Here is a 72089-nt window from a genome sequence, read left to right as displayed (position 1 = left end):
TGTTCTCTCGCTCTGTCTGTCTGTCTGTCTCTCCCTTCTTGTTTGATTCTACCGTCTCTAGTTGCCCTGCATATTGTTCTATATTTTGCCTTAAATCGGAACCTTCCATCCTTTGCAGATGTCTTCTCCTTCTGCTGTTGTCAAGTGCCTGAAGTTGTAATGATTGACTAGTGTTGAACCAAAATATTACCTACTGATAAATCTTTCCTTATCCCCTGTAGCAGCCAGAAATTCCCTTTGTTAGATCTTGGGGATTCATTCACCTTGAATATATCAAGTATAATTTGCCCTAAATATGATGTATTAGTCCTAAATAAGATCCTTTAGAATATTACCGTGCCTTGGATGTTGATGATATTTCATGCCCCATCCTTGCCCTCCTAAATTATTTTTCAAGTACCTCCCTACGCTCACTGGAAGGGCATGTCCTGTTTACAGTTCTTTGTACCTGTGGTAACTGGGTGCTTCCAAGAATGGGGTAAAGTGTCCTGAGGGATGGGACCACTACTGGGTGATTATCCGAAAGCTTTTCAATCTGGCGTTAGGGAGATGCCGATGCCTTTCATCATTGTGCAGATGGCCCGCAGTGGCCATCCCCAGCTCCCGGTTACATGCTATTTCAATTCCCCTTCCCATTCCCACGGTGGCCTGGCCATCTTCGGCCTGCTCCACTGCCTGGGTGAGGCCAAACGCCGTCCAGTTAGAGGTGACCATCCACTCCGGTGTGTTTGCCCACTTCTCCTTCCCCCAAAGATCCTCTTCCTGTCCTCCGTTTCCCACCCCTCCCTCCCAACCAGCCCCTCCAATAACCCATCTTCACCCGCCTCCTCCACCCGGTTCCTTCCACACACCACGCACATGGTTCCCTTACAGGCTCCTTCCAACCCTCTCCTCTCCCGTACCTGGGCCTCGTTCCATCCGCCATTCACTTCTCCCTTAATGGTTCCCATTATCAGAGTCCAGAACTGGGAGCCCTCTGTGTTCTCGCTTATCTCCCTCCAGCAGCTGTCTCCAACCTTCACACACCCTCCCCCCACCGCTCCACCAATATCTCAATGTTTTTCTTTTTTTTCTGCCTCCATCACTCAGCCACTTGCCACTGCCTGCAAACTCCACCTTCAGCAGGCAACGCGCCTTCTTCCACACTCTATGCACTTCCAGGGATCTGTGGACTTCACCCCAAGATCCCTCTGTACATCAATGCTCCTGCAGATCCTGCCATTAACTGTACACTTTCCTCTTGCATTTAACTTTCCAACGTGCAACACCTTACACTTGTCCGGATTAACCCTATCTGCCATGTCTCCACCCGTGACCCGAACAGAGTTGTATCCTGCTGTACCCATTGAAAACCTTCCTCACTCTCCACAAGTCCACCAATTGTCTGGAAAATTACCAATCAACTCAACTACATTTTTGACAAAGTCACCTACATAAATCACAAACAACAAAGGTCCTAACACTGATCCCTGTGGAACAACACTGTTCATGGACCTCCAGTCAGAGCAACATCCTGAACTTACTCCTCTGATCCGCTTCAATTCATTCCCCTCTCACCTTAAACCTATGCCCTCTAGTTTTAGACTCTGAGAAAAAAGGCTGTCACTATCTACCCTATCAATGGCACTCTTAATTTCGACACCTCCATAAGATCACCCCTCAGCCTCCTTCACAGCAGGGAAAACAGTCCCAGCCTATCCAGTCTCTCCTTATCATTCATACTCTCCAGTCCAGGCAACATCCTTGTGAATCTTCTCTGCATCCTCTCTCTGTTAATCACATCCTTCCAACAGCCTGGTGATCAGAAATGCACAAAGAACTGCGAGTGCGGTCTAAGCAACATCTTGTACAGCTGGCATCCCAACTCTTGCACTCAGTGCCCTGACTAACGGAGGTCAGTGTGCTATACACTTTCTTCAAAACCATATCTACCTGTGTCAGCAAGGTAAATTTGTTAGGTACATCCAAGAGGGATACTTAAAACAGCCAAACAAAAACAAGGACCAGACTGGACTTGTATTGGAAAATCGAACCATCCAGGTGACTGGACCTTCAGTGAGAGAGCATTCTGGCAACAGTGACCACAACTCCTTAAGTTCCCAGGTAGCTATGAATAAGGATAAGTGTGGAGCAATGTGGAAAGTATGAAATTGGAGCAGGGCAAATTACAACACTGTTAGACGAAGGATTGAGAGAGCAAATTGGAACTGTAAGCAGAATGTAAAAAGCAGCTGTTATTAGGTGCCCAATGTGATGTGTGGGAGTCATTTAAAGACCAGCTGATGAGAGTTCCGAGCAGGCATGTTCTAGTAACGGGGAAAGACAAGGATGGAAAGGTAAGAGAACCTGGGATGACAAGAGAGATTGTAAATTTAGTCAAAAAGTAAAAAGGAAGCATGGATAAGCTTAAGAAACTGAAATCAAACACGGCCTTTAGGTATATAAAGAAAGCAGGAAAGAACTCAAGAAGAGAACTAGAAGGGCCAATACGGGACATCCAATATCTTCCTCAAGTAGAACCCTAAAACATTTTGTGGGTATGTTAAAAACAAGAGGGTGATTATGGAGAGGATATGACTGTTCAAGGATAAAGGAAGGAATTTATTCCTGAAGTCAGAGGATGTCGGAGAAGTACTAAACGAGAACCTTGCATCAATATTCAGCCAAAATAATCAAGGACTCCTGACATTCTGATCATTCTCTCTTCTCACACCTCCCATCGGTCAGAAGATATAGAAACTTGAAGACACATGCCACCAGGCTCAAGGACAGCTTCTATCTCACTGTTATAAGATTCTTGAATGGACCGTTTATACAATAAAGATGAACTCTTGCACCTTATTGTCTTCCAGCACTGCATTTCCTCTGTAACTGGAACACTATATTCTGCATTCTGTTTTCGTTTTTTTGTACTACCTCCATGTACTAATGTCTGGAATGATCTGTCCGAATGGCACACAGACAAAAGCTTTTCAGTGTACCTTGCTACATGTGACAATAACAAACAATTACCGATTACTCAGTAAGGAGACGGCCATGAAGAATAGTGAGATGAGTGAGGGGTCTTCTGAAATGCTGGGGCATTTTGAGATCAAGAGGTAGATGGCGTTGTCTGTTGAAGAGCATGGAGGTGGATGAATCCCTGGGGCTGATAGGATTTACTCATATTTGGAAGAACATGGCCTAATCAGTGCCGGTCAGCATGGCTTTGTGTGGGGCAGGTCATGTTTTACAAAATTGACCAAGGTGATTGATGAGGATGGAGCAGTGGATGTTGTCCACATGCACGTCAATGAGGCATTGGACAAGGACTCTCATGGTAGATTGATCAGGAAGATTAAGATGCACAGGATCTTCCCGTGCCTTAGGGTTACGGTTAGGGCAAGAGCAAGGGTTAAGGATAACACAGATATTTGTGGAGATGCAGACAGTGGATAAGGTGGTCGAAGGATACAACAGGATCTAGATCCGTTACAGATATTGGCAGAGAAACAGCAGATAGAGTTTCATGTGGGCAAATATGAGGCGGTGCACTTTTGGAGGTCAAATGTAAGAGGAAAGTACGGCAGGACTCTTAAAAACATTGATGTCTAAGGGGATCCTGGGTTCCAAGGGCATAGTTCCCTGAAAGTGGCAATGCAATTAGGTAGAATGATGAAGGAGGTGTATGGCACACTTGGCTTCGTTGATTGGGGCACAGACTATAAGTGTCACTTTGCAGCTCTAGAAAATCTTGAGCAGGCTGTTCTTGGAGTATTGTGTGCAATTCTGGTCACCCCATTAGAAAAAGAATGTGGAGGCTTTAGAGCGGGTTCAGAAGAAGTTATCAAATGCTGCCTGGATTAGAGGGCATGAGCTAAAAGAGCTGGATTAACTTGGGTTGTTTTCTCAGCAGCATCAGAAGGGGAGGAGAGACCCAATATGAGTTTATAAAATTATGGGAGGCACAGATTGGGGAGACATTCAGAATCTTTTTCACAGTGTAGAAAATTCAAATGTTAGAGAGTGTAGCTTTAAGGTGTGAGGGAGAGAAATTAAAGGGGATGAGGAGGGCAAGAGGTCTATAAGGAGATTGTACGTTCTCCCCGTTTCTGCGTGGGTTTCCTCTGGGTGCTCCGGTTTCCTCCCACATTCAAAAGACATACGGGTTAGGAAGTTGTGTGCATGTTATGTTGGCGCCGGAAGCATGGCGATACTTGCGGGCTGTCCCCAGAGCACTCCACGCAAAAGATGCATTTCGCTGTGTGTTTCGATGCACATGTGACAAATAAAGAGACCTCATCTATTTAAAAAAAACAGAGAGCGCGGTGGGTGCCTGGAATGCGCTGCCAGGGGTGGTGATGGAGGCAGATACGACAGGTGTATTTAGTGAGCTTTTAAACAGGCACATGAACAGGCAGGGAATGGAGGGATCTGGATAATGTGCGGGCAGATGGGATTAGTTTAATCTGGCATCATGGTCAGTTCAGACATTGTGGGCTGAAGGTCCTGTTCCTGTGCTGTGTGTTCTATCTCCAAAATGATCCCCCACTGACATTCCCTCCACTTAACCAGCTCCATTCTCCAGGACAAGGTCCAGTAATGCTACTTCTCCCGTTGGTATATCTACATTTTGTATCAAACACCCTCCGGGATACAGCTCAAAAGTTCTGCCTCATCTGAGCCTTTTACACTGAGGCAATCCCACATAGTACTTGTGAAAATGAAGTTCCGTTAGTCGTTGAAATGTTCTCTTATATGTTACCCCTTTGCCCGACTCCAATGCCGCAAGAACTCCACTGGAAACCCCAACTATTTCATGGGCCCAGCAGGAGCCCACACTGGGTCATGAGCATTAACCCACTACCCAGAAATAAACGAAAATACATCCGATCTCAGGGCTGCGACCAGCAGAGGGAGGCAGAGAGTGGCTTCACGCAGAAAAACGAAATTATACCCTGGTTTCCAGGAATGCAGAGGGATTCCCGGTCGCTCAGTGCAGAACAACAGGACACTGACACCGAGCCAGCGATGGGTGGAGAAATCAACAGGGGAGGTCCCAGCACAGAGAGCATGGTCTCCGGAGAGGTCACAGAACCAAGTAAGGAGGCAAAACACCTCTTGCAATGCATGATGCACATTAAAATTTATTCAATTCACTGGCAGTACAGACCGAGACCAGAGCTTCAGTACACAGTGAAATCTCTGCGGTATTTATCTCCTTGAATATCGAAGTTACCTTCATAGAACAGTACACCACAATACAGGCCCTTCCGCCAACAATGTTGTGCCGAGCTTCAAACCTCTTTTAAGACTATCTAACCCCTTCCTCCCACATATTCCTCTTTTTTAAATTCATCCATATGCTTATCGAGTAATCTCTTCAATTTGACCAACGTATCTGCCTTCACCACAGCCACAGGCTACGCATTCCATGCCCCAGCCACTCTCTGGGTAAAAGACCTTCCTCTGATATCTCCCTTGAACTTCCCACCCATTACTTTAAAACCAAGCCCACCTGAATTGAGCATTGGTGCCCTGGGAAAGAGGAGCTGGCTGTCCACTCTATCTATTACTATTAATATTGTGTACACCTCTATCATGTCTCCTCTCATCCTCCTTCTCTCCAAAAGGTACAGCCCCAGCTCCCTTAGTCTCTCCTCATGATGCATACTCTCTAAACGAGGGAGCATCCTGGTAAATCTCCTCTGCACCCTTTCCAACAGTTCCACATCCTTCCTATAATGATGCAACCAGAACTGCACACAGTACTCTAAGTGTGGTCTAACCAGAGTTTTATAGAGCTGCATCATTACCTCGTGGCTCTTAAACTTCATCCCACGAATTATGAAAGCTCACACCCCATAAGCTTGCTTAAGAAGAAGCTTCTTCATTTAGTTAATACAATGTGTGCCAGACACTCTTTGATACAGTTTAAGCTAGTTCACAAGACCCATATGTCAAAAGATAAGCTAGCCCGTTTTTATCACCATATAAATCCTATATGTGACAGATGTAAATCGAATGTGGCTTCTTTGACACATATGTTTTGGTCCTGTCCTCTTCATTCTCTCTTGGAGTTTGTCATTCAAAGTGTACCACCTCATACATCTCCGTATTGAACTTCATCTACCACTTCTCAGCCCAGCTCTGCATCCTATCAACGTCCCTCTGCAACCTTCGATAATCCTCTACACTATCACAACACCACCAACCTTTGTTCCGTCTGAGAACTTGCTTACCTCCCCTTCTGCCCCTATCAGAAACTAAGCTTGATATTATTGAAGTGAGGCGTGAACACCAATATTCTGGATACAACACCAATCAATACTGAATATAAAACTTTAACAAATTGGCTGAATGGGTGCAGAATTAGTCTGCCCTCAGAAATTAGAGGGTGGTAGTAAATGGAGAACATTCTGCCTGTAGGTCGGTGAGAAGTGGTGCCCGCAGGGATCTGTTCTGGGACCCTTGCCCTTTTTGATATTTATTAATGACTTGGCTGAGGTCGTGGAGAGATGGGTTAATAAGTCTGAGATGATGCGAAGGTTGCAGGAGTTGTGGATAGGCCGGAGTTTGTTGCAGGTTACAATAGGATAGAGACAGGCTGCAGAGTTGGGCGGAGAAATGGCAGATGGAGTTCAATGCAGAATACTGATTAAAGAACATGTCTAATACACTTTGGAACATCAAACTTGAAGTACAAGGTTAATGGCAGGATTCTTCGCAGTGTGGAGGAACAGAGGGATCCTGGGGTCCAAGTCCATAGATCCCTCAAAGATGCCGCACAATTTGCTAGGATGGTTAAGAAGGTGTATGGTGTGCTGGCCTTCATTTATCGGGGAGATTCAGTTCAAGAGCCGTGAGTGATGTTGCAGCTTTATAAATCTCTGGTTAGACGACACTTAGAGTACTGCGTTCAGTTCTGGTCACCTCCTTTTAAGGGGGATGTGGAAGCTTTACAGAGGGTGCAGAGGAAATTTTCCAGGATGCTGTCCGGATTAAAGAACATGTCTTATGAGGAAAGTTGAGCGAGCTGGGAGGCGACTTGACAGAAGTACATGAGATTATGAGAATCATAAATAAAGTGGACAGCCAGCACATTTTACCAAGGCGGCAATGTCCAAGACCAGATCTCATCCATTTAAGGTGTGTGGAGGGAAGTTTAGAGGAGTTGTCAGAGGTAGGATGCCTTTTTTGTACTCAGAAAGTGGTGTGCCCGGACCGAACTTCTGGGTATGTGGGTAGATGGTAATACAATAAGGATAATTAATAGTCTCTCTAAAGAATGTGGATGTAATAAAACTGGAGGGTTATGGGCTGTGTAGGAAGAAAGGGTCAGATTGATCATCGATTAAGTTTATATAGGTCGGCACAGCATCGTGAGCTAAAGGGCTTGTACTGTGATGCACCATGATCCATGTTCTCTCGCTATGTCAGTCTCTCTCTCCCTTCTTGTTTGATTCTACCATCTCTAGTTGCCCTGCATGATGTTCTATATTTTCCTTAAATCGGTCTCTTCCATCCTTTGCAGATGTCCTCGCCCTCTGCTGTAGTCAAGTGCCTGAAGTTTTAATGAATGACTCGTGTTGAACCCAAATATTACCTGCTGATATATCTTTCCTTATCCCCTGGAGCAGCCAGCAATTCTCCTTGTCAGATCCTGGCGATTCATCCACCTTTCAGCTGATAACACATCAGGTACCATTTGCCGAAATATGATGTATTAGTCCAAAACGAGTTCCTTTGGGATATTACCTCACATTGGATGTTTATATTTCATGTCCCATCCTTGCCCTCTTAAATTATTTTTCAAATACCTCCCTACACTCACTGGAAGGGCATGTCCTGTTTACAGTTCTCTACACCTGCAGTAACTGAGTGGTTCCGGGAATGGGACAAAGTGTCCTGAGGGATGGGACCATTACTGGAAGAGGAGGCGACCGGAGAAGTCTTAGTGTTGACAGAGGTCTACAGGAATGTTCCCTGCAGGATTGGTCCCAGCACATTGATGGACAAGTACAAAGGAGGGCACAACAAAGGAAGAGTGATCTACAAGCGGGGTCCTCTATTTGAGATGAAAATGAACGTGTGATGTTCCAGCACAAAGAGTGTGGGGCTACAGGAGAATTCCCAGCACAAGGAGAGAGGGGCTACAGGAGGTCCCAACGTAAGGACAGAGGAGTCTGGAATGGAAGTACCAGACAGGAATTTTCCGGACATGTTATGAGTAGGGATGCTCTCACTGAATGCAAATACTTTTGGGAGCTCCACGTTGCAGTCAGATGCCCCTTCCAGTGGTGGATGTCAAGACTGATCATTTCGCTGCTCTGGTATGGGTACAGCAGGAGCCCACATTGGACAATGAGGATGCACCCAATGCCCAGAAAGAAACATGTCTCATCTTGGGCTTCCGACGAGCTGAGGAGGGCAGAGAGTGGCCACACTGAATAAAACAAAACTGGAATGGTTCACAAGAGACTGAACGTTCTGGAACTTGGGGCAGAAAGTAAAGTGCTGGAAGAAATCAGCTGGTCGAAAACAGTATTGGGGAGGGAAATGTGGATGCGTCAGTCCTGATGCGGGGACCCAATCATAACAGAGACCCCCTTCTGCTTTCACAACGGATGCTTAACCCGTTCTGTTCCTCCACCCATTTCTTTTTACTTGAAAATTAAACAAGCCCTTGATTTCCCTGAAGAGGGAGGGATTCCCGGCTGCTCTCACTGCGGAACAACATGAAACCCGAAGCGAGCAAGTAGAGAAGTCCCAGCACAGGAAGAGGGCACCACAAGTAGAGGTCCCAGCACAAGGAGAGGGCCCCACAAGTGGACGTCCCAGCACAGGGAGAGGGCCCCACAAGTGGAGGTCAGATCAGAGAAAGGGTCTAATAAAGGAGGTCTCAGCAGACTGAGAGTTCGATCTGCGGGGAAGTTCCAGGCAGCAAGCTTCCGGGCACATATGTAGTCAAAAGCTACTGCCAGATGTGGATGCCAAAACTGGTCACAGTGTCGTAGAGCAGTACAGCACGGAATCAGGCCCATCGGCCCAACTGGTCCATGCCGTCCACAGCATCCCCTCTGCTCCTCCCAATTGCCCGAGTTCAGACAATAACTCTCCAAGCCCTTCACCTCCATGTACGTATCCTAACGCCGCTTCAATCTTGCAACTGAACCCGCCTCGACCACTTCCTCTAGCCGCTCTACCAGGTACTCACTACTCTCTGTGTAAAGAAGTTACCTCTCAGGTCTCCATTAAATGTCTCCCCTCTTATCTTGTATATGTACCTTCTGTACACTCTGCATTATGAGGTGAGACTAACGGAGCTAGGGCTTTATTCTTTCGCGTGAAGGAAGGTGAGAGGAGACATGATAGAGATGTATAAAATATTAAAAGGAATGGACAGAGTGGACAGCCAGCCCCTCATTCCCGGGGCAATAATGCTCAATACAAGAGGGTATGACTTTAAAGTAATGGGTGGGAAGTTCAAGGGAGATATCAGAGGAAGGTGTTTTACTCCGAGAGTGGTTGGGGCATGGAATGCGCTGCATGGGGCAGTGGGGAAGGCAGGTACATTGGTAAAATTCAAGAGATTATGAGATAGGCAAATGGAGGAGTTTAAAATAGAAGGATATGTTGGAGGAAGGGGTTAGATACTCTTAGGCGAGGTTTAAAGGTCGGCACAACATCGTGGGCCGAAGGACCTGTATTGTGCTGCACTGTTCTTTGTTCTATGTTTAAGTTTTGAACCTCCCAACCTTGGGAAAAAGATTATGACCTTTCAATTTATGCACGCCCCGCATGATTTTATAAACTGCTTTGAGGTCAACTCTCTTTCTACTTCGCTGTAAGAAATAAAGATATAACGTGACCAACCTCTCCCTGTAACGCAGGCCCCCTAGTCCAGGCAGAACCCTCGTAAATCTCTTTTGCATCTTATCCAGCTTGATCATAACAGGGCGTCCAAAAACTGTGCACATTACTCCAAGAGCAGTCTCACCAACGACTTTTGTAACTGCAACATAATGTCCCTACTCCTAATCTCCATATCCTGACTGAAGGCCAGCGTGCTAAGCATAAGATAAGATATCTTTATTAGTCACATGTACATCGAAACGTGCAGTGAAATGCATTTTTGCACAGGGTAATCTGGGGGTATCCCCCAAGTGTCGCCACGCTTCCGGCGCCAAAATACCATGCGCACAAATTCCTAACACGTCCGTCTTTGGAATGTGGGAAGAAACCAGAGCACCCGAAGGAAACCCACACAGACACGAGAGAATGGACAAACTCCTTACAGACATTTGTGGGAATTGAACCTGGGTCGCAAGAACTTTAAAAGCATTAATCCTGCTTCACTACCTTTCCCCTGTCGTGGCCACTCTACACTTCTACTCCCAGGTCCCTCTATTCCACCACATTGCCCTACATTTCACTGTGTATGTCCTACCCTGGTTTGAATGTCCAAAATGCATCACCTCATACTTATCCAAGTTGAAAATCATTTGTCATTCCTCAGCCCATCTCTTTGCTTTTTACTGTAAACTGCTTCACTATCAACAAGACCCCCTGATATAGTATCATCAGAAGACTTGCTATCATTTCCGTCTTCTTCAAGTGCAACCTGTCCCTCTTTTACCCTAGAAGAGATCCCAATGATCCAAGAATCTGAAACCTTTCCCCCTGCACCAGATCTTCAGCCACGCATTCATCAGGTCTATCTTTCTATTCCTGGATTCACTGGTACGTGGCACTGAGAGTAATCAGGAGATCATTACCTTCGAGGTCGTAAATTTTAATTTCTCACCTAACTCCCTATACTCATTCTGCAAGATCTCATCCCTTGTTCTGCCAATGTCGTTTGTACCTCCCTCTCGAGGCTGTTCACCCTCCTTCTCAAGAACTTTCTGCAACTGCTCAGAGACATCCTTGATGCTGGCACCTGGGAGGCATCTCTTCTGCGGCCTCAGAATCTCCTGTCTGTCACGCTCACTACGGAGTCTCCTATCACTATCGCCATGTCTGACTGTACCCGTTCCCTGTGAGTGTCAGAGCTATTCACAGTGCCAGAGATCTGATGACTTCCCCTCAACAATTTCCAAAGGAGAATCCTGTACTGACAGCCTACTGCCCTTATTTTGCCCTGGTGGACGTTGTATCTCAAGCCTGGACCATGAGTATGGCCACCTCACTAAAACTCTCACCTATAATCTCCTCAGCCTGCCGGAGGATCCTCAGTGCCTCCACATCACCTCCAGTTACTTGACACAGTCTGTCAGCAGCTGAAACTGTGTGCACCTCCCATTGACGTCGTCATCAGGGAGACCACGCGTTTCCCTGACTTCCCTCAGCTTGCAAGAGGAGCATTCAACTGCAGTCACTACCAACCTTCCTACACTGAATCAAGGACTAAGGATCAACAACAAAATAAAACCTGACCTGTTCCTACCCGTGCCTTCTCACTGAGGTCCTTATTGAAGCGCTGCGCTCAATCCCAACACCTCGGCCACTTCCTCCACCTCTTCTCGTTGAATTCTCTTGAGCCAAAACCTCAGCTCCACACTCCAACACTGGCCCCTCTTGCAGTCGTCGCTCCTCTTGACCCCAACTTCTTTTTATTGGTTGCTGTTAGTCAGCTAAATTAGATAATCAGCTATCAACTGATAATTTGCAAATGTGCGTCTTTTAGGCCCCTGTTCAGTGACTCTCACCAACAAGTGAAGCTTCGTGGGTTTCGCTTCGGAGGACTTCGGAGCAGATGTTTTTCTTTTTTTTAATCATTTTTATTAGGGTTTTAATTATAAGGGTTAGTTTTTAACAGGGTTGTACTTATAAGGGTTAGAGTTTTTATAAGGTACTTTTATAAGTGTTTTAAAAGTTTTTAGCGGTAGAGTGGGGACTGCACTGCGCAGGCGCGGTGCAGGCAGTTTAAAAATAAAACATCCTAAACACGGGGCAACGTCGGAGCGGGGAGTGCAGTGAGAGGGAGCTGAGTGTTCTGGGCTTTGGCTCAAGGGGCTTCGGCGAAAAGGGGCGAGGAAAGGTAGGTGACTTGAGTTAAGGAAGGAAAATGAGTGCGGTATCCTGTACTCAGTGTCAGATGTGGGAGTTCCCGGAGTCTCCCTGCCTCCGGGAGGGCTACATCTGCACCCGCTGTGTCAAGCTGCAGCTCCTAACAGACCTTGTTAGGGACTGGAAATGCAGCTCGATGACCTTCGTCTGGTCAGGGAGAGTGAGGAGGTGATAGAGAAGAGTTATCAGCAGGTGGTCACACCGGGAACATTGGAATCAGGCAATTGGGTCACAGTCAGGAGGGGGAAGGGGAAGGGGAAGAGTCAGGTACTAGAGGGTACCGCTGTGGCTGTACCCCTTGACAATAAGTACTCCTGTTTGAGTACTGTTGGGGGAGACAGCCTACCTGGGGGAAGCAACAGTGGCAGTCTCTCTGGCACAGAGCCCGACCCTTTGGCTCAGATGGGGAGGGAAGGAGTGAGGAGGGCACTAGTGATGGGGGACTCTATTGTTATGTGGGCAGACAAGCGATTCTTTGGACGCAGGAAAGAAACCAGGAAGGTAGTTTGCCTCCCAGGTGCCAGGGTCTGGGATGTTTCAGATCATGTCCAAGATATCCTGAAGGTGGAGGGAGAACAGCCAGAATTCGTGGTACGTATTGGTACCAACGACATAGGTAGGGAAAGGAATGAGGTCCTGAAAAGAGACTATAGAGAATTAGGAAGGAAGTTGAGAAGCAGGACCTCAAAGGTAGTAATTTCCGGATTACTGCCCGGGCTAAGCGACAGTGGGTATTGGAACAGAATGAGGAGGAGGTTAAATGTGTGGCTGAGGGATTGGAAGAAGGAGCAGGGGTTCAGATTTCTGGATCATTGGGGCCTATTTTGGGGCAGGTATGACCTGTTCAAAGAGGACGGGTTGCACTTGAATCCCAAGGTGACCAGCACACTGGCGGGGAGGTTTGCTAAGGCTACTGGGGAGAGTTTAAACTAGAATTGTTGGCGGGGGTGGTTTGGATCCGTACTGGAGAGACTGGGGAAGAGGTGTCTGGCTCTCAAATAGAGGAAGCTAGGAGTAAGTACCAAAGGCAGGTGATAGAGAAGGGAAGTGTTCAGACAGGTTTGAGATGTGTCTATTTTAACGCAAGGAGTATTGTGAACAAGGTGGATGAGCTTAGAGCTGGGATCGATACTTGGAGCTATGATGTGGTGGCCATCACGGAGACTTGGATGGCTCCGGGGCTGGACTGGTTGATTCAAGTGCCGGGCTTTTGATATTTCAGGAAGGACAGGGAGGGAGGCGAAATGGTGGGGCAGTGGTACTGTTGATCAGAGATAGTGTCACGGCTGCTGAAAGGTGGACGTTGTGGAGAGATTGTCTACGGATTCGCTGTGGGTGGAGGTTAGGAACTGGAAGGGGTCAATAACTTTACTGGGTGTTTTTTATAGGCCGCTCAATCATGACAGAGTTATTGGGGAGCAGATAGGGAAGCAGATCCTAGAAAGGTGTGAGAATAACAGAGTTGTTGTGGTGGGGGATTTTAATTTCTCAAACATCGACTGGCATCTCCAGACAGTGAGGGGTTTAGATGAGGTGGAGTTTGTTAGGTGTGTTCAGAAAGGGTCCTTGACACAGTATGTAGATAGACCAACAAGAGGAGAGGCTGTGCTTGATTTGATATTGGGAACTGAACCTGGTCACGTGTCAGATCTCTCAGTGGGTGAACATTTTGGTGATAGCGATCATAATTCTATGTCCTTTACGTTAGCACTGGAAAGAGATAGGAAGAGACAGACGAGAAAGGCGTTTACTTGGAGTAAAGGGAATTATGAGGCTCTCAGGCAGGAACTTGGAAGATTAAATTGGGAACAGATGTTCTCTGGGAAAAGTACGGAAGATATGTGGCAAATATTCAGAGGGTATTTGTGTGGAGCTCTGGACAGACATGTTCCGATGAGACAGGGGGGTTAGGAGAGGATACAGGAACCGTCGTGTCCAAAGGCTCCAATAAATCTTGTGGAAAGGAAAAGGAAAGCATACAAAAGGTACAGAGAGCTCGGTAATGTTAGAGATCTGGAAGAGTACAAGGCTAAAATGGAGGAAATTAAGAGAGATTAGGAGAGCCAGAAGGGGACATGAGAAGGCCTTGGCGGGCAGGATTAAGGAAAACCCCAAGGCGTTCTACAAGTATGTGAAGAGTAAGAGGATGAGATGCGAAAGGATAGGGCTATCAAGTGCAGCAGTGGGAAAGTGTGTATAAATCCGGAAGAAATAGCGGGAAGTACTTAATGAATACTTTACGTCAGTATTCACCACGGGAAAAGATCTGGGGGATTGTAGTGGGGACTTGCAGTGGGCTGAAAAGCTTGAGCATGTAGATATTAGGAAAGACGAGGTGCTGAAACTTTTGGAAAGCATCAAGTTGGATAAGTCGCCCGGACCGGATGAGATGTACCTCAGGCTGCTGTGGGAGGCGAGGGAGGAGATTGCGGAGCCTCTGACGACGATCTTTGTATCGTCGATGGAGACGGGAGAGGTTCTTGAAGATTGGAGGGTTGCGGATGTTGTTCCCTTATTCAAGAAGGGGAGTAGGGATAGCCCAGGAAATTATAGACCGGTGAGTCTTACCTCAGCGGTTGGTAAGCTGATGGAGAAGATACTGAGGGGCAGGATTTATGAACATTTGGAGAGGTATAATATGATTAGGAATAGTCAGTGTGGCTTTGTCAAGGCAGGTCCTGCCTTACGAACCTGATTGATTTTTTTGAGGGTGTGACTAAGCACATCGATGAAGGGAGAGCAGTAGATGTAGTGTATATGGATTTTCAGCAAGGCATTTGATAAGGTACCCCATGCAAGGCTTATGGAGAAGGTGAGGAGACACCGGGATCCAAGGGGACATGCAGTGTGGATCCAGAACTGGACTGGCCCACAGAAGGCAAAGAGTGGTGTTGGAGGGTCGTATTCTGAGTGGAGGTCGGTGACCAGTGGTGTACCTCAGGATCTGTACTGGGACCTTTACTCTTAGTGATTTTTATAACGACCAGGATGAGGAAGTGGAGGGGAGGGTTAGTAATTTTACGGATGACACGAAGATTGGGGGTGTTGAGGATAGTTTGGAGGGCTGTCAGAAGTTACAGAGGGACATAGATAGGATGAAAGTTGGGCTGAGAAGTGGCAGATGCAGTTTAACCCAGATAAGTGTGAAGTGGTTCATTTTGGTAGGTCAAATATGTTGGCGGAATATAGTATTTATGGTAGGACTCTTGGCAGTGTAGAGGATCAGAGGGATCTTGGGGTCTGAGTCCATAGGACGCTCAAAGAGCCTGCGCAGGTTGACTCTGTGATTAAGAAGGCATATGGTGTATTGTCCTTCATCAATCGGGATTTGACATTTAGGAACCGAGAAGTATGGTTGCGACTGTATAGGTCCCTGGTCAGTCCCGACTTGGAGTATCGTGCTCAGTTCTGGTCGCCTAACTGCAGGAAAGATGTGGAAGCCATAGAGAGGGTGCAGAGGAGATTTACAAGGATGCTGTCTGGAATGCAGAGCATGCCTTATGAAAGCAGGTTGAGGGAACTCGGTCTTTTCTCCTTGTTGAGAGGGAGGATGAGGGGGGACCTGACAGAGGTGTATAAGATGATGAGAGGTATTGATCGGGTAGGTATTCAGAGGCTTTTCCCTAGGGCTGAATTGGTGGCCACAAGAGAATTTAGGATTAAAGTGCTGGGGAGTAGATATAGAGGAGATGTCAGGGGTAAGTTTTTTTACTCAGAGAGTGGTGAGTGTGTGGAATGGGCTGCCGGCAACGGTGGTGGAGGCGGATACGATCGGGTCTGTCAAAAGACTGTTAGAACGGTACATGGAGCTGAATAAAATAGAGGGCTCTGGGTAAGCCGAGTAATTTCTAGGGTAGGGACATGTTCGGCACAGCTTTGTGGGCTGAAGTGCCTGAATTATGCTGTAGTTTTTCTTTGTTTCTATGTCCTAAGATCTACCTCTTTTAAACTCTCGCACTTCTGGCTTCAAGTCCCATCTCCTAACGTTAGAACATGGAACAGTACTGCACAGGAACTGGCCCTTATCTCTGCCAAACATGATGCCAAATTAAACTAACCCCATCTGCCTGCACGTGATCTCTATCCATCCATTCCCTGCCTGTTCACGTGCCTGTCTAAATACCTCTGTAACGTCTCCATCAAATCTGCTTCCTCCACCTCGACGCCAGCCCCTGACAGCACGTTCCAGGCACCACCCACACTCTGTGTGAAAACACTTGAACCGCATCTCCCCTTTAAACTTCTCTTCTCTCACCTTAAACCTGTGCCCTCTGATATTTGACACTTCCATCTTCAGAATAAGAATCAGGTTTACAAATTTATAATCATTGATTTAGATGACATAAAATTTGTTGTTTTGTGAAAGCGGTACAGTGCAAAGACAGATAATTACTATGAATTACTAAACTAAATAAATATTGCAAAAAGGGAAGAACGAACGTGTTTCTGGGTTCATCGACCATTCAGAAATCAGATGGTGGAAGGGGAGAAGTTGTTATGAATCGTTGAGTGTGGGTCTTCAGGCTCCTGTACCTCCTCGCTCATGGCAGAAACATGAAGAAGACATGTCGCGAATGATGAGGGTCCTCACTGATAGATGTCACACTTTTGAGGCACCAACTCTTGAAGATATCCTCGATGTTGGTATTGGTGTTGGTATTGGCTTATTATTGTCTCTTGTACCGAGGGACAGTGAAAGGCTTGTCTTACAAACCAATCATACAGGTCAATTCATTGCACAGTGTAGTTACTTTGAGTTAGTAGAAAGTTCATTGATGTAGTACAGGTAAAAACAATAGCAGTACAGAGTAAAGTGTCACAGCTACAGCGAAAGTGCAGTGCAATATGGTGCAAGGTCATAACAAGGTAGATCATAAGGTCATAGTCCACCTCATTGTATGAGGGAACCGTTCAATAGTCTTATCACAGTGGGGTAGAAGCTGTCCTTAAGTCTGGTAGTACATACCCTCAGGCTCCTGTATCTTCTACCCGATGGAAGAGGAGAGAAGAGAGAATGTCCCGGGTCGGTGGTGTCTTTGATTATGCTGGCTGCTACACCGAGACAACGAGAGGTAAAGACAGACTCCAAGGAGGGTGCTAGTGTCAGTGATGAGCTGGGCTGCGTCCACAGCTCTCTGCAGCTTCTTGCAGTCCTGGGAAAAGCAGTTGCCGGACCAAGCCGTGATACATCCAGATAGGATGCTTTCTATGGTGCATTGGTTAAAGTTGCTGAGAGTCAAAGGGGCAAACCAAATTTCTTTAGCCTCCTGAGGAAGTAGAGGCACTGGTGAGCTTTCCTGGCAGTGGCATCTACGTGATTTGACCAGGACAGGATGTTGGTGATGTTTACTCCCAGGAAGTTAAAGCTGTCAAGCCTCTCGACCTCAGCACCATTGATGTAGACAGGTGCATGTACACCGCCCCCTTTCGTGAAGTCAATGACCAGCTCTTTTGTTTTGTTGACATTGAGGGAAAGGTTGCTGTCATGACACCATTCCACTAAGCTCTTTATCTCCTTCCTGTACTCTGACTCATTGCTGTTTGAGATACGGCCTACAACGGTGGTATCACCTGCAAACTTGTAGATGGAGTTAGAGCAGAATCTGGCTACACAGTCATGAATGTATAGGGAGTAGAGTAGAGGGCTGGAGGCGCAGTCTTGTGGGGCACCAGTGTTGAGAATAATCGTGCCGGAGGTATTGCCTATCCTCACTGATTGCGGTCTGTTTGTTGGAAAGTCAAAGATCCATTTACGCAGGGAGGTGTTGAGTCCTAGGTCTCGGAGTATGGTGACAAGCTTGCTTGGAACTATTCTACTGGAAGCAGAGCTTTAGTCGATGGAAAATAGTCTAATCTATGCGTCTTTACTGTCTGGATGCTCCAGAGCTGAGTGTAGGGCCAGGGAGACGGCATCCGTTGTCGACCTGTTTTGGTAACAGGCAAATTGCAATGGGTCCAGGTTGCCTGGTATGCTTGTGTTGATGCGAGCCATGACCAACCTCTCAACGCACTTCATGATGGTGGATGTCAGAGCCACTGGTCGGTAGTCATTGAGGCATGTTACCTTGCTTTTCTTTGGTATCAGGATGATAGTGGTCATCTTAAAACAGGAGGGAACCTGTTGGAGATGGTGGGGAGGGTTGTGCCCATGATGGAGCTGGTTGAGTCTGTAACCCTCAGCAGCCTCTTGCGATCCCGTGCCTTGGAGCTTCCATGCCAAGGTGTGATGTAACCAGTAAAAATGCTCTCCACCGTACATCTGCAGAAACTTATAAGATTTCCCTGGAGCATTCTCCGACCCATTTACCAATCCATGTCTGTCTTAATTTTACAAACCTCTGTCAGGTCTCCCCTCAGCGTCCGGCGCTACGGAGAAAACAACACAAGTTTTCCAACTCATCCGTATAACTAATACTCTCCAATCCAGGCAACAGCCCGTTATACAGCTGTGAGTGTGGACCACCCTGTGCAAGGTTCTCTGTGGTGACATTGATCCCCCTTCCAACTGTGGGTAGAGGGAGTGTTCCAAGAAAGCTGGGCGGGGTAGTTTCTGCAGCAATCGTCCTCCCCTGGTGATGACCGTAGAACCATGTCTGTTGTTTCTGGATTATTCTGAGACATCTGTCCACTCAGTTTCAAGAGGGGAACTGTTGAAGCTACCGAGGATGTGGTCACGGAGAGATACAACACGGAGAACAGTTCTTGGCCCGCCGATTCTGCGCTGCCCTTCACACACCCATTTACACCAGCGCAACACAGATCGTGGTGGGAGAACTCAATGGATCAGGAAGCAATAATGATAAAACCCACCGGGAACTGGGCAGGTGGATATCCATTTCTCCTTCAGAATGGAGCCTAGAATCAGGCAGCGTAATCTCCGGACAAAGGAGCGGCTGATTAGATCCCAGATAAATGAGAATGTCTTCACCATTTGTAAATCTCCTCTTCCGAGAGCCACTTGTGATCCTGGTACCCCCCGGGTGCTCCAGCTTCATCCCGTATCCCAAAGATATCTGGTTTAGTTGTCCAACTGGCCGCAGTAAATTGCACCCAGTGTGCAGTTGAGTGCTGGAATCTGCGGCTGCATGTGTTGAGGGGAATGGGGAGAGAATACAACTAGGTCAGTATAATTGGGTAGCTGATTGTCGGCGCATTCTCTTTGGGCAGAAGGGCCTGTTTCCGTTCTGTGTGACTCTGTGACCTTGCGTCTGAAGGTGTTGAGGTGCCGGATCAGCCAGTTTTCCTGAATTGTGAGGGGCCTCATTGATAGGTCATGTCTTTGGTGTTGGCACACTCCGTGGTGCAGTGGGAAACAGTTTTACTGTGCACCCACACCAGCTGATCCTGCACCAGGCTGTGGTGGGTCCCAACCTGAGAGATTGTCATTCAATCCACAGGCCCATTTCGCTGTTCTGTAAGCTCACCGCACCTTGCATGGATTCCAGCCCCCGTGCACGGTGTAATGGTACCTGGCGAGATGCCCCGAGTCTGAATCTTTGGTGGGGGAGAAAGGCTGGAGTTATCACGGTACAGGAGATGCGGGCACAGAGACAAAGGAAAGACGCTGATGGTGAGAAGTGTTATGGACTTCTTATGGATGGGCTCTTATGGTACAGAGTGTGATTAAAGGTAAAGCTCAAAAAGCTTATTCTGCTTTGTCTGCTGAGGATGCAGCTGATTATACCAAGGTAAAACAAGCTATTTTGAAGGCCTATGAATTGGTCCCTGAGGCTTATAGACAAAAATTCAGAGACTTGAGGAAATCTGCAGATCAGACTTATATGGAATTTGCCAATGGAAAGAGAATATGTTTTGAACGATGGTGCCTGGCTAAAAATGTAGATGGGGATTATGATAAATTGACAGAATTGATACTGGTGGAAGACTTTAAAAGAGGTGTTCCAGCTGAATTAACAACATATTTAAATGAAAAGGCAGTGGAAACTTTACATGAAACTGCTAGGTTGGCAGATGATTATGCTTTAACCCATAAATCCAAATGGGGACAACCTAAAACCTTTCAAAAGAGTTACAAAGACAATCCAGGTAAACCAGAGATTAAATTGGGAGGTAATCAAAAAGGAAAAGATGAAAAGAAGCCAGGGCTGGAGAAACCTGTTGAGCGTACTTGTTATTACTGTAGGAAACCTGGCCACGTGATATCTAATTGTGCCCTTTTGAAGAAAAGGAAGGAAGCTGTGCCCAATGCTTGCTTTCAGGCAATTAAAAATCAAAAAGGTTTAGGAGATGCTGTTAAAGATCAGTCCTTGCAAGAGGTAAAAGCGGAAAAGTTGGAGGAGGTGAGAAAAGAATTCCGTTCTTATGTATCAGAGGGTTTTGTTTCACTGAATGATGAGTCACCCCAGGTGCCAGTGAAAATTCTTAGAGATACTGGGGCTAGTCAATCTCTCTTGCTGGACAGTGTTTTAAATTTTGGTGAAGAAAGTGACACTGGTGAAGTAAATCTAGTACGAGGCGTTACAGGTGAGACCATGTCTGTCCCTTTTCACAGGGTGATTTTAAAGTCAAAGTTCGTAGAAGGACCAGTCGAGATAGGGATAAGACCTAGTTTGCCAGTGGAAGGAGTTTCTTTGTTATTGGGAAATGACCTTGCAGATGGAGAAATTGTTCCTGTGGTACGGTTAACAACCAAACCAAGGATTGATGAGTCTGAGAATGATCCAGATGTTTAACCATCATGTGCAGTGACTCGAGCTAGAGCTAAAGAATTAGCCAAGACAGACAGTCCGGTGCAGTCTGATGTGGTTCCTTGTGACAGTCCTAAACAGGAAGAAAATTATGATGCCTTATCTGAGACTTTTCTGTCTTCACTGGAGGATCAACATCCTTATAGTGAGCCTGAATTTAAAGATTTGTCTTTGTCAAGGAAGGATTTTATGGTGGAACAGACAAAGGACCCTGAGTTGACAGAACTGAAAGAAAAAGCACTCTCATGTGAGGAGATTGAAAAAGTTCCATCGAAACTAAAAAACCAAAATATCATGGAGAACCTTGAAACGAAGTTGGACCATTTAAAAGTTTCACAAAAACAACAGATGAGAGAATTAATTTTAAAATTTAAAAATCTGTTCCCAGATGTTCCAAACAGAACATCGATAATTACCCATGATGTTGATGTTGGGGATGCAAAACCAATCAAACAACACCCATATCGAATGAATGTGGAAAAAAGTAAACTTGTTGATCAGGAAATAAAGTACATGTTGGAAAATGATATTATTAGACATTCTACTTCAAATTGGAGTTCGCCCTGTGTTATTGTACCTAAACCTGATGGAACTGTTAGATTTTGCACAGATTACAGGAAAGTAAATGCTGTAACAAAGTCAGATGCTTACCCTATTCCTAGGGTGGATGATTGCATAGGCAGAGTGGGAAAGGCAAAATTTCTTACAAAGATTGACCTATTAAAAGGGTACTGGTGTGTTCCATTAACAGATAGAGGAAGGGAAATTTCAGCCTTTGTAACCCCTTCTGGATTGTATGAATACAATGTTTTGCCATTTGGAATGAAAATGCTCCGGCAACATTTCAAAGAATGATTAATTCAGTGATTCATGGGTTAAAACATACAGATGCCTACATTGACGACTTAGTGACTGGGAATGATACTTGGGAAGATCACATCTCTGCGTTAGAAAGGTTGTTTGAAAGACTTTCCAAGGCTAACCTTACAGTTAACTTGGCTAAAAGTGAATTTGGCCATGCCACTGTGACGTATCTTGGTTATGTTGTAGGTCAAGGCAAGCAAGCTCCTGTTCAGGCAAAAGTTCAAGCAATATCTGAGTTCCCTATTCCCACAGGTACGAGGACTGTTAGAAGATTTTTGGGAATGGTTGGATATTATCGAAAATTTTGTAAAAATTTTGCTGATATTGCTCTTCCCCTAACTAATCTTCTGAAGAAGGGAGTAAAGTTTGTTTGGACAGATTCTTGTCAAGAAGCATTTAAGAAGCTGAAAGCCATTTTATGCTACCATCCTGTGCTCAGAACACCTGACTTTGAAAAGCCATTTTCATTAGCAGTAGATGCCAGTGATGAAGCTGCAGGAGCTGTGTTGTTGCAGAAGGGTGACCTTGATGATATTGACCATCCTGTAGCTTACTTTTCAAAGAAATTTAATGAGCATCAAAAGAATTATTCCACCATAGAGAAAGAATTACTGTCGCTTGTTTTAGCCTTGCAACATTTCAGTGTATATGTTTGCACCGCTCAGAAACCATTGACTGTGTATACAGATCATAACCCATTGGTGTTTCTGAGCCGAGTCAAAAACAAGAACAGAAGGCTGTTAAACTGGAGTTTAATTTTGCAAGAGTTTGATCTCGTGATAACTCACATTAAAGGCAAAGATAATGTGATTGCTGATTGTCTTTCCCGATGTTAAATGGGAAACATGTATCTGTACTAATCTGATAGTCTGTAGTTGTGTAGCATGATAATTATTAACATTACTAACTGTATGCGCGGTTGAATTTTCTTGGGAAAATTTTTTTTTAGGTGGGAGGTGTTATGGACTCAGTGAAAGTCCCTTTAAGATAGAGAGTGTGTGTGTATGTGTGTGTGGGGCGTGCTTACGTCAATAGAAGATAAAGGACGTAATGACGTGGTTGAAGAAGTCAGAAGAAGAAGAAGGAGAGAGAGAGAAGGGGGAGAGACACCAGCCTGCTAGTGTTCTCTATCGATGGATGAGAAACTATAACTGTGTTTGCCATGGAAATCCATGTATGGAAGTTGGAAGTAATCCGGTGGAGTTCACTTTGTTGCTGACCTGTAGAAGGAAACAGGTATTTGTGTGTGGACGACCACGATTCGGATGCTTTTCGGGGTGAGGAAGTCACTACCGAGTAAACACTGAAGTGTCGTTTGGGTTCCATCATGGAACATTTGGATTTCGTATTTACTCTCTCTATGTTTCTCTACATCTACGTCTTATCTTCTGACAACGGTGGTTGTTGAAGAAGCCCTTGCTCATGTTTCACCTTATGGCTTGCGGAACTGAACTTTAAGAACCATTCTGGAACTGGGAGTTTTGGACTTTGCCACCCACACACACACGACGAGTTTAGTTTTGGGGTTAACGTTCGAGGTTTAACATTTTTGAATTCTAACATACTAACATTTTTACTTTTATTTTACGTATTATCATAAGTCGTAATTAATAAAATAGTTTTTATCACTGAATCATGCTCAGTGTGTTTCTTTTGTTGCTGGTTCGTGACAGAAGCGAATGTTTTAAAGGGGATCTGAGAAACAAAACGTTCACACAGAGGATGGTGGGTACATGGAACGAGCTTCCAGCGAAAGTGGTTGAGTCAGGTGCAATAACAACATTTAAACGACATTTGAGAGTTGCGTAGGTATGAAAGGGTTTCAGGGATATGAAAAAAACGCGGGTAGAACTATCTTCCGTAGGCACCTTGGACGGCATGGACGAGTTGGGCCAAAGGCCTGTTTCTGTGTTGTCTGACTCGATGATTCTCTGGATCTAGGATCCTTAGTTGCTGGTGAGCAGTCAGCTGTTTATTGCCTCGTCAAAACTGAAACCAGCCTTCGTTTCCAAGAATTAGTTTCAAAAGTTTGTACAGGAAACAGGACTTCCTTTCAACTGAAATAAACACACAAATTCAGCAACATTTAGCACAGGGTGTGGCACAGAAAGTCACAGCACTGATAATGGCCCGCAGTAATGGAAAACAAGTAAAACTGCAGGTGCCGGAATCTGAAACAAACCCAGAACTGCCGGCACAACTCAGTCAGTCAGGCAGCATCTGAAAAAGGCCACCAGGCCAGTTGGATATCTCGCCCTGGATGGTATGTGATCGAACCTTCCAGACCATTCTCCACGCGGGATCTTGTGAGAAGCTATGCTAAGATCCACGTGGACGTTCTACCACCCTGCCCATGTCAATCCTACTTGTCACTTCCTCATAAAACTCGCTCAAATTCATAAAACCAGATTTTCCACGCATAAAGCCATGTTGACTATTGGTTATCAGTCCTTGCCAATCCCAGTGCATGCAGAGCATTTGTCTCAGAATCCCCTGCAGTTTTTATCCCACCACCGATATTAGGCACACAGGCCCGTAGTTCTCTCATTTCGACTTGCAGTCCCTCTGAAATAAAGGCACATTTGCCACCCCTAACTCTTTCCATTTTTCAGATACGGCAAACGAACTTACGAAAGTCTCTGCCAGTGCCCCAAAATTTGGGCCCGGGCTTCTCTGTGATGAGTTTGTACATTCTTCCCGTGTCTGTGTGGGTTTCGTCTGGGTGCACCGGTTTCCTCCCAGATTCCAAAGACGTACAGGTTAGGAAATTGTGGGCATGCTATGTTGGCACCGGAAGTGTGGCGACACTTGCGGGCTATCCCCAGAACACTCTACGCAAAAGATGCATTTCACTGTGTGTTTCGGTGTACATGTGTCTAATATCTTATCTTATCACATCGTCCGAGGATACACAGTCAGGCCACAGGGATTGATTCACCTTTATGCACTTCCAACACCTCCTCTTCTGTATTGTCGATATGGTTCAGGTCTGCACCGTTCTCCTCCCTACCATGTCATTCTCCACGGTAAATATAAGTATTTATTTAAGATTCACCTAACTCCCGTGACTCGACACAAAGATGACCACATTGGGATCCTATTCTCTCCCAAGTTATCCTTTTGTTCTTAACATAGAACAGAAAACACAAACAATTCTCTTGGTTCTATGATCTGCCTCCAACACCACCCCTGGTACCGCACTGAATGTACCCCCACACTTCGTGTAAGGAACTTGCCCTTTACATCTGTTTTGTTTTCCCCCAGTCAGCTAAAATGCATGCACTCTGGTAGAAGACATATTGACACTAGGAAAATATACCAGACGTCTCCTCTATCAATGGCTTTCATTATGTTACAAACTCCTATCAGTTCCCTCCTCAGCTTGTGCCGCTCCAAAAGGAATCAATGCAAATTTGTCCAACCTCTCCTCACTGCAGATATCCTCCAACCCAGGAAACATCCTTGTAACCTCTTCTGCCCTCTCTTCAAAGCCTTCACATCTTTCCCATAATGGGGCGACCAGAATTGAATGCAACACTCCAGATGCAACTTAACCGGTATTACAAACCAGCAACAAAAGAAACACACTGATTCATGATTCAGTGTTGAAAACTATTTTAGTAATCACTACTTATAATAATGCGAAAAATAGAAGTAAAAACGTTAGTATGTTAGAATTCAAAAATGTTAAACCTTGAACATTAACCCCAAAAACTAAACTCGTCATGTGTGTGTGGCAACGTCCCGAACTCCAAGTGCAGGAATAGTTTTCAAAGTTCAGTTCCGCAAGCCATAAGGTGAAACATGAGCAAAGGCTCCTTCAACAACCACCGTTGTCTGAAGATAAGACGTAGATGTAGAGAACATAGAGAGAGTAATTACGAAATCCAAATGTTCCACGATGGAACCCAAACAACACCTCAGTGTTGACTCGGTAGTGACTTCCTCACCCCGAAAAGCATCCGAATCGTGGTCGTCCACACAAATACCTGTTTCCTTCTACAGGTCAGCAACAAAGTGAACTCCACCGGATTACTTCCAATTTCCATACATGGATTTCAATGGCAGACACAGTTATTGTTTCTCACCCATGGATAGGGAAACTAGCAGGCTGGTGTCTCTCTCCCTTCTCTCTCTCTCTCTCTCTGCCCCTTCGACTTCGACTGACCTCTTCAATGTCATTACGTCCGTTATCTTCTGTTGATGTAAGCATGCCCCCCCAACCACCCCCCCCACCCCACACACAGACAACTAACTCTATCTTAAAGGGACATTCACCGAGTCCATAACACCAGACAGTTCTAAAGCTGCAAACATAACTTCCTGATTCTTGAACTTAGTTCCTCAAATAATAAAATCAAATGTGCCGTATGCCTTGTTTATCACCCGATAGTTGTGTAGCCAATTTCCAGAAGCTATGGGGCTCCACCATAAGATCCATCTGCACATCAACATTGTGAAGGTCCTGTCGTCAACAGTGTACTGTCCCTTTACAATTGATCTCATAAAGTGAAACACCTCACACTTGTGCTGACTGAAATCCAGCTGCCATTTTATGCCCACATCTGGAACTGATCTGACGCCGATCATTGTATACTTGACAATCCTCGATGCAAATTACAATGCCACCAATCTTTGTATCATCTGCGAATTACTGACCCACACATCCACGTTTTCATCGAAGTCAGCTATACACAGCAGAGGGCCCAGTGCGGTCCCTGAGGAACACCACTGGCCACGGACCTCCAGTCCGATTAAGTCTTATCGACTACAACGTTTTGTCTTCATGCGTAAGCCAATTCTGAATCGAAATGGTCAAGTCATTATGGATCCGATGCACCTTAATCTTCGGTATGAGCCTACCATGTGTGTGGAGAATGTCTTGGGATTACCTCTCATCCGGTTTGCCAAGGACCGTTCATGCCTCTACCACTCCCCAGCCCCGGCTCTCTCAATTCCCTTCTTGGGTTCTTTTGCAGCTTCTTTATAATCCTCAAAGGCTTTGTTTCATTTTAGCTTCCTTTTCCTTCTTTACTAAATGCACCACCTTTCCTCATTATCCAAGAATCCGTCACCTTACCATCATTGTCCTTGCTTCTTACTGGGACATACCTGTCCTGTACTCTGTACAGTAGGTCTTTAAACAGCCTCTGCATGTCAGAAGTTCACTTTTGGAAAAGCAGCGGTTCTTAATGAACTCTCCCTAGTTCCTGACAAATGTTCTCGTCGTTTGCCTTGTTGCAATTTCACACTCTCCCGCAAGGTCCATACTCTCATCTAATAATGGATCTCTGAACACCGAAGGAGTTGTTCTCACTGTTCCCCAAAGGTCAGTCGCCTGGCCAAGCTCATTACCCAATGCCAGGTCAGCATTGCCCCTCCTTTGTTGGACTATCCACATAATGATTTCAGAAAGCCTCTTAAGTGCAACTAACCAATTGTGCACCTCTAATCCTCTTGCACTACTTAACTCACAGGCTATAGTGGGGAATTTGAAGTCATCCACGACAACAACTCAGTTATTGTTGCACATTTTGCCAATCTACCTGCATATCTCTTCCCTGGTGTTCCGGTGACTATTGGGTGTGGGGTGTCTGAAGTAGAATCCCATCATACTGACTGCACCTTTCTTATTTTTGAGTTCTACCCATATACATTCAGTAGATGAGCCCGCCATTATGTCCACTCTATGCATCTCTATTGTCCATGATGAAGTGAAATAGACGCCACCCCCCTCCCCCCGCAGCCACCGCCGCCCCACATACCACCTTTTCTATCCTTTATAAAGCATCAAAACACTGAATACATTATCCCTTCATTCCTGTCCTTCTATCAACCAAGTCTCTGTAATGACCTCAACATCGTATTTCCATGCACTGATGCATTCTCTAAGTTCACAAGCTTTACCCTTAATACTTCGAGCATTAAAATAAACACAATCCAACCCGTCGGTCCCGTGGTGTTTATCACCTTGCCTGTCTGTCCTTCCTCACAGTTACTGGTCGTGACAGACACCTTCTTCTCAATTCCTCCACCTTCTGACCTGCTGCACTGGTTTCCATCCCCATGTCATTTTGTTCAATAATAAGTTCACCTCATTTTACATGGATTGCAGCCCCTGTGGACACTGTGACACAGGCCGTTACACATTCCTTGACCATTCACTGCCCCGATGTCTACAGTGCGGGTACAACCAGGTGGGGCCGATACATTTACATGCTTACCCTACGTTAGAATGGACCCTCCCAAGATGACATGTTAACGCTCTTTCTCTCACAGATGCTGCCTGACCTGCCGAGTGTTTCCAGCATTTTAACTACACGGTCAATATTTCGGATCGGGGTCCCTTCACCCTCTGACCACCCGGACACAGTGAAGTTTCGATAATCCTCCACCTACCCCTCCCCCTTCCACCGGCTGCCCCAACCTACTACCTGGTGAGCACCACCGAAATAAAAGTCTACCCTCACCTCACCGTTGCTGACATTCACATCTATGACTTCCCCAGGATGAACCCGCCCAGGGTCCCAGTAAAACCATCCATGAAGATGACCCAGTTTTCCCAGTATGGTTTGGGCTTCGAACTGTGGGGTCACGGAGACCGACCATTTCCTGGGGAGTGTCACCACTGTTCAAAGAGCGATCCAGAAGTATTCTACTAACGCTCCCAGTCTGGAATAAAACTAATTCTGGGCACTCCCCAGATGAGAGTGAATTGATGCCAGGATACGCTGTCTGTTTCATGGGGTCTCTCACTCTCCAACTGACTGAAGCGCACGGCCGAAACATAAGGTAATTCTCAGCTCGGGGCTCCGACCAGCCGAGGGAGGCAGAGAACATCTGCACCGAGGAAAGTGAATTCAGGATTCCTGGAATATAGGAGGATCCCCAGAACAACGGGAAAGGATGAGCGAATCAGCAAGGGAGCTCCCAGGTATTGAGAGTGTCAAGAGCCGTAATGGGAACGAGCCACCCACAACCTGGAGAGGGGTCGACACGAGAGGACAAGAGACATTTATGGGCTGATCAAGAAAGTGAAGACGGAATAAGTCAGGTATCGGAAGCTGGGAGCAAGCAAGTCACTTGAGGATAACAGTATAATAGATATAGGTTAGACGTCAGAAGGAAATCATGAGGTCCTCTGGTGTGCATCAGATATCCCCGGCTAAAAATGTAAAAGAGAACCTTAAAAGACTCTATAAGTATCTTAAGGGCAAAAAGGGTAACTAGTCAGAGAGTAGGTCAACATCAGGGTCAATGTGATAATCTATGTATGGATGCATGGGAATTGGGCGAGCTCTGAAATGAATACTTTTCACGTGTGTTTGCAGTGGAGAATGTCATGGAAGCTGTGGTATTCAGGGAAGAGAACACAGATGTCTTCAAATATTCAAACTTATTGTCTACCTGCAATGCACTTCCCTGTAGCTGTGACACTTTATTCTGCATTCTGTTATTGTTTTACCCTGTACTACCTCAATGCACTATGTAATGAATTGATCTGTACGAACAGGATGCAAGACAAGTTTTTCACTGTACCTCAGTACAAAAGACAATAATAGACCAAAACCCCAAATATCAATATTGACATTATGAAAGAGAGGGCTGCGGATGGTCTTGAAGTGCATGAAGGTGGATGAATCCGCGGGGCTTTACAAAGTCTATCCAAGGATGTTGCAGGCAGCAAGGAAGTAGAGTGCTGGGGCCTTGGCAGAGATTTTTGTATCGTCGGTAGTAATAGCAGATGGACTAGTCACTCCTGCTAAGTACACTGTCCTTCAGGACAGCTACTGAGTCACCCCTGACACTTAAGACTCCCACCTAAAGTGTGTATTCCGTGCACAGAGATATGGAGCAGAGTGAGACATCTCACCATGGAATGAAAGGCCCTGCTCGGTGACGATGATGTTCGGAACACCCAGCTCCCGATGGGTTGATGAATATGTAATGCATTACTTGCCTGTATTCTTGCTGTCTCCTGTGCAGTCAAACCTCGGTGATGTTCAACTGACTGTTGTCCCCCAAACCCTGATACACAGAGTCGTCTCGTTGCATTGGAGAGCTGGATTCATGCACGTTAATAAAATTCACCCCAAAAACAAAGAATCAGCGCTGACAGAGAGACAGATATTGGCTTCTGTCAGAAATTTAGTCTTGATTCAAAAGTACATCAAGTTTCAGAAAGCAAAAATAATTAAATTGGACCTTGATGAAACGTCGTGTGTACAGCAGTCTGCGGGCTTGTTTGCTGGATTTAGACATGGGCTAAATAATCCAGGAGGATGACTTCAAATCGCAGGAGGGATGAGGAACTTAAATTCAATGGTCTGAATGCATGGAGATTGAAGCAGGATCAGTGTGGGTGATCATGAAAATCCTGGATTGTCAGTAGCACCCATCTGTCTGGCCGTTAGGAAGGAACCTTTCGTCGTTCTGCACTCTGACCCGAGCGAGCCATCGGTCCAAGGCAATCAATGCCGGCACTGTCAGTGGTACACATGCTGGAAATGAATAAAAGAATGTACCCAGCAGCAGGACAGAGAACGACCATCTGCCTGGGATATCCACACACATCATGAAAAGACAGGACATTCCGCCTAATTACCTTCCAACAAGTCCAGCTCCAACTGAAAATGCCTTGAGAATTATGATTCACATTGTCGTCCCGAAATCAATTTTCCCTTTCCGTCCGCTGTAAGTAACACAGTGCCACAAGGTCGATTCGAACAAATACCTTCATTAGCAGTGCACCGCTAGGAGAGTTCTCTTCAGCACTCACTAAGAGTCGCTTCCCGAGTTCTCTCCGCACAAAGGGCAGACAGACATTTATACAGGAATTGTCACGCACATCCCATGCAAACGGCGCCGCGAGTTTCGGTCAAGCTATAGAGATCCTGAGAACAGCTATCACACCTTTTGTCTTAGTATAATTGAGTTTAATCAAGGCTTTCAAAGGCAGGTATCACCCTTCATCGTTCAGACCAAGTCTTCACCTCGATGTTAATTACACCCAGTATCGCCACCGTCTGACATATCGGAATGGTCCGTTACCCGAAACAAAGGCAGTTAACATACTTAACATTCCAACCTAACTAGTGGGTCAGCAGCTTGCTAGTCCTTGCTAAAGGAATATAAATGCATAGATATATATTTTGTTTGCCAGTTATAGGTATGGTTGCAATTCTTAACCCTTCACTTCCTCAACATTAGACCGGCTATTTCCCTCAGCCGCGTCCTTCTCCTAAATAGCTCCGGGCACCCGGTAAACGTGACTGTATTCTGTATGGCTGAGAACCCATTGCTGTTCTGCAGCTTCGAGTAATGCTGGTCCACTGTGGTATAGCCGGCACTGAGTAGATGGCAAGATGAAAGCGTTGCCAAACTTCGGTAATTGGAACCGCTCAGTAGTGCGGGTCAACCAGACCAGAGTCAGAGACCAGTGATCCCCTCGATGTAGGATGGTTGAACAATGGGGTTTCAGATCAGGGGGTCACCGTCCAGTGACGCTGTCCGACATGAAATGAAATCATCAAATGCTGGAAGTACACAATGGAGAATATTATCAGACAGGCGACAATCCGTCCGAAAGGAGGGCATTAAACATCTACATCAGGACTACGAAATCAAGATTAAACTGTGAGGCATTCTGAAGCAAAGTGCTGCAGATGCTGGAAAGCTGAGATAAATCTGGAAGTGGTGGGACTGTTCAGTGGGTCCGGCAGCAACTGTGGAGAAACACCTTCCGGACACGGGGGTATAGCGATACGTCTCAGTATGGGGTGGGTGTAACAAGGACTCATCTGGGTTCAGGGTATCAGAAAGATCTTGGGAACAAGCAGTAGATATCAGGATGGTGTAACAAAGATATTCCATGGAAGAGGGATTCACGATCACTTCTTGAGAGGGGTTAATATGGGTAATTCGCAGGGTAGGGGATCTGCAATTCACTTTGTCCAGGAGTAACAGGAAGAATCCTTTGGATAATCGGTTAACGGGAATTTTCCTCGGGACAGGGGCACTGGGGATAAATCTTGGACAAAGGGTGAACAGGAATGTCCCAGGGGACAGGGTAACAGGGGCTGCCCTGTCTACAGCCGTCGGTAACCTGCGTCAGTACCAGGAGCTGCAGAAGCTGCTGCCTTGGCATTTCTCAGGACAATTTATTAGTTTCCACCATTACATCCAGTGAATTGTTCAGCATCGCGGCAGCCACACCAGTGGAGATTGTCCCCCAGAGAGAATGCCCAGATTGGGGACAATGTAGAGGGAGGGCTGGATGGTTCTCAGCGCCACAGCCACGGCGCTTCTCTGCAGCAACAGCATCACCTGCTCCTGGGTGAACTCCCCGAACACCCAGTCGTGTTTGGTACCTCTCCGCAGCTCCGCCACACTTGTCCCCACTCTCTGGGCCAGGTTGCCCAGAGACCTGTCGTCCAGCCCCAGGATCTTCCCAATGAATAGGATACCCGAGCCAATCAGGCCCAGGTCATAGACAAGGGACAAACTTTTCCAAAAGCAGGGTGACCAAATCTGAACCCAATACTCCAAGTGTGGCCTCACCAGCTCCCTGTACAACTGCAACATGACACACCAATTTTTATGCTCAGTGTTCTGACTGATGAAGGCCAGTGTGCCAAAAGCCTTCTTCTCCACCCTGCTTACCTGTGACTCCACTTTCACTGAACGATGTACTTACACTCCAAGTTCCCTCTGTTCTCCAACAGTCTCCAGTACCCTGCTGTTCACAACACCCTGCAAAGGCAGGACTTTCACTCTCACCCTTTACCTCATTTGACTGCACCAATCTTGGATCCAATTAGCTAAATTGCCCTGAATCCCAGTGGCTCTAACGTTTTCGAGCAGGCTCCCATGTAGGACCTTGTCAAAGGCCTGATTAAAGTCTCGTTGACCTGCTCCACCCTCATTGACAGACATAAGTCACCTCATTGTAAATTTATCTCGTTAGTCAGACATGACCTCTCCTTACTAAAGCTATGCTGACTCTCTCTCATCAATCCTTGCCTCGCCAAATGCAGGTTACTGCTGCCCTCGGAATATTTCCCAATAAATTCCTTTCCACTGACTGTGGACTCCCAGGTCTCTGATCACCCAGTTTGACCCTGCTGCCCTTCTTCAATGAAAGAACCCCATTTCCTGCCTCCTGTCATTTGGCTCCATCCCTGTGGGCAGCAAATATTTTTCAAATCTTTCACGGCCCCGGCTATCTCCCCCATTTCATTTTATAGCAACCTGAGATACAGCTCGTTAGACACTAGGGATTTATCCATCTTTAAGACTGAAAAGACATCAAATACCTCATCCGTTTTAATCATACTACGGTCTAGAATTCCACAGTCCCGCTCCCCAAATTCTACAGGTGCAACATCCTTCTCCTTTCTGAATATAGATGAGAACTATTCATTAAGTTGAACAAAACAGGAAGCAGTTAAAGGAGCAAGTCTCGTTGATGAGCTAATTGGGCAGCAGAAGCCAATGAAAAGGACGTAAATTCAAGAGCAGCGGCTCAGTGTAAGAGTGGGACCTTAGAGGCTTTAGGTGGTGAAGAGGCAGAGGAAGTGAGCGGAGGCGAAGCTGAGGTTCTGGTATGTTCTTTATTTCTTTGTTATTGCACAGTAGAGCCGTGGGTATCACACTCAGGGCAGTGGTGTGCTCCTCTTGCAGAATGTGGGAAGTCAGGGATACCTCCAGTCTCCCTGATGACTACACCTGCGAGATATGCATCTGGCTGCAGCTGCTTCCAGACTGTGTGAGGGAGCTGGATCTGGATGAACTCTGGATCATTCGGCAAACTGAGGAGATGATAGACAGAAGTTACAGGGAGACAGTCACACCTAGGTTGCAGGATGTAGGTAGCTGGCTGACCGTCAGGAGAAGGAAAGGTTAGAGTCAGTCAGTACAGTGTACGTCTGTGGACTTTCCCCTCAATAACAAGTATAGACATCTAGAGACTATTGAGCGTCGTAGATGGGTTCAATATACAGTTTTCCCCTTAACTGTGTCTATGATCAGAGGGCAGAGGTTTGAGGTGGGAGGGGATTCGAAAGAGGTTTGTTCACCCAGAGTATGATTAGACTCAGGAGTGCACTGCCTCAGGGGTTGGTGGACCAGAGACACGCCTAAAATGTAAGCAATATTCAGATCAGGACTTGAAATGCTGCGCAATAGGCCGAGTGCCGGAAACAGGGGTCGGTGTGATGGGTATCAAGTGTCTGACGCGGACATAGTGAGACAAAGGGGCTGTTTCCGTATTGTCAGAATGTCCGACTCCATCATCTTTGCCCTAGTGGAGGACCTCCCCTGTACACCCATTACTGCGATACCCCGGTAGAACAGCTCCCTGTGCGTCCACTTCCACAGTACAACACTCCGGCTTTCCCCCTCTCCTGCAGACCACTCTCTCCGTGCCTGGGACTCTCCTGCAGACCCCGTCCCTGTGCTGAGACCCGCCCCTCCCCACATAGACCCCTCTCTCTGTCCTGGGACGCCTTCTTGTAGACCCAGTGACGGAAGCTCCTTTGCCGGTTCTGTTCTCGTTCCCGGTCGTTCCGTCCCCTGAATTAGTTTCACATTTCTCACTGCAGCCGCTGTCCGCCTCCGTCTGCTGGTCGGAGCCCCGATCTGAGATGTCTTTTACTTCGTGTCTGGGCAGTGGGTGAACGCTCGTTGTCCAGAGCGGGCTCCTGGGGTTGCGGGTTTCCTGAAGCCTTCCTGGGACACACGGTGAGGTGATTGGTCGGGGTGATTGAATTTGAAGGAAGTGGGGTTGAGTCAGTTGGAGTGTGACAGCCCCCATCAAACACGGGGCGAGTCCTGGGATAATTTCACTCTTATTCAGGGAGTGCCCAGAATTCGTTTCATTCCGGATTGAGAGCGCTCAGCAACACCTCTGGACCGCTCTCTCAACAGACGTGACACACCCTGCGAAATCGAACTCCTCACGGGTGAGTTGTTGATATTTGTATTAGTTTCGGTGGCATATACTGAGTATTCCCACACTTTATCCGGGATTGAAATTGACGGGATATATGTGAGCAACCACGTAGACCCTCTTTCTATGCTGGCTGCTCCCCTGTGGTACTGTCTGCCAGTTCTGGGGCTCCCCTCTGGATCACTCTACCGCTTCTGGAGCCCCCTTGCCTTTCTGTCTTTGTCTCCCGTTGTCTGCAGCCCAGGGGCCCGAACTCCCTCATTTGTGCAAAATCATGACCTAGTTCAACTTCGCTTCGGGCCGCCGCTCCCGGTTCCGGGAACCGCTCTCTGGACACCGTTGCCAGTTGTGGGAGGTCCCCGTAGTTCCCTCTGTGATGACACTGTCCAAGTCCTCCCAAGCTAGCTGTTGGTATCTGTGTTAGATTTAGAAGATAGAACGTGGAGCAGTGCAGCACGGGAACAGCAGGTTAGCAGTCCCTTTGAGCAAGGTTAACGAAGGAGAATCGGGAGATTAAAAAAAGATCATTGAAGATATGATGCACATCAGCCAATTACAAGACGGTAAAGTACTGCAGACTGCCCATTTTGGATCGGCCATTGTGAGAGTAGCCAGTGTCTGAGTGTAACATAGAACAGTACAGCCCAATATGTGCGCCGACCTGTAAACCTCGCCTAAGACTATCTAACCACTTCCTCTTTCATATCCGTCTATTTTAAATTCCTCCACATGCCGATCTCTTGAATTTGATTAATGTACCTGCCTCCACCACCGCTCCAAGCAGCGCATTCCATGCACCAACCACCCTCTGGTTAAAAAACCTTCCTCTGATACCTCTGTCACGAACCAGCAACAAAAGAAACACACTGAACATGATTCAGTGTTAAAAGCTGTTTTATTAATCACTACTTATGACCATACGTAAAATAAAAGTAAAAATGTTAGTATGTTAGAATTCAGAAATGTTAAAGCTTGAACGTTAACCCCAAAACTAAACTCTTCGTGTCTGTGTGTGTGTGTGTGACAAAGTCCCAGACTCCACTTTCAGGAATGGTTCTTAAAGTTCAGTTCTGCAAGCCATAAGGTGAAACATGAGCAAGGGCTTCTTCAACAACCACGGTTGTCTGAAGATAAGACGTAGATGTGGAGAAACAGAGAGAGAGAGTAATTACGAAGTCCAAATGTTCCACGATGGAACCCAAACGACACTCCAGTGTTTACTCGGTAGTGACTTCCTCACCCCGAAAAGCATCCGAATCGTGGTCGTTCACACACAAACACCTGTTTCCTTCTACAGGTCAGCAACAAAGTGAACTCCACCAGATTACTTCCAATTTCCATACATGGATTTCAGTGGCAGACACAGTTATTGTTTCTCATCCATTGATAGAGAAAACTAACAGTCTGGTGTCTCACTCCCTTCTCTCTCTTCTTCTGACTTCTTCAACAACGTCATTACGTCCTTTATCTTCTATTGACGTAAGCACGCCACAAACACACAACCTAAAAGGGACATTCACTGAGTCCGTAACACCTCCCTTGAACTTACTACTCATTCTTTCAAAGCCATGCCCTCTTTTATTGGTGCCCTGGGAAAGAGGCGCTGGCTGTCCACTCCTATGTATTCTTCTTAATATTTTGTATACCTCTATCATGTCTCCTCTCATCCTCCTCTCCAAAGAGTAAAGCCCTAGCTCCCTTAGTCTCTCCTCATAATGCATACTCTCTAAACCAGGCAGCATCCTGGTAAATCTCCTCTGCACCCTTTCCAACGCTTCCACATCCTTCCTATAATGAGGCAACCAGAACGGGACACAGTGCTCTAAGTGTTGTCTCACGAGAGTTTTTTGAGCTTCATCATTACCTCGCGGCTCTTAAACTCGATCCCTCAACTTACAAAAGCTAACACCCCATAAGCTTTCTTAACGACCCTATCACCTGTGAGGCAACTTTCATGGATGTGTGGATATCGACACACAGATACCTCTGCTTCTCCACACTACCCAGAATCCTGCCATTAACTTTGTACTCTGCCTTGGAGTATGTCCTTCCAAAGTGTACCACCTCACACTTCTCCGGGTTGAACTCTATCTGCCACTTCTCAGCCCAGCTCCGCATCCTATCAATGTTCCTCTGCAATCTTCGACAATCCCCTATACTATGCACAACACCACCAATCTTTGTGTTGTTTGCAAACTTGCCAACCCACCCTTCTACTCCCTCATCCAAGTCGTTAAAAATCACGAAAAGCAGACGTCCCAGAACTGATCCTTGTGGGACATCACTAGTCACAGCCCTCCAATTTGAATGCACTCCCTCCACCACAACCCTATGTTTTCTACAGGCTAGCCAATTCTGAATACACATGGTCAGGCTTCCCCAGATCCCATGCACTCTGACCTTCTGAAGAAGCCTACCATGTGGAACCTTGTCAAATGCCTTACTAAAATCCATGTAGAACACATCTACTGCACTACCTTCATCAATCTGTCTGGTCACCTCCTCAAAGAACACTATCAGGCTTGTGAGACATGATCTGTCCTTCACAAAGCCATGCTGGTTGTCCCTGACCAGACCATGATTCTCTAAATGCCCATAGATCCTATCTCTAAGAAACCTTTCCAACAGCTTGTCCACTACAGACGTAAGGCTCACTGCGCTATAATTCCCTGGGACTATCTCCGCTACCATTTTTGAGTGCTGAGGCTTTGGCTTGTGAGGCTTCTGCAAGAGGAGGATGAGAAGAGTTAGAGCTATGGTCTTTCTAACATCATTTTTCAAACTTAGTAGAGTTGAGATGGTTGTTAGACCAGTAGTGTGATGGTGTGCTCCTGCATAATGAGGGACACATCGAGAGTCCCTGATACCTCGTGCTGTCGGGAAGAGCATCTGGCTGCAGTTCGTGACTTAAGGAACTGCAGCAGGATGCACTCAGGATCCTTTGGACACTGAGGGCATCAGAGATAAGAGGTTCAGTGAGTTGGTCACACCTGAGGTGCAGGCAGCAGGAATCTGGGTGACCACGAGGAAAGACAAGTGGATTAAGCGGACAGTGCAGGGTTCCCTGTGATGATCCCCTCTCTAACCAGTTTACCTTCTTGGAAACTGTTGGGGCGATGATCGCACAAGGGGTAGCAGTCGGGTCAGGTCTGTGGCACTGTGCTTGGCTCGGAGGCTGAGCGGGAATGGGTGCAGTCAGACAGGGCGATAGAGATAGGAGAGTTTGTTTGCTGGGTGCAGACAGGAGATTCTGTAGCTGCAGAAGAGACAACAGGCCAGTGTGTTTCCTCTAGGTGCCAGTGTCAAGGATGTCTCTGAGCAGTTGCAGAACATTCTCAAGGGAGAAGGCAAACAACCAGAAGTTGTTGTGCACATTGGTACAAACAACATGGGTAGGAAAAGGGATGAAATCCTGCAGAGAAAGGACAGGAATTGAAGAAAGAAAATAAAGATCAGGGCCTCAAAGGTAATGATCGCTGGATTAATCTCAGTGCCACATGCCAGTGAGGGCAGGAATAGAAATAAAGGCCAGATGAATGAGTAGCTGAGGATCTGGTGCAGGTGGCAGAGATTCAGGATCTTGCAACATTGGAATCTCTTCTGAAGCAGGGGTGACCTTTTATAAAGAATATGTATTGCACCTGAACTGGAGGGGGATCTCTTCTTTTTCAATCTTTTTATTGAATTTCAAAATTATTCAAATTGATGAACATAACATTAATAATTATACATATGATACAAAGAGATCGGGATACCAATAATAACAGTTAATATTTATACTCACAGGGAGTAAAATATGTAATCTAGACCTCCTGCTCTCTTGCCTAGTGTACATGATGGGGAAAAAATGAGAAAAAAATTCTCTGTATGAAGAGAAAACCCCCAAATCAAAAAAGTATAACATTAAACAAAAGCAAATCAAAAAACTTCAAAGAAAATAAAACTGGACTGATATTTCTTCGAGTTCAAACAAACACATTCTTATGTCATCAGCTCCGCTCCTCTATAGTCAAAGGTTATTCAAGGGGATTTGAGAAAGGTCAGCTCATATCGCATGGAAATATTGAATAGATGAACTCCAAACTTCCTCAAATTTAAGCAAAGGATCAACAGAGCCAGTCCTAATTTTTTCTAAGTTTAAACATCTTATAGTTTAAGAAAACCATTGAAATGTGGTAGGGGGTATAGGATCTTTCCATTTAAATAGAATGTGCCTTAATATCCATTGCTGCTGGTTTCCACACACACAAGCCAAATAAAAAGAATTTATCAGACCTCCCTCAAAAATCTTTGGATTGAATCCTGGATGAATCTCGTTAACCTTGGGAACTATCCCGGACGAGCCCCCAATTTTGTCACGAACCAGCAACAAAAGAAACACACTGTGCATGATTCAGTGTTAAAAACTATTTTATTAATTACTACTTATGATAATACGTAAAATAAAAGTAAAAATGTTAGTATGTTAGAATTCAAAAATGTTAAACCTCGAACGTTAACCCCAAAAACTAAACTCTTCGTGTGTGTGTGTGGCAAAGTCCAAAACTCCCAGTTCCGGAATGGTTCTTAAAAGTTCAGTTCCGCAAGCCATAAGGTGAAACATGAGCAAGGGCTTCTTCAACAACCACCGTTGTCAGAAGATAAGACGTAGATGTAGAAAAACATAGAGAGAGTACATACGAAATCCAAATGTTCCACAATGGAACCCAAACGACACTTCAGTGTTTACTCGGTAGTGACTTCCTCACCCCGAAAAGCATCCGAACCGTGGTCGTCCGCACACAAATACCTGTTTCCTTCTACAGGTCAGCAACAAAGTGAACTCCACCTGATTACTTCCAACTTCCATACATGGATTTCAGTGGCAAACACAGTTATTGCTTCTCATCCATCGATAGAGAAAACAAGCAGGCTGGTGTCTCTCTCCCTTCTCTCTCTCTCTCTCTCCTTCTCCTTCCTCCTTCAACCACATCATTACGTCCTTTATCTTCTATTGACGTAAGCACGCCCACACACACATACACACAGACTCTCTATCTTAAAGGGACTTTCACTGAGTCCGTAACACCTCCCACCTAAAAAAATTTTTCCCAAGAAAATTTTAACTGCACATACAGTTAGTAATGTTAATAATTATCATGCTACACAACTACCTACTATCAGATTAGTACAGATACATGTTTCCCATTTAACATCGAGAAAGACAATCAGCAATCACATTATCTTTGCCTTTAATGTGAGTTATCATGAGATCAAACTCTTGCAAAATTAAACTCCAGTTTAACAGCCTTCTGTTCTTGTTTTTGACTCGGCTCAGAAACACCAATGGGTTATGATCTGTATACACAGTCAATGGTTTCTGAGCGGTGCAAACATATACACTGAAATGTTGCAAGGCTAAAACAAGCGACAGTAATTCTTTCTCTATGGTGGAATAATTCTTTTGATGCTCATTAAATTTCTTTGAGAAGTAAGCTACAGGATGGTCAATATCATCAAGGTCACCCTTCTGCAACAACACAGCTCCTGCAGCTTCATCACTGGCATCTACTGCTAATGAAAATGGCTTTTCAAAGTCAGGTGATTTGAGCACAGGATGGTAGTATAAAATGGCTTTCAGCTTCTCAAATGCTTCTTGACAAGAATCTGTCCAAACAAACTTTACTCCTTTCTTCAGAAGATTAGTTAGGGGAAGAGCAATATCAGCAAAATTTTTACAAAATTTTCGGTAATATCCAACCATTCCCAAAAATCTTCTAACAGTCCTCATACCTGTGGGAATAGGGAACTCAGATATTGCTTGAACTTTTGCCTGAACAGGAGCTTGCTTGCCTTGACCTACCACATAACCAAGATACGTCACAGTGGCATGGCCAAATTCACTTTTAGCCAAGTTAACTGTAAGGTTAGCCTTGGAAAGTCTTTCAAACAACCTTTCTAATGCAGATATGTGATCTTCCCAAGTATCATTCCCAGTCAATAAGTTGTCAATGTAGGCATCTGTATGTTTTAACCCATGAATCACTGAATTAATCATTCTTCGAAATGTTGCCGGAGCATTTTTCATTCCAAATGGCAAAACATCGTATTCATACAATCCAGAAGGGGTTACAAAGGCTGAAATCTCCCTTCCTCTATCTGTTAATGGAACACACCAGTACCCTTTTAATAGGTCAATCTTTGTAAGAAATTTTGCCTTTCCCACTCTGTCTATGCAATCATCCACCCTAGGAATAGGGTAAGCATCTGACTTTGTTACAGCATTCACTTTCCTGCAATCTGTGCAAAATCTAACAGTTCCATCAGGTTTAGGTACAATAACACAGGGCGAACTCCAATTTGAAGTAGAATGTCTAATAATATCATTCTCCAACATGTATTTTATTTCCTGATCAACAAGTTTACTTTTTTCCACATTCATTCGATATGGGTGTTGTTTGATTGGTTTTGCATCGCCAACATCAACATCATGGGTAATTATCGATGTTCTGTTTGGAACATCTGGGAACAGATTTTTAAATTTTAAAAATAATTCTCTCATCTGTTGTTTTTGTGAAACTTGTAAATGGTCCAACTTCGTTTCAAGGTTCTCCAGGATATTTTGGTTTTTTAGTTTTGATGGAACAATATTTGGTCTAAATTGGCCTTCCTCAACATCAACATCAGGCATTCTAGAAACAACCTTTACACCATCCACCAAGGCCACAACTGAATCCCTCTCATAATAAGGTTTTAGCATGTTTACATGACAGAGTTGTGTTTTCTTGCGTCTATCTGGTGTTTTGATTATATATGTTAGATCATCACTCGAGATTCAATAACATAGGGTCCAGAAAAACGAGCTTGCAAGGGATTATTTTGGCTAGGGAAAAATACCAACACCTTTTGCCCCACTGCCAATGTCCTAGGCCGAGCACATCTATCAAAATATGTCTTCATTCTTATCTGGCTTGTTTTCAAATTCTCTCTCGCTAGCTGGCAGACTCTCTCCAACCGAGTTTTAAATTTTTTGGACATGGGGAGGTCTCCATTTCCTCCTTAACACTCCATTTTTGACATAATATCCACCTGGCACTTTCTCAATCTCCTCACATGAGAGTGCTTTTTCTTTCAATTCTGTCAACTCAGGGTCCTTTGTCTGTTCCACCATAAAATCCTTCCTCGACAAAGACAATTCTTTAAATTCAGGCTCACTATAAGGATGTTGATCCTCCAGTGAAGACAGAAAAGTCTCAGATAAGGCATCATAATTTTCTTCCTGTTTAGGACTGTCACAAGGAACCACATCAGACTGCATCGGACTGTCTGTCTTGGCTAATTCTCTAGCTCTAGCTCGAGTCACCGCACATGATGGGTAAACATCTGGATCATTCTCAGACTCATCAATCCTTGGTTTGGTTGTTAACCGTACCACAGGATCACTTTCTCCATCTGCAAGGTCATTTCCCAATAACAAAGAAACTCCTTCCACTGGCAAACTAGGTCTTATCCCTATCTCGACTGGTCCTTCTACGAACTTTGACTTTAAAATCACCCTGTGTAAAGGGACAGACATGGTGTCATCCGTAACGCCTCGTATTAGATTTACCTCACCAGTGTCACTTTCTTCACCAAAATTTAAAACACTGTCCAGCAAGAGAGATTGACTAGCCCCAGTATCTCTAAGAATTTTCACTGGCACCTGGGGTGACTCATCATTCAGTGAAACAAAACCCTCTGATACACAAGAACGGAATTCCTTTCTCACCTCCTCCAACTTTTCCGCTTTTACCTCTTGCAAGGACTGATCTTTAACAGCATCTCCTAAACCTTTTTGATTTTTAATTGCCTGAAAGCAAGCATTGGGCCCAGCTTCCTTCCTTTTCTTCAAAAGGGCACAATTAGATATCACATGGCCAGGTTTCTTACAGTAATAACAAGTACGCTCAACAGGTTTCTCCAGCCCTGGCTTCTTTTCATCTTTTCCTTTTTGATTACCTCCCAATTTAATCTCTGGTTTACCTGGATTGTCTTTGTAACTCTTTTGAAAGGTTTTAGGTTGTCCCCATTTGGATTTATGGGTTAAAGCATAATCATCTGCCAACCTAGCAGTTTCTTGTAAAGTTTCCACTGCCTTTTCATTTAAATATGTTGTTAATTCAGCTGGAACACATCTTTCAAAGTCTTCCACTGGCATCAATTCTGTCAATTTATCGTAATCCCCATCTACATTTTTAGCCAGGCACCATCGTTCAAAACATATTCTCTTTCCATTGGCAAATTCCATATAAGTCTGATCTGCAGATTTCCTCAAATCTCTGAATTTTTGTCTATAAGCCTCAGGGACCAATTCATAGGCCTTCAAAATAGCTTGTTTTACCTTGGTATAATCAGCTGCATCCTCAGCAGACAAAGCAGAATAAGCTTTTTGAGCTTTACCTTTAATCACACTCTGTACCATAAGAGCCCATCCTTTCCTTGGTCAGTTTGAACTCACAGCAACCTTTTCAAAATGTTGGAAATATTGATCAACCTGATCTTCTTCAAAAGGAGGGACTAATCGAACCTCCCTGCTGGCTGAAAAACCATCATCAGAATCAGATTCCGAACTCCTACGCTTCATTTGTAACTCATGCTGCCTCTGTTTTTCCTTCTCCTCTGCCTCAAACTTTAACCGAATTGGTTCCCGTTCCCGTTCAGCCTCTAACTTCATCTGAGTTATCTTTTGTTCGGCCTCTAATCTCTTTTGCTCTCGTTCAGCTTCTATCTTTAACTGGGTTTGTTCTCGTTCAGCCTCTATCTTTGCCAGCTGCACCTGTGCCTCAGAAATTGCTATTTCACTGCCAGGAAACTGTTTTAACACTTCCTTCTCAAACACCTTCTTTTCCACATAATGGCCAGCTATCAGTCTCTGAATATCTGCCTTTCTCATAGACTGCTTTACTTCTGTAAGGTTTAGCCTTGTAGCAATCTTTATCAGATCATCCTTTTTCGCCACCTCCAATCCCTTTAGGGTTGGTGACTCCAAAAATGCCTTAATATCCATTGCTGCTGGTTTCCACACACACAAGCCAATTAAAAAGAATTTATCAGACCTCCCTCAAAAATCTTTGGATTGAATCCCGGATGAATCTTGTTAACCTTGGGAACTATCCCGGATGACACTCGTTAATGTTTGGATTGGATCCCGGACGAATCTCGTTAACCTTGGGAACTATCCCGGACGAGCCCCCAATTTTGTCACGAACCAGCAACAAAAGAAACACACTGTGCATGATTCAATGTTTAAAAACTATTTTATTAATTACTACTTATGATAATACGTAAAATAAAAGTAAAAATGTTAGTATGTTAGAATTCAAAAATGTTAAACCTTGAACATTAACCCCAAAAACTAAACTCTTCGTGTGTGTGGCAAAGTCCAAAACTCCCAGTTCCGGAATGGTTCTTAAAAGTTCAGTTCCGCAAGCCATAAGGTGAAACATGAGCAAGGGCTTCTTCAACAACCACCGTTGTCTGAAGATAAGACGTAGATGTAGAAAAACATAGAGAGAGTAAATACGAAATCCAAATGTTCCACGATGGAACCCAAACGACACTTCAGTGTTTACTCGGTAGTGACTTCCTCACCCCGAAAAGCATCCGAACCGTGGTCGTCCACACACAAATACCTGTTTCCTTCTACAGGTCAGCAACAAAGTGAACTCCACCGGATTACTTCCAACTTCCATACATGGATTTCAGTAGCAAACACAGTTATTGTTTCTCATCCATCGATAGAGAAAACAAGCAGGCTGGTGTCTCTCTCCCTTCTCTCTCTCTCTCTCTCTCCTTCTCCTTCCTTCTTCAACCACGTCATTACGTCCTTTATCTTCTATTGACGTAAGCACGCCCACACACACATACACACAGACTCTCTATCTTAAAGAGACTTTCACTGAGTCCGTAACAAATGGATCTCTTGGTCGTTAAAGTAACAAAAGCAATCATACGACAAGCAGAAGTGGATAAATGGCCAGAATCCATCATTGGTAACCCAATAATTGCAGTAATAGGATGGGGTTGTATGTCAATATTCAATCAGTTGAAATAATATTAAAAATGTCTTTCCAATATTTCTCCAAAAGTGGACAGGACCAAAACATATGTGTCAGGGAAGCCACCTCCAAATTACATCTGTCGCATATCGGATTTATAAGGTGATTAATAAAGGGCTAACTTGTCCTTCCACATATGGGTCCTGTGGACCGCCTTAAACTGTATCAACAAGTGTCTGGCACACATTGAAGATGTATTAACTGATTAGAGAATTTCCTTCCATGTCTCTGTAAGTAAGAGTATCTGGAGTTCTCTTTCTCATTCATTCTTAATTATATCAAGTGTCTCTAGACTTATTTTCATAATCAGATCAAAAATTATTGCTATCAAGCCCTTCTGATAAGGAATAAAACATAAGAATTTTCCCGTAATTTCAGTTTTATATAGTATCGGAAAAGAAGGTAAAGTGACTTTTAAAAAGTTTCTAATCTGTAAATATCGGAAAAAAATGTGATCTCGGCAAATTCTATTTAATAGATAACTGTTCAAAAGACATGAAACAGTTATCAATGAATAAATCACGAAAGCATGTTATTCCCTTCATTTTCCATAAAGAAAAGGCTGTCAATTCCAGATGGTTGAAGGGAAAATATTAGATTGGATAGTACTTGATAAAATGGATTTATTTGATCTAAGATAATTACGAAATTGAAACCATATTCGTATTGTATGTTTAACTATTGGGTTAGTCATTTGTTTACTCAATTTAGTAAGTGCAAAAGGGAGTGAGGCTCCTAAAATAGCAGCTAATGAAAATCCTTGCACGAATTCATACTCAAGATACACCCATCGAGGACATTGGATTACATCTAAATCTGTGCCCAGAAAATTAAGTATCTAATATTAATTGCCCAATAGTAAAATATAAAGTTAGGCAAAGCTATACCACCATCCTTTTATTATTTTTTGTAAATATTTCTTACTTAACCTTGGATTTTTATTCTGCCATATATATGAAAGAATTTTAGAATCAATAGAATCGGAAAAGGATTTCGAGATGAAGGTTGGAACCGCCTGAATTAAATACAAAAATGTTGGTAAAATATTCATCTTAACCCCGTTAATTCAGCCAATCAGTGATAGAGACAATGGGGACCATTTAGTAAACAATTGTTTAACATGATCAATTAAAGGTAAAAAGTTGACTTTGAATAAGTGCTTGTGCTTCCTGGTAGCTTTAACACCCAGATACGTAAAATAATAGGTGATTAATCTAAATGGTAATTGCCTATAAATTAGGACTTCCATATTTAATGGAGAAAGTTCACTCTTATTAAGATTTAATCGATAACCAAAGAAAACACTAAACTGAACAAGCAATGATAATGTTGCAGGGATAGATTTCTTTGGGTTAGAGAAACAGAGTAACATGTCATCTACATATAGTGATATCTTATGGATCCCCTTTCCACGAGTAATACCAAATATGTTAGAAGAGTCCCGAAAGGCAATTGCCAAGGGTTCCAATCCAATGTCAAATAATAAAGGACTCAAAGGGCAACCCTGCCTAGTACCTCAACAAAGCCTGAAAAAGTGGAATCTCTGATTATTAGTACGTATTAAAGCCATAGATGTATGATAAATCAATTTAATCGCGGATATAAAATTTGGACTACAATTACATTTCTCAGGTGTGTTGAATAAATATTCCCATTCAACTGTATCAAACAGCTTCTCGGCATCTAGTGAGATAACACATTCTGGAATTATAGATGAAGGTGTATATACGATGCACATTAACCTCCTAATATTAAAATGCAAATAACAATTCTTAATAAATCCTGTCTGGTCATCAGAAATAATTTGTGGGAGTACCTTTTCCAGTCTAGAACCCCAAATTTTGGAAAAAATTTTGGAATCCACATTCAATAAAGAAATAGGTCTGCAAGATGCACAATCAGTGGGATCTTTATCCTCTTATAGAATGTTACGAACCAGCAACAAAAGAAACACACTGAGTCATGATTCAGTGTTTAAAAACTATTTTATTAATCACTACTTATGATAATATGAAAAATAAAAGTAAAAATGTTAGTATGTTAGAATTCAAAAATGTTAAACCTTGAACATTAACCCCAAAAACTAAACTCTTCGTGTGTGTGTGTGACAAAGTCCCAAACTCCAAGTCCATGAATGGTCCTTAAAGTTCAGTTCCGCAAGCCATAAGGTGAAACATGAGCAAAGGCTTCTTCAACAACCACCGTTGTCTGAAGATAAGACCTAGATGTAGAGAACATAGAGAGAGTAATTACGAAATCGAAATGTTCCACGATGGAACCGAAATGACACCTCAGTGTTTACTCGGTAGTGACTTCCTCACCCCGAAAAGCATCCGAACCGTGGTCGTCCACACACAAATACCTGTTTCCTTCTGCAGGTCAACAACAAAGTGAACTCCACCGGATTACTTCCAATTTCCATACATGGATTTCAGTGGCAAACACAGTTATTGTTTCTCATCCATCGATAGAGAAACTAGCAGGCTGGTGTCTCTCTCCCTTCTCTCTCTCTCTCTCTCTCTCTCTTCGACTGACCTCTTCAACAATGTCATTTCGTCCTTTATCTTCTATTGACGTGTACACACACACACACACACACACACACACACACACACACACACACACACACACACTCTCTCTCTCTATCTTAAAGGGACTTTTTCCGAGTCCGTAACAAGAATTAAAGAGATCGTTGCTTCATAAAAGGACTGTGGTAATTTACCTACTGATAGGACATCTTCAAAATTTTTACCTAACCAGGGAGATAGAAGATCAGAAAAGGATTTAAAAAATTCAACTGTATTCCCGTCGGGACCAGGCGTTTTACCCGAATTCATTGAAAACAATTCTTTCTTTATTTCTTCCTCCAAAATGGGTGCATCTAGTATTGAACGTTCATTAAGTGATAATTTCAGAATCTTCAAGTTCCTTAAAAAATTAATGCATTAGTGTAGAGTCCTCAGGAAATTCTGATTGATATAAAGAATGATAAAATTCTTGAAAATATTTATTAATTTGTTAATGGTCCACTGTGTAGTTACCATCTCGTTTACGAACTTTAATAATCTGACATTTAGTTGAAGCAGTATTCAGTTGGTTGGCGAACAATTTATCAGATTTATCACCATGTATATAAGACTGACTCCTGGTTTTGAGTAATTGATTTTCAATTGGAGATGGTGATAATCAACTGTGTTGTAATTGAAGTTCAGTTCTCTTTTCATAGAGCTCCAAATTAGGAGCATCAGAGTATTTTTTATCGATTTCTTTGATCTTATCAGCCAATATACGTAATTCATTATTAGTTCGTTTTTTCAATCCGGCAGAGTATGAAATAATTTCACCCCGGATAAGCTTCAAAGGTATCCCATAATATCCCACTGGATATTTCTTCCGTAAAATTAGTTGAAAAGGAAAAGGAAATCTGTTCTTTAATAAACAGAACAAAGTGTAAATCCTGCAATAGAGAAGAATTGAGTCGCCATTATCTGGTATCATTGTCAGGTACGTCCGCGAATTCTATTGTTAGTTTCAATGGTACATGGTCAGAAGTGGTGATTGCATCATAGTTACAGTCAGTAACAGATGGAGCTAATCGCGAGTCAATAAAAAAAAGTCATCAATCCTGGAGTAATATGAGAAAATATGTGATAAACATGAGAAAAGAATGAAAACTCTTTATCATACGGGTGTAGAAATCTCCAAACTTCTAAAATTCCAGAATCAATTGAAAGGAATTAATAAAGACAGAGGATCTGTTTGGAAGCACGTGATTCGACGCAGATCTATCCATCAAAGGGTTTAAAGAGCAATTGAAATCTCCACCCATAATCAACGTATATTCATTTAAATTAGGAAAAGATACAAATACATTTTTAAAAAAACTCAGGATGATCAGCATTAGGTGCATAGACATTAACCATAACCACTTTTTTATTGTGAAGTAAGCCAGTAATTAATAGAAATCTACCATTCGCGTCTGAAATTGCTTCATGATGAACAAATGACATTGAGGAGTCTATAAAAATAGAGACACCTTTCACCTTTGCTTGTGAATTAGAATGAAACTGTTGACCCCTCCAAAATCTTAAAAAATGTGCTGACTATCCTCTCTCCTAATATAAGTCTCCTGAGCAAAAATAATCTGAGTGTTCAGTCTATGAAAAACTTTAAAGATCTTCTTGTGCTTAATTGGATTATTTAAACCATTTGTATTCCATGAAACAAAACTAATCATCTTATCCATTTTAACAGACTAAAAACATATGGTGTGTAAAGGGTTAACCTTATTGCAGAGGAGACTCCGAAACAGGAAGAGGAAAAAAGTTCAAAGAGGAGCCGGATATGGCGACAATTCAGGCATATTTGTACTTTGTCAGTCCAGATGAAAAAAACAACTCCCCACCCACAAAAGTCCAAAAACTGGCCAATGGACAGCCAGAATGATACCTACTAAGTAATTTAACCCCACTTCTTCTGGTGGCAAATCTCCAAGTTAAGAGGAATGCCAAACATCACAATTAGTCAAAACATGAGATAACAAGTATCCAAAACAAAAATTTTGATATGTAAACACACTTGCCAACAGAGTTCCACACAAACAAGAATACTGACAGTCGACATTTAAAGAATACAATCTTACTATTATTTCAGAAGGGAAAAAGAGCGATCAGTCATTCAATCAGATTCTTAATTATTTCCAAAACTAACCATTAAAAATATTAAAGTAAAATAATAAAAAGAAAAAAATAGAAATGTTAAGTAGGGATATGATAAGTGTGCATGTTCCAGAACCAAGTACTAAAGTGTTAACAGGAAAAATATCTCCGAATTTAAGAAGCTCTCAAATCTGTAAGTTAATTATTACCTCACAGACCAAATAGATATAAAAAAATCAAAGAACAGCACGTTTCTTAACCATCTGAAGTCAAGAGTTAATCTGGAAGGAATTCTTCAGCTTCCTGGAGGGAATTAAACCATCGGCATGATTTTTCTGGGGGTACCATAGAACCATACAGCACAAAACAGGCCCTTAGGCCCACAATGTTGTGCCGTCCATCAAACCACCCTCACACTATCTAACCCTTTCCTCTCGCATATCCCTCTATCTCACATTCCTCCGTATGCCTATCCAACAAACTCTTGAACCTGTTCAATGTATCTGCCTCCACCACCACCCCAGGCAGTGCATTCCATGCACCAACCACTCTCTGGGTGAAAAACCTCCCCTGACATCTCCCCTGAACCTCCCACCCATAACCTTAAAGTCATGCCCTCTCGTCTTGAGCATTGGTGCCCTGAGAAGGAGGCTCTGACTGTCAACTCTATCTATTCCTCTCAATATTTTATATACCTCTATCATGTCTCCTCTCATCCTCCTCCTTTCCAGTGAATAAAGCCCTAGCACCTTAAGCCTCCCCTCACATTCCATATGCTTTAATCCAGGCAGCATCCTGGTCAATCTCCTCTGCACCCTCTCCAACGCCTCCACATCCTTCCTATAATGCGGCGACCAGAACTGAACACAGTACTCTAAGTGTGGTCTAACTAGAGTTTTGTAAAGCTGCATCATCACTTCGTGGCTCTTAAACTCAATCCCACGATTTATGAAAGCTAACATCCCATAGGCCGAAGGGCCTGTTTTGTGCTGTATGGTTCTACGGTTCTATGGTTCTATGGTTAACTGCTCTATCCACCTGTGAGCCAACTTTCAGTGAACTGTGAATATGAACCCCCAGATCCCTCTGCTCCTCCACACTGCCAAGTACCTTGCCATTTACCCTGTACTCTGCCCTGGAGTTTGTCCTTCCAAAGTGTACCACTTCACACTTCTCCAGATTGAACTCCATCTTCCACTTGTCTGCCCAGCTCTGCATCCTATCAATATCCCTCTGTAAGCTCCAACAGCCCTCCACACTATCCACAACACCGTTGATCTTAGCGTCGTCTGCAAACTTACTAACCTAGCCTTCCACCCCCTCATCTAAGTCATCTATAAATATCACAAAACGTAGAGGTCCCAGAACCGATCCCTGCGGGACACCACAAGTCACTACCCTCCAATCAGAGGGCACTCCTTCCACCACAACCCTCTGCTTTCTACAGGCAAGCCAATTCCTAATCCACACAGCCAAACTTCTCTGGATCCCTTGGCCTCTGACCTTCTGAAGAAGCCTACCATGAGGAACCTTATTTAACGCCTTACTAAATTCCATATAGACCACATCCACCGCACTACCCTCATCAATCTTCCTCGTCACCCCCTCAAAGAACTCTATCAGGCTTGAGAGGCAAGATCTTCCCTTCACAAAGCCATGCTGGCTGTCCCTAATCAGTCCATGATTCTCCAGGTGTTCATAGATCCTTTCTAACAGCTTACACACCACAGACGTGAGACTCACCTGTCTGTAATTCCCTGGACTATCCCTACAACCTTTTTTGAACAAAGGGACAACATTCACCACCCTCCAATCCTCTGGCACCATCCCTGTGGACAACAAGGACTCAAAGATCCTTACCAGCGGTTCAACAATCTCCTCCCTCACCTCTCGAAGCAGCCTGGGGAAAATCCCGTCAGGCCCCGGAGATTTATCAGCCTTGATATTATTTAACAACTTCAACACATCCTCTCTGTTGATATCTACAAACTCGAGTACATTACCCTAACCAGCACTCCCTTCCGCATCATCAAGACCCCTCTCCCTGGTGAATACGGAAGAGAAGTACTCATTGAGAACTTCTCCCACTTCCGCCGCCTCCAGGCACAATCTCCCACCTTTGTCTTTAATCGGACCTACCTTTTCCCTAGCCATCCTCCTACCCTTCACGTACGTGAAAATGGCCTTGGGATTTTCCTTAACCCTACTAGCCAATGCCTTTTCATGTCCCCTTCTAGCTCTCCTCAGCTCTTTCTTAAGTTCCTTCCTCGCTACTCTATATTCCTCATGGGCCCTGTCTGAACCTTGCTGCTTATACCTCATGTATGCTACCTGCTTCTCCCTAACAAGTAGTTCCACCTCTCTCGTCACCCACGGTTCCTTCACCTTGCCATTCCTTCTCTGCCTCACCGGGACATATTTATCCCTAACATCCTGCATAAGATTGCCGAACATCGACCACATCTCCATGGTACATTTCCCTTCAAAAAGGACATCCCAATTAACACTCCCAAGTTCTCTCCTTATAGCCTCATAGTTTGCCCTTCCTCAATTAAAAATCCTCTTGTCCTCTCTGCACCTGTCCCTGTCCATGACAATTTTACAGGTTATGGAGCAATGGTCACTGTCCCCCAAATCTTCACCCACCAATAGATCCTTCACCTGTCCTGGTTCATTTCCTAAAACTAGATCTAACATGGCATTCCCTCTAGTCGGCCTGTCGACATACTGCATCAGGAATCCCTCCTGGACACATTTAACAAATTCCGTCCCATCTAAACCTTTGGCACTAAGCAGGTTCCAGTCTATATTTGGGAAGTTGAAGTCTCCCATTAAAACAACCCTGTTATTTTTGCTTCTTTCCAAACACTGCCTGCCAATCTGCTCCTCTATACCTCTACTGCTACCGGGGGACCTATAGAATACTCCTAGTAGAGTAACTGCTCCTTTCTTGTTCCTTACTTCCACCCATACCGACTGTAGAGATGATCCTTCTGCAACATCCATCCTTTCCGCAGCTGAACAGTTCCCTGACAAGTATCGCCACCCCTCCTCCTCTTCTCCCCCCTTCCCTATCCCTCTTAAAACACCGAAAACCAGGGATATTCAATATCCACTCCTGCCCTGACGTCAGCCACGTCTCAGTAATAGCCACAATATCATAGTTTCCCATACTTATCCAAGCCCTAAGTTCACCTCCCTTATTCCTGACATTTCTTGCATTTAAGTAAACACACTTCAGTCCATCTACCTTACTACTTTTACAGCCTGTATTCTGCTTCTCCTTCCCCAAAGCCTCTCTACCTGTTTGATCTAACTTTTCCCCATCCCCTTCTTCATCTGACCTACCCCTCCGGTTCTCTTCCCCCTCACAAACTAGTTTAAACCCTCCTGAACCATCCGAGCCAACCTAGCCGCAAGGATATTGGCCCCATTCTGGGTCGGGTGTAACCCGTCCTCTCTGTACAGGTTCCACCTTCCCGAGAAGAGATCACAATAATCCAGAAATCTAAAACACTCCCTCCTGCACCAACTTCTCAGCCACGCATTTATCTGCCACCTCCTCCTGTTCCTGCCTTCACTATCGCGTACCGAGATTGCTACCCTTGAGGTCCTGTTCCTCAATCTTCTGCCTAGCTCCCTGAACTCACTCTTCAGGACCTCATCCCCCTTCCTACCTATGTGGTTGGTGCCAATATGGACCACAACTTCTGACTGTTCTCCCTCCCGCTCTAGAATCCTGTGGACCCGATCAGTGACATCCCGGACCCTGGCACCTGGGAGGCAACATACCATTCGGGATTCATACTCACTGCCACAGAGCCTCCTATCTGTTTCCCTGACGATCGAGTCCCCTATCACTACTGCATGTCTCTTTCCCACTCTTCCCTTCTGAGCAGCAGTACCAGTCCCAGTGCTAGAGGCCTGGTTACTGCAGTTAGGCCCCTGCAGGTCATCCCCCTCAACAGCCTCCAAGGCGGAAAACCTGTTACTGAGGGGAACAGCCTCAGGGGTTCCCTGCTCTGTCTTCCTGTATGTCTTCTTCTTCCTCTTCCCTCCCCTGACAGTCACCATTCTATCTGCATCCTGAACCTCAGATGCACCTGCTCTAAGGGGGGTGACTGTCACCTGATGGACCATGTCTACATAACTCTCTCCCTCCCTTATGCTGCGCAGTGTTTGTAGCTGCGACTCCAGCTCATCAACTCTGAGCCAAAGTTTGTCCAGCCTCAAGCACTTACTGCAGATGTGGCCATCTTGGACCGCAGCAAGGTCCACGAGTTCCCACATCAAACAGCTGCAGCACACCACCATGTCCTCCATCTGACTACCTTTCTTTTTTCCCTAGTTAGTCCCACCTACAAATCTATAATAGACAACAGGTAAACCTTACCTTTACCTACTTACCAGCTACTTACCCTCCTTGCCCATTCACGCCGAAGCCCCTTGAGCCAAAGCCCGACCACTCTTCTTCCTCTCAATCTGCTCCGACGCTGCCCGCTCTAGAGGCTGTTTGCTTTATTAAGTTGCCCGCGCCGTGCCTGCGCAGTCCAGCCCCCACTCGACTAGTTAGAAAAAAACTTTTAAAACACTTACTAAAGAAAGTTATAAAAACCTAACCCTTACACTAAAACCCTAACAAAAACTAACCCTTACACTTAAAACCCTAATAAAAGTGATAAACAGAAAAAACACTTAGCTGCTCTGAAGTCCTCCAAACCAAAGCCCTCGAGTCCTCAAACGTGCAGGGAACGCTAACGCAGGTTGATAGTTCCCTTGGCAGAGTCACAACATACTCATTTTATAACGCAGTCATCCTTTCAGGACCTCTGGGCTGTAATCTTCAACCAGACGAAACTTCCAATCTTTATATTGGATCATTCCTCGAAGATGAGCAATTCAAATCAATTGCTCTTTGGCACTCGCATAGTGAAATCTCAATATTATTGGTGTGGTTTTTGCTCTGTCGGGGGTTTTGGTCTAAGTACTGGATGAGCACGATCAAGTATGGGACATACAGAAAAAACTTCAGAGCCAAACACATCCATCAGAACTTTAGAAAAGAATTCAGTAGGATTACCAGTTTCAGCATCTTCGGGAAAACCAATGAGACTCAAATTATTTCTCCGACGGTGCTTTTCTAAATCAGTGATCCTCTCTCTTTGCTGTTGCAGCCTCTGGATGGTCGTGGTCAAATCTTTATCCAGTAAGCTCAGTCTGCGATCCCTCTCTTTGACGGCTTCATCCAGTTGAGCAATTAATTGCTGTTGTTGAGAATTCTCCTGTAAGAGTGTAGTTTGTCTGTCTTCAGTGTCCTTTAACAACATTTCCAAAGTAGCAAATCTCTGGTCAGGCTTTTTATCCAGTTTGAAATAGTCTCCAAAGTAAGTTGAGGGTCTCCATTACCCTTGCCATCAGCTGCAGCTTTAGCTCTGGTGTTCATTTCCAGCAATTAAAAATCAAATTCAGTCTTGTAAAAGTGTTATAAAAGTCTTATTAAAGGGTGGTGTACAAGAAATTAAAAGGTGAGTGGAGCAGAGCCAAGATACGACCTACTCCATCTAGCGCCACCAAAAGCGTCTCGAACTGGAGGGGATCAATATCCTGGCAGGAAACTTTGCCAGTGCCACTTGGGCAGGGTACAGATACTACAGGTGTGACAGACGTACAGGCAAGAGAAGAGAGGGGGTTGCCTTTTGATGAGGGAGGACGTAATAACAGTATCAGAGAGGATATTCCTGTGGGCTCATCCAATGAGTGCATATTGTAAGACCTAGGAAACAAGGAGAGCATGGTCACTTTGATGGAACTGCCTTATCGGCCAACAGTCGTCAGCCTGAATTAGAGCAGCAGATGTGTAGGGACATTGCAGATAGTTGTAAGAATAATAGGGAAACATTACTGTGAGACTTTTACTTCCACAACATTGACTGGGACACCAATAGTGTAAAGGGCTTGGACATGGTGGAGTTTCTTAAATGTGTCCGAGAAAGTTTCCTAAATCAATAAGTAGAGGGCCCTACTAGAGTGGGCACAATACTGGACCTCCCCGTGGGGAGCAAGATAGGACAAGTGACTGATGTGTCAGTTGGGGAGCACTTTGATCCAGTGACTATACTTCCATTCATTTTAAACTATTTATGGCAAAGGATAGGACGGGTCCACGGGTTAGGTCCTAAATTGAGGAAGGGCCAATTATGTGGGCATTAGGCGGGATCTTACAGGGGTCGATTGGATGAGACTGTTTGCTGGTAACGGGACGATGGCAAGTGCGAGACATTTCAAAGTGTGATATCAAGGGTCTAAGCCAGCATGTTCTTGCTTAGCTGAAGGGAAAAGCTGACAGGTTTATCGAACCCTGGCTGACAAGAGATATTGAGGGTTTGGTCAGGAAAAAAGGAAGCAAATATTGGTTTTAGGCAATTGGGAATAAGTGAATCCTTCAATGACTATAAGTGTAGGAGAATACAAGAGGGAAATCAGGATGGCAAAAAGAGGGTATGAGATGGATCTGGCAGGCAGGGTTAAGTAAAATCCCAAGTGATTCTATGGGTATGCTAAATGAAAATGGGTGTTTAGGGTGAGAATAGATCCCTTTAATGATCGGCATGGCCATCTGTGTGGAGCCACAGGAGATGGGTGCGATTTGTAATGAATATTTCTCCTCTGTTCTTACTGTGGAGAAATGATGGACGCGAAAGAAATGAGGGAACTGAGTGATGTCTTGGACCACATACAAATTACCAGGGAGGGGTCATTGGAGGTCTAAAAGTTCATTAAGGTGGATTGATCCCCACGGCCTCACAGAGTACAACCTTAGACCTTGTGGGAAGCGAGGGAAGAAATTGTGGAGGCCCTTGCAGAGAGATTTGCTTCATCTTTAGCAACAGGTGAGGTTTCGTAGTAGGGAGGGTGGTTGATGTTGTCCTGTTATTTAATAAACATAGAAACATAGATACATAGATAACCTACAGCACAATTCAGGCTCTTCGGCCCACAAAGCTGTGTCGAACATGTCCCTACCTTAGAAATTACTGCTTACCCAGAGCCCTCTATTTTCTTAGCTCCATGTACCTTTCCAAAAGTCTCTTAAAGGATCCTATTGTATCCGCCTCCACCACCATTTTCAGCAGCCCGTTCCATGCACTCACCACTCTCGGAGTAAAAAACTTACCCCTGACATCTCCTCTGTACCTACTCCCCAGCACCTTAAACCTGCGTCCTCTTGTGGCCATCATTTCAGCCCTGGGGAATAGCCTCTGATTATCCACATAATCAATGCCTCTCATCATCTTATGCACCTCTATCAGGTCACCCCTCATCCTCCGTTGCTGCAAGGAGAAAGAAAGGCTGCAAAACAACCCAGGGAACTACAGGCCGGTGAGTCTGACATTGGTGGCAAGTTACCACTCTGAGGAACACAATCTGCCAACATTTGGTTAAGCAAGGTCAAATTAGGGATAGTAAGCAGAGTTTTGTGCATGGAAAATCGTATCTGACACATTTCTTAAGTTTTTTGAAGAGATAACCAAGAGGATAGATAAGGGTAGGGCAGTAGGCGTTGCCTATATGGAATTCAGCAAGGCCTTTGACAAGGTCCCTCGTAGCAGGCTGATCTGTAAGGTTGGATTGTCTGAGATCCAGGGAGAGAGAGCTAATTGGATTTGCAATTGGCTTGCTGGTAGGAAGCAGCTAGTGATTGTCAATGGTTGTTTTTCGACTGGAACCCTGTGACTAATGATGTGCCACAGGGGTCCGGCTGGGACATTTTCTGTTCATTATTTATATAAACGATTTGAATGTGAATGTACAATGCATGGTTAGTACGTTTGTGGATGATACTGAAATAGGCAGTATCATAGATAGTGAAGAAGGTTGTCAAAAATTACAGGGGGATCTTCGTCAGGCAGGTCAGTGGGCCGAGGATTGGCAAGTGGTGTTCAATTTGGATAAGTGCAAATTGTTGCATTTGGGGAAGTCCAAACATGGTAGGACTTGTGTAATGAATGGTCAGGCCCTGGGGAGTGTGGTGAAACTTTGGGACCGAGGAGTGTAAGTGCATAGTTTGCTAAAAGCAGCGTCGCAAGTTAACAGGGTAGTGAAGAAGGCGTTTGGCATGCTAACATTCAGTCAGGGCATTGAGTGTAGAACTTGAGACATTATGTTGCAGTTGTACAGGATGTTGGTGAGACTGAACTTGGAGTATTGTGTTCAGGTTTGGTCACCTTGTAATGGGAAAGACATCATTAAACTGGAAAGGTGCAGAGACGATTTAAGAAAATGCCGCCAGGACTCGAGCTGGAGCTGCAGGGAGAGTTTGGGCAGGCTAGGACCTACTGCTTTGAAACGTTATAGAGGTGTATAAAGTCATGAGTGGTGTAGATAGGGCGAACAGAGAGTCTTTTTCCCAGGGAAGGGGAATAAGAAGAGCAGAGTTTTAAAGGTGAGAGTTGAAAGGGTCCTGAGGGGCTACTTCATGCAGAGGGTGGTGCGTTTATGGAATGAGCTGCCAGAGGAAGTGGTTGAGGCAGATACTTTAACAACATTTAAAATACATTTGGATAACTACATGGATCAGAAGGGTTTAGAGGGATGTGGGTCAAACGTAGGCAAATGGGCCTAGTTTGGTCAGCACCACAGTGGGAAGCTGGAGAAGAAATTGCAGGAGCCCTTGCTGAGATATTTGCAACATCGCGATCCTCTAGCGAGGAGCCAGAAGGCTGGAGGGTATCAAATGCATAATGAATTGCCGCGGGATCTTGATCGGTTGGGTATGTGCGTTGAGGAGTGGTAAATCGAATTTAATTTGGATAAGCACGAAGTGTTACATTTTGGAAGGACAAATCAAGGTCGGACTTGGGGTACATTAGATGGAAGGGCCCTGGGTACCTTTGCAGAACAGAGGGTACTTGGAGTACAGTGACATATTTCTCTCAAAGTGGAGTCACAGGTCGATAGGACAGTGAAGAAGGCTTTCGGCATGTTTGCCTCACAGTCTGGCCATTGAATATACAGTATGGGAGGTGATGTTGCGCTTGTACAAGACGTTGGTGAGGCCGCACTTGGAGAATAGTATTCAGTTCTGGTCACCCTGTTATAGGAAGCATATGGTTTAACTGGAAATACTGCAAAGAAAATTTACAAGATCTCGAGGGCCTGTTATAGGGAGACGTTAGACAGGCTGGGCCTTAACTCCTTGGAGCGTATGAGACTGAGGGGTGATCTCACAAAGGAACTTAAAATCATGAAGGACATAGATAGGGTGAGTGCTCTTTTTTCCAGGGTTGGGGAACTGAACACTAGAAGACGTTTTATGGTTCGAGGTGAATCTGATGTAAGAACCTGGGAGGGGGTGGGGGGCAACTTTTAAAAAGCAGGTGGTAGATGTATGGAACGAGCTGCCAGAGGAAGTGGTTGAGGCAGGCACATTAGATACATTTAAGGAGTATTTGCACAACAATATGAATGACAAAAATTCAGAAGGATGTGGGCAAAGTGCTGGGGAATGGGATTAGCCTGATTATTCATCTTGGTCAGCAAGGACACGTATAGGCTGAAGGGCGTTTTTCAGTGCTGTACGTCTCTGACTCTGACCATGGTCGGTGTGGATGAGCTGGGCAGAAGAACCTGTTTCTGTGCTTTATCACCCTTTGACTCCATGATTCTGTAACAGGTCCCTGACCCAGTCTGTTGCTGTCGACTGTGATGCCAATTTAACCTGCAAATCTTTTGAAGATGTCTTTGAGTATTCTGAAAGTGACTGCAGTTTTCCTGAGGGATATCTGTGGCCTGATGGGATATCTGTGGCCTCCCCACACACCCCTGTCTCTGTGCCAGGGTCACAGAATGTAGGGGGCATGATTAAGCAGTCTGTAGATGACACCAAAATTGGTGTTGTGGCTGATCGTGAAGAACGTTTTCCAAGGTTACAACAGGATCAGGATTAGGATCCTCTGGGGAAATGGGCAAAGGGAGCGGTTGGTGGAATTTAACTCAGACAAGTGCATAATGATGCATCTTGTGAAGTTCGAGTCAGAGGATTGTACAGCACAGAAACTAGCTCGTCTGCAGAACTTGTCAATGCTGACCAAGTTGCCCACCTGAGCTCATCCCGTTTGCCACAATCCCTCCACACCTTTTCCTACCCATTTACCTGTCTAAATGTCTTTTAATCATTGTGTTTGCAGCTGTCTCTTCCACTTCCTATATGAGCTCATTCTATGTACCCACCACCCCTTAGGTCCTCTTTACCCTCTCACTTTAAACTAATGCCGTCTAGTTATAGACTCCCCTATCCTGGGAAAAAGACTGATCATTCACTTATCTGTGTCCCTCATGATTTTATAAACCTCGCTAACGTCACCCCTCAGCCTCATACTCTCGAGGGGAAATAAAAGCCCCATCCTATCCAATCTATTGCTCAAGCCCTCCAGTTCCAGCAACATCTTTGGGAATATGTTCTGCACCCTTCCCAGGGTAGAACATAGAACGTAGAGCAGTACAGCACAGGAACAGGCCCTTCAGCTCTAGATGTTGTGCGGAACTAATTAAATTAGTTATTAAATGCCTAACTAAACTAATCCCATCTGCTTACACAATGACCATATCCCTTCATTGTCTGCACATTAATATGCCTATCTAAGAGCCTTTAAATCCCCTTATTGTAATTGCTTCCACTACCAGACCTGGCAGCACATTCCAAGCACCCACCACTCTGTGTGTGTTGGGGGGGTGGGGGAGCGGGACCTTCCTGCACATCTCATTTAAATTCATGCCCTATAGTATGAGACATTTAGACCCTAGGGAAAATGATACCAGCTGTCTATCTATGCATCTCATACAATTTTCATCCGACCTCCCTCAGCCTCCGCCACTGCAGAGAAATCAACTCAAGTTTTTCCAACCTCTCCTCACAGCACGTTCTCTCTGAGCCAGGCAGCACCCTGGTGAACCTCTTCTGTATCCTCGCCAAAGTCTCCACATCCTTCCTTTCATGAGGTGATCGGAACTCAACGCAATACTCCAGCTACAGCCCAAAATCTGCAATATAACTTCTTGACTCTTAATGCCTCCACTAATAAAGGCAAGCATGACATGCGTCTTCTTTACCTCCTTATCAACCTGTGCAGCCATTTTCAAGGAGCTATGGACTTGGACACCAAGATCCCTCTGCACATCAGAACTGTTGAGGGTCCTGCCATGAATGGTGCACTGTCTCTTTACATTTGATCTCCCAAAGTGCAGCAGCTCACACTTGGTCGGATTAAACTCCATCTGCCATTTCTCTGCCCATATCTGCAACTGATCGATAACTGAGCTGTATCCGTTGGCAATCTTCTGCACGATCCACAAATCCACCAATATTTGTATTGTCTGTGAATTTACTAACCCACCCATCCACATTTTCATCCAAATCTTATCAAAACCTTCCTACAGCTGGGTGGTCAGCACTCCATATAATAATCCCGGTGTGGTCTCAATAACGTCTTGTGCAGCTGTAATATGACATCCCAACTCTTGTACTCAATGCCATGACTGAGGCAAGTGCGCCAAGCGCTTACTTCACTGCCCTGTCTACCTGTGGCGCCACCTCCAGGGACCTGCCCATCACTGATTTCCTTTGCACGTATCGGACAGAAATTCCAGCTGCCCCTCCCTTGGTCCACTCTCCCAGCTGATGTGGATCCTGCTGTAATCTGAGACAGCCTTTATCACTGTCAACTACACCGCCAATGTTGCCGTCATCCACAGACACACTGAGCATGGTCCCTCCATTCTCATGCAAATCGTTAATGTAGATGAGAAAACGCAGGGGACCTGTGGAACACCAGTAGCCACAGGTCTCCAATCAGAAAACCGACCTCCCTACAGCCGTCCTCCCAAACGATTTTGTCCAATTTACGAGGTTACCGTGCGTCCCTTGTGATATCTCGATGAATCACTTCCCCCAATCTAATAAACAGTTTCCTCTTTCAGAGAGCGATGTCTGGTGTTCTGTCCAACCTGTGCTACAGCGACAAGGATGTGAAGGATCTGGCGGCTGCTTATCTCCGTGATGGTGTGAAGGGTCTTCAATCGTTCATCGAGAGCAAATTCAAGCAGTTCGCCAACGTGCAGCTTCGGATTGCCGTGATGGGTGAATCCGGGTCGGGCAAATCTTCCCTGATCAACGCACTGCGCGGGGTGGATCGGGATGAGGAAGGGGCTGCCCCAACCGATTGCACGGAGACCACCACTGAAATAACACCTTACCCCCACCCCACCCTCCCTAACGTTCACTACTATGACTTCCCCGGACTGAACACACCCAAATTCCCAGTGAAAAAGTTCATGAAGGAGACCAACTTTTCCCAGTATGATTTCGGCATCATTGTGACCGGCTGTCGGTTCACGGAGAACGACCAGTTACTGGCCAAGGCGCTGGAGAAGGCGGGTAAACCCATCTACCTGGTGCGCTCCAAGATCGACGACACTGTCAGGGCGGAGAGCCACAGGAAGGGTTACAACCAGGAGGAGATGTTGCAGCGTGTGAGGGAACAGTGCATCTCCTCACTGAAGGCGGCAGCGATAAAGGAACCTCGCGTTTTCCTCTATTCCGCCTTTGACCTGGATCAGTACGACTTCCCCAAGTTAAAGGAGACCGTGGTGTCCAATCTCTCGGAGACACAGAAGAATCTATTCCTGGTGTCTCTCCCCAACACATCCGAAGCTGCGATAGACAGTAAACGCGATGCTCTGCGGCGTTTCATCCAGATTGTGGCCGTCGTCTCGGGGGTTATCGGTGCAATTCCCGTGCCGGGTTTGTCCCTGGCCTGTGACCTGGCCCTCATTGCATCGGGTATCCTGATCATACGGCAGACCCTGGGTCTGGACGACAGGTCTCTGGGCAAACTGGCCCAGAGAGTGGGGACAAGTGTGGCGGAGCTGCGGAGAGGTACCGAGCACGACTGGGTGTTCGGGGAGATCACCCGGAAGCTGGTGATACTGTTGCTGCAGAGAAGCACCGTGGCGGCGGCGCTGACAGTTGCCGAGCGCGTCCTCAACTTTGTCCCCATTCTGCGCTCTCTCTTTAGGGCGACAACGTCCTTTGGGGTGACTCTCGTGATGCTGAACAATTCACTGGATGAAATGGTGGAAACAGCTAAAGTCGTCCTGAGAAATGCCAAGGCAGCAGCTTCTGCAGCTCCTGGTAAAGGCGCAGGTTACTGAGGGCTGTAGACAGGGCGGCCCCTGTTACCCTGCCCCCCGGGACATTCCTGTTCACCCCCGTCCCAAGGAATATCCGCAGTGCCCCTGTCCCGAGAAAAATTCTTGTTAACCCTTTGTCCAAGGATTATCCCCGTTACGCCCTGTACAAAAGGGCATTCCTGTTCCCATATCCTTGGAAGTATCTCTGACCCCTCCCAAGGAATATTCCTGAACCTTTGTTCCAAGGCATGTCCTTGTTACACCCTCCTGATATCTATTACACGGTCTCAAAGTCTTTCCCATACCCTGTCCCCAGGTGAATTCCTGTTATCCCCTCGCCCTGCTGGGAAGTATCCCTGTCACCCCGTGTCCGGGAGGTGTTTCTCCACATTTGCTGCCTGACCCACTGAACTGTCCCCCCACTTCCAGATTTATCTCAGATTTCCAGCATCTGCAGCACTTTGCTTCAGAATGCCTCACACTTTAATTTTCATTCAGTAATCCTGATGTGGATGTTTAATGCCCTCCTTTTGCACGGATTGTCACCTGTATGATAATCCTCTCCTCTAAGCTGTTGTGTATTTCCAGCATTTGATGATTTCATTTCTGATTTCCAACACTTGCAACATTGCGTTTTTGTAGTTTCAATATTGTGATCCTGACGTCCGGATAAAGTGTTGGAATGTTGGTCATTCCCCATTGATCTGTGGGAAATGTTGTCACTGGGTGCAGTGGGGGTGTGTTCACTCTGAAACACAATTGGATGGAGCTGTAATCTCTCAGGAATGGCCACCCCCACTGTCTTGACGAAGGGTCCTGACATGAAACGTTGATCGCCTGCGTTTCTCCACGGATGCTGCCTGGCCTGCTGAGTTCCTCCAGCATCATCTTGTTTTTCATCAACATTTCAGCATCTGCAGTCCTTGTTTCTCTGTCACTGCCTTTCATGTAGGACAGGGTCACTGGAGGGTGACGCCATTACCTGAAACCCCAGAGTCAGACCATTTATATCCTACCCGTTCTTGGCCACCTGTTTTCTGGTGGACTCCCGACCCCTGGCCGGTGCAAACTACAGCAGTTGGGCAGTTGGGCAACGCTTACATTCAGTGTCGGCTACCACACTAGACCAGCGTGATCGAAGCTGAGGAACAGTAGGGTACCCTGGTGTTTTAATCGTGCCCAGAATTGTTCAGGAGAAGGAGTGACTGAGGGAGACACCCAGTTTATTGCTCATCACAATTATTATCAAAACAAGCTTTAGTTGGAACTGGACATGTTGGATGGAGCCCAGCTCAGAGTAGTTGGGCTGAATGTCATGTCCAGTCAGGATGTGTGTGGATATACCAGCCCTACGGTAGTTCTATGCCCCACTGCTGTGTGGATTCTTTTATTCATTTCCAGCATTTCCACCAACATTTATTGCCTTGGACTTTTGGCTCCTCCGTTCAGATTGCAGAAGACCAAAAGATTCCTTCCGAACGGGAAGCCAGATTGGTTTTACTGACAACCAAGAATGTTCATGATCACCCACACTGATCCTGCCTGTAATCCCAATACATTCACTTCACTGAATTTAAATTCCTCAGCCCTACTGTGATTTGAATACATCCTCCTGGATTATTTTGTCCGAGTTTCGATCCAGTATCCAAACTTGGAGGTCACTGTACACACCATTTTTCATCACAGCCCAATTTAATGTTTTTTTTCTGTTAGACTTTGAGCACGGGACTCCTTTTGTGGCGCTAGACGGAGTAGGTCGTATCTTGGCTCTGCTCCTTTCACCTTTTGATTTCTTGTACACCACCCTTTAATAAGACTTTTATAACACTTTTACAAGACAGAATTTGATTTTTAGTTGCTGGAAATGACCACCAGAGCTAAAGCTGCAGCTGATGGCAAGGGTAATGGAGACCCTCAACTTACTTTGGAAGCTATTTCTAAACTGGATTAAAAGCCTGACCAGAGATTTGCTACTTTGGAAACGTTGTTAAAGGACATTGAAGACAGACAAAATATACTCACACAGGAGAATGCTCGACAACAGCAATTAATTGCTCAACTGGATGAAGCTGGCAAAGAGAGGGATTGCAGACTGAGCTTACTGGAAAAAGATTTGACCGCGACCATCCAGAGGCTGGAACAGCAAAGGGAGAGGATTACTGATTTAGAAAAGCACAGTCAGAGAAATAATTTGAGTGTCATTGGTTTTCCCGAAGATGCTGAAACTGGTAATCCTACTGAATTCTTTTCTAGAGTTCTGATGGATGTGTTTGGCCCTGAAGATTTTCTGTATGTCCCATACCTGATGGTGCCCATCGAGTGTTAAGACCAAAATCCCCGGCAGAGCAAAAACCACGGCCAGTAATATTGAGGTTTCACTATGTGAGTACCAAAGAGCATTTGATTTGAATTGCTCGTCGTCAAGGAATGATCCAATATAAAGATTGGAAGTTTCGTCTGGTTGAAGATTACAGCCCAGAAGTTATGAGAGAGAGACTGCGTTAAAAACCGATTATGTTGCATCTCTATCAAGAGAACTATCAACCTGCATTAGTGTTTCCTGCACGCTTGAGGATTGTACTCCCAGGGAAATCACACCGATGGTTTAATTGCCTCAAGGAAGCCGAAGAATTCCTTCAACAGTAACTCTTGTCTTCAGATTGTTAAGAACCGTGCTATTCTTTGATTTTTATATCTATTTGGTTTGTTAGGTAATAATTAATTTACAGACGTGAGCTTTTTAAGTTCAGAGATATTTTTCTTGCCTTCTGTTAATACTTCAGTGCTTGGTTCTGGAACGTGGATACTTATTATATCTCTACTTAACATTTCTATTTTTCTTTTTATTATTTTACTTTAATATTTTTAATGGCTTGGTTTGGTAATAATTAAGAATCTGATTGAGTGACTGATCCTTTTTTTCCCTTTTGAAATAATAGTAACATTGTATTCTTTAAATGTCGACTGTCAGTATTTTCCTTTCTGTAGAACTCTGTTAGCAGTCTGGTTACTTTTCAAAATTTGTGATTTGGATACTTGTTATCTTTGTTTTGGCTAATGGTGGTGTTTGGCATTCCTTTTAATTTGGAGATCTGCCACCAAAAGAGGTGGGGTTAAGTTACATAGTAGGTATCATTCTGGCTGTGTATTGGCCAGTTTTGGGGCTTTAATGAATGGGGGGTGGGGCTGCTTTTAGGTTAGTTGTTTTTTTTCCCCTCTGGACTGATAAACTACAAATATGTCTGAACTATCGTCATATCTGGCTCCTTTGAACTTTTTTCCCTGTTTAGGAGTCTCCACTGCAATAAGTTAACCCATTGCATACCATACAATTTTAGTCTGTTAAAATGGATAAGATGATGAATTTTGTTCCATGGAATACAATCGGTTTAAATAATCCAATTCAGCGCAAGAAGATCTTTAAAGTTTTTCATAGATTATTTTCACACAGGAGACTCATATTAGGAGAGAGGATAGTCAGCGCTTTTTTAGACTTTGGAGGGGTCAACTGTTTCATTCTAATTCACAAGCAAAGGTGAAAGGAGTCTCTATTTTTATAGACTCCTCGATTTCATTTGTTCATCATGAAACAAATTCAAACCCGAATGGTAGATTTTTATTAATTACTAGCTTACTTCACAATAAAAAAATGGTTATGGTTAATGTCTATGCACCTAATGCTGATCATCCCAAGTTTTTTAAACATTTATTTGCATCTTTTCCTAATTTAAACGAATATACGTTGATTATGGGTGGAGATTTCAATTGCTGCTTAAACCCTTTGATGGATAGATCTGTGTCGAATCACATACTTCCAAATAAATCCTCTGTCTTTATTAATTCCTTTCAATTGATTCCTGAGTTTTAGAAGTTTGGAGATTTTTACACCCATATGATAAAGAGTTTTCATGCTTTTCTCATGTTTATCACAACTACTCCAGGATTGATGACTTTTTTATTGACTCGCGATTAGCTCCATCTGTTACTAACTGTAACTATGATGCAATCACCATTTCTGATAATGTGCCGTTGAAACTGACAATTAAATTGGCAGACATACCCTCTGGTATCAGACAAGGGTGACTCAATTCTTCTCTATTGCAGGATTTAGACTTTCTTCTGTTTATTAAAGAACAGATTTCCATTTTCTTTTCACCTAATTCTACAGAAGAAATATCCAGTGGGATATTATGGGATACCTCTAAAGCTTATATTCGGGGTCAAATTATTTCATACTCTGCTGGATTGAAACAACGAACTAATAATGAACTGTATATATTGGCTGATAAGATCAAAGAAATCGATTGAAAAAAATACTCTGATGTTCCTAATTTGGAGCTCCACAAAAAGAGAACTGAACTTCAATTACAACACAATTTATTATTAAGATCTCCAATTGAAAATCAATTACTCAAAACCAGGAGTCAGTCTTATATACATGGTGATAAATCTGGTGAATTGTTGTCCAACCGACTGAAAGCTGCTTTAAGTAAATGTCGGATTTTTAAAGTCCGTAAACGAGATGGTAACTACACAGTGGAACATGATCAAATTAATATTTTCAAGAATTTTACTCTTCTTTATATCAATCATAATTTCCTGAGGATCCTACATCAATGCATGAATTTTTAAGGAATTTGAAGACTCCGAAATTATCACTTAATGAACGTACAATCTTAGATGCTCCCATTTTGGAAGAAGAAATAAAGAATGCAATTTCTTCAATGAATTCGGGTAAAACACCCGGTCCCGATGGGCAGACAGTTGAATTTTTTAAATCCTTTTCTGATCTTCTCTCTCCCTGGTTAGGTAAAATTTTTAAAGCTGCCCTATCAGTAGGTAAATTAACACAATCTTTTTATGAAGCAAATATCTCTTTAATTCTGAAAAAGGGTAAAGATCCCAATGAATGTGCATCTCACAGGCCTATTACTTTATTGAATTGGATTCCAATTTTTTTTCCAAAATATTGGCTTCTAGACTGGAAAAGGTACTTCCACAAATTATTTCTGATGACCAGACAGGATTTATTAAGAATTGTTATTTGCATTTTAATATTAGGAGGTTAATGCACACTGTATATACCCCTTCATCTATAATCTCAGAATGTGTTATCTCACTAGATGCCGAGAAGGCATTTGATACAGTTGAATGGGAATATTTATTCAACATGCTTGAGAAATTTAATTTTAACCCAAATTTTATATCCGCAATTAAATTGATTTATCATACATCTATGGCTTCAATACTTACTAATAATCAGAGATCCCCCTTTTTAGGTGTTTTCGAAGCACTAGGCAGGGTTACCCTTAGAGTCCTTTATTATTTGACATTGGCTTGAAACCCTTGTCAATTTCCCTTCGTGAATCTTCTAACATATTTGGTATTACTCGTGGAGAGGGGATCCATAAGATATTACTATCTGCAGATGACCAGTTACTCTATATCTCTAACCTGGAGAAATCTTTTCCTGCAGCATCATTGCTTGTTCAGTTCAGTGTTTTCTCTGTTTATAGATTAAATCTTGATAAGAATGAACTTTTCCCATTAAATATGCCAGTTCCAATTTATAGGCAATTACCATTTAGATTAGTGACTGACTATTTTACGTATCTGGGTGTTAAAGTTACCAGGAAGCACAAGGACTTATTCAAAGTTAACTTGTTACCTTCAATTGATCATATTAAATGATTGTTTACTAAATGCTCCCCAGTGTCTCTATCATTGATTGGTCGAATTAACGAGGTTAAGATGAATATTTTACCAAAATTTTTGTATTTATTTCAGGCGGTTCCAACTTTCATCTTGAAATCCTTTTTTGATTCTATTGATTCTAAAATTCTTTCATATATATGGCAGAATAAAAATCCAAGGTTAAGTAAGAAATATTTACAAAAATTAAAAAAGGATGGTGGCATGGCTTTGCCTAACTTTAGATTTTACTATTGGGAAATTAATATTAGATATTTAATTTTCTGGACGCAAGATTTTGATGTAATTCAATGTCCTCAATGGGTGTATCTTGAGTGTGAATCAGTGCAAGGATTTTCATTAGCTGCTATTTTAGGAGCCTCACTCCCTTTTCCATTTACTAAATTGAGTAAACAAATGACTAACCCAATACTTAAACATACAATACGAATATGGTTTCAATTTTGTAAATTTTTTGGATTGAATAAATTCATTTTATCAAGTCCTATTCAATCTAATTTTTTCCCTTCAACCATCTGGAACTGATTTCGCTTCTTCTTTATGGAAAATGAAGGGAATAACATGTTTTCGTGATTTATTCACTGATAACTGTTTCATGTCTTTTGAACAGTTGTCTAATAAATGCAATTTGCCGAGATCACATTTTTTTTATACTTACCGATTAGAAACTTAATGGAAGTCACTTTACCTTCTTTTCCGATACTATAGAAAACTGAAGTTATGGGGAAAATCATTTAAATCCTTATCAGAAGGGCTTGATAGCAATAATTTATGATCTGATTATGAAAATGTCTAGAGACACTTGATAAAATTAAGAATGAATGAGAAATAGAACTCCAGATACTCTTACCTACAGAGACATGGAAGAAAATTCTCCAATTAGTTAATACATCTTCAATGTGTGCCAGACACTCTTTGATACAGTTTAAGGTGGTACTGTTGATCGCTCAAATTTGAGGAAGTTTGGAATCCATTTATTCAATATTTCCATATGATATTAACAGAACTTTTTCGAATCCCATTCAATAAACTTTGAATATAGAGCACAGGAGCTGATGACATAAGAATGTGTTTTTCTTTTAATTGAAGAAATATCAGTCCAGTTTTTTTTATCTTTGAAGTTTTTGGTTTGCTTTTGTTTATTATTATATTTTTGTTTAATATTCTATTTTACTTTTGATCTTGGGGTTTTCTCTTCATTTAATTAAATTTCTATTCAATTATTTTTCCCATCATGTACACTTAACAAGATTGCGAGAGGTCCAGATTATATATTTCACTCCTTGTGAGTGTAAATATGAAATGTCATTACCGTTACCCCGATCTTGTTGTATCATGTGTATAATCATTAATGTTATGTACATCAATTTGAATTAATTTGAAATTCAATAAAAAGATTGAAAAAGAAAGAAAGAAAGACTTTGATGTACTTTTGAATTAAGATTAAAGTTCAGACATAAGCAAACATCTGCCTCTCTGTCCGTTCTGTTGCTTTGTGAATAGGGATGAATTCTTTTAACCTGCAGGAATCCACCTCTCCAGTGTAACGAGACAACTTTGAACATAAGTTGTGCTTGGGAGCCAAGAGTCAGGTCAACAACACAGAGGCTTTACTGCACAGGATACAGGGAGAATAGAGGCAAGTAACATTACATAGTTATTGACTGAATCAGAGTTGATGCTCTGACTACTCTCGTTACCATCCAGGGCCTATCATTACATGGTGAGATACCCCACTCTGCTCGATATCTCTGTGCACCGAATGCACATTTCCGGTGGGCGACATCGGTGTCAGGAGTAACAGAAGAGCTCTGCTGAAGGACTGTGTCCACAGCAGGAGTGATTAACCTCATCCTGACAGATCCATTGGCCGTGGATGGTTCTGTTCATGACCGTCTTGGGATCTGGCAGATCCAGAGACTGAAACCTGAGCCTCCGCAAAGCAGCAGCAGAAATGTTTCCCTCCACAACCTGCAACCACACTGCCCGGTGTCTCCCTCACTGACCATCACCGTCAGGTCAAATGATCAACACTGGGTCAGTGAGGAGTATGTGTCAGGTTCACAACAGCCATACACATACATGAAGCACCAACCTCACAAAGATGCAAGACAGGATTACATGTGCACTAACCAATGGTAACATGCAACATTCAGAGCAAGGACAAATCAGATTGAGGAAGTGAAGGGTTAAGAATTGCAACCATACCTATAACTGGTTAACAAAATATATAAATATATCTATGCATTTATATTTCTCTAGCAAGGACCAGCAAGCTGCTGGCCCACTAGTTAAATTGGAATGTTAAGTATGTTAACTGGTTTTGTTTCGGGTAACGGACCATTCCGATATGTCAGATGGTGGCGATTTTGGGTGTAATTAACATCGAGGTGCAGGCTTGGTCTGAACAATGAAGGGTGATACCTGCCTTTGAAAGCCTTGATTATAACTCAATGATACTAAGACAAGAGGTGTGATAGCTGTCTCGGGATCTCTATAGCTTGACTGAAACTCGTGGCGCCGTTTGCATGGGATGTGCATGACAATTCCTGTATAAATGTCTGTCTGCCCTTTGTGCGGGGAGAACTCGGGAAGTGACTCTCAGTGAGTGCTGAAGAGAATTCTCCGAGCGGTGCACTGCTAATGAAGGTATTTGTTCGAATCGACCTTGTGGCATTGTGTTACTTACAGCGGACTTAAGGGGAAAATTAATTTCAGGAGGACAATTTGGCGAGCCAGCCAGGAGTCCAAGACGAGGTTTCGGAAGCGGCGTGAGCGACCGACGGGGATAACGGCCACCTGAGACGAAAGGGCCCACAAGGTACGATTCACCTTGATCCCTCTCAGGGAGTCGGAACCTGATCGATCCCTTCGCTTACCGAAAATCCTCTGACTGACTCCTCGCGTACCTGTCCGAGTGCCACAGGTAAGGAGGGGTTCGAGTCCCCAGTTAAATTAAGTTAAGTTCTGTTCGGGGTTCAAGTCCCCAGTTAAGTTAAGTTTGTTCGGGGTTCGAGTCCCCAGTTTGGGGTTCAGGGTTTTAAGTTTGTGAATTTCAAGGTTTTGAGCTCTAAGTTCTGAGATCGGTTCTCCGGTACTGCCACCCTGCCTTAGACCGGTTCTTAAGAGGGGAAATTTCCACGGGAAGGTCAGGAACATGAAGTGGGTGAAGGAAGGAGACCGAACTTATAGATATTCGCAGCATTTGTACCGTACAGTCGGAAGAAAAAATAGGACAAACTCTCGATAAGTCTGGGTCCAATACCCCACTATCTAAGTTATGTAAAGACGATTCAAAGAACAAGAGTAACTTCTGTAAATTATCAGCATATCTCAATAAGAAAATGGGAAACGAAATATGGCCATTGGGGGGGACTTGGGACGTAGATAAATGCCTAAAAGCAGAAAAGGCAATTTGGGAGCGGAATATAGGGGAAAAATGGAAAATATTAATGTCCACTTGGAGAAAAACGGCCGAAGACCTAACAAATAAATCTAAGCAGGCTAGCTGGGAACATAATGTGCGCAGAAGGGGAATTAGTGTGTGTGATGAACAGGGAAATCCTAAGAGTTGGGATGTCCTGAAGTCTCAGTGCGGAGACCACGGTGGAAAGGAGCAGAAGGGAGAGGTAAATGAGGTGTATAAGGAGAAACGTAGAAATAAAAATAAAAGTAGTAAGGATAAAGTGGAGGTACCTCCCGACATGTCTGGCGTGCCCCTGTTGTTCCAAAGTAATGATACGGATGAGGAGGAAGATGATTGGATGTTCCGACCCACAGCCCCTACCTACCCCCCCCGTTTCATTGCCACTCCCATATAACGCGGCTAGCCTGCCAACCATCCCGCCCGTTACTACCAGCGACTGCTAGCCAAGTCCAGCCC

The 72089-nt window shown here is 44.2% G+C and overlaps 1 protein-coding gene across 1 annotated transcript; it reads left to right on the top strand.

Moving 5' to 3' along the window:
• The first annotated feature begins 33187 nt into the window (after window positions 1–33187).
• On the top strand, window positions 33188–69649 carry LOC127568684 (interferon-inducible GTPase 5-like). The gene is made up of 2 exons (XM_052012722.1): window positions 33188–33226; window positions 61283–69649. Exon 2 carries the CDS (start codon window positions 61289–61291, stop codon window positions 62513–62515), a length of 1227 nt encoding a protein of 408 aa, XP_051868682.1. The 5' UTR covers window positions 33188–33226; window positions 61283–61288; the 3' UTR covers window positions 62516–69649.
• The last annotated feature ends 2440 nt before the right edge of the window (window positions 69650–72089 follow it).

Source organism: Pristis pectinata, chromosome 3, assembly GCF_009764475.1.
Source record: "Pristis pectinata isolate sPriPec2 chromosome 3, sPriPec2.1.pri, whole genome shotgun sequence".
Taxonomy (NCBI): domain Eukaryota; kingdom Metazoa; phylum Chordata; class Chondrichthyes; order Rhinopristiformes; family Pristidae; genus Pristis; species Pristis pectinata.
This window is presented reverse-complemented; position numbering and strand designations above follow the sequence as displayed.

Coding starts and splice junctions, on each gene's coding strand:
- LOC127568684 (XM_052012722.1), top strand. CDS start 61,289: ATGTCTGGTGTTCTGTCCAACCTGTGCTACAGCGACAAGGATGTGAAG.